The sequence below is a fragment of the Saccostrea cucullata genome, unplaced genomic scaffold, assembly GCF_032062105.1.
Source record: "Saccostrea cucullata isolate Sc308-1 unplaced genomic scaffold, CSIRO_AGI_Scuc_v1 ctg4361, whole genome shotgun sequence".
In the NCBI taxonomy this organism is placed as follows: domain Eukaryota; kingdom Metazoa; phylum Mollusca; class Bivalvia; order Ostreida; family Ostreidae; genus Saccostrea; species Saccostrea cuccullata.
Window position 1 is genome coordinate 1 of NW_026933284.1, and position 56,287 is coordinate 56,287.

Genomic DNA, 56,287 nt, shown 5'->3' on the forward strand with positions numbered 1-56,287 from the left:
ATGTGTGATCTGTTTTGTAGATTTTGTATACTTTTTTTTATGAATTTTAGTTGTACAAAGTTCTGAAACCATTGATATTTCTGTGCTGTATATAATAGTTAAGAACATTCCTGAGATTCAAAGCCCCTCCAAAGGATGGGGTAATACTCCCCACCCTGACGACACCTTGCCCTCAGATGATGTAGAAAGAATTCGGATACATTATGAATTTACAATGCTGCAAAGGGATACAGAGTCAATATCATCAACTGCATTTGAAGAGAAATGGAGGGAGCTTTCTCAAGTAAGTACACTGAAGATATTATTTATGATATTTAAACAATAAAATGCTTTCTTTGTCGTTAGTATGGTAATGAATAATTCAGTTAAGCAAGAAACACATTTTTATTTTGCTGGATTTTGTTGGCTCCTACCAGTAAAAGCGGAGGAGGGCGCAATAAGTTTCCTCTATTTTTTCTAGCTGTCTGTCTGTTTACCTCACTTTTTCTGCTTTTTTTTAACACCCATTCATTGGATGAGCTGATGTTTTGTGTGTAATTGTACATTGACGAGTTTCAGATTTAAATTTAATTTCGTTCTGTTTCATTTATTTTTAGGGCCATTTTAATTTTTAAGGGTTTTTTTCACTTTTTTTTTCTGAACGCTCGCAAATATTGAGCTGATTTCTGGTATGTGAAAGTATCTTGATAAGTTACAGATAAAATTTACATTACGTTCCTTTTCAATGATTTTGACGGAATTACGTTTTTTTTTCTTAAAAATTATAATGGGAACAGGATTACACTTGCCGAAAGGGGAATGGTATAATAATTATCATTGCAATACACGGATTGCTTGTTGCTTACATAATACATATATTCATTTTTGTACAAATAAGCATCTAATATAGGATTAAAAAGATTAACATTATTGTTTCAATGCATGTTCGTCATTGCACGTTTCATCAACCGGGTATAGATTTACAACTGACCGGGTATAGGTAATCCACCGCCTTCACCTGACAGACTTCAACCAATCGTAAGCCAGGATTTCACGGAAAAATCGACAGAGGTGGGGTAAGGTTCAATCCTTACGTTCAAATCCAACTGCGGGACGTTGAGAGCGGTCTGTTGCAATCGCTATTGTAATAATTATTTCTTTAGTGGTTGTTATTCCAATAGTTGTTGCAGGAAGTGCAGCTACTATTGAAACAACTTGAATATTGTCATTGGTTGCAACAATATTTTTAACACCTTTGAAATCACTATTGAAATCATTGTTTCAATAGTAAACATTATTTCAGTAGTGGTTGAATCTGGGTTAAATTTGAAATGCATTCAATACCTGTTACAAAATAATTATTTCAACAGTAAACGTTATTTAAATTATGGTTGTACACAATGTTTGGTTTTAAAATGCACCCTCAACCAGTATTGATATTTTTCTGGAGTAAGATAATACTGCAAGAATAATCTGAAATCCTGATGACGCCACAATGCTACTTTAGTCATTATGACATCACCAGTCTATAGATTAATCGCTGGAAATCAAAATTGGCGGCGAAATTACATGAAAATTTTCTAAGGGTGGATAGCAAAAACTATACCCTGGGGTATAGCTTTGCTATGCGTGGACTATAGAAGTTATTTTAACTTCAGAACTTTATATAGTAATCATTTGAACAGAAGTATAATAAACAGTTCCATATCAAAAATCATAATTGTACAAGACGACAATGGTGTAATTTATTCAATTATTCAATCGAAGCTTATAAAAAGTTTTTTTTTCGGCCCAAATATGAACAACGGAAGTTTATTAACGTGATTTTTTCAGTCATTAAAATAGTCATTCATAATTTTGCAACGAAAAATTCTGAAATCTTTGCAGCTTATATTGATTTAACCAAAAAATGACAGTGAATATTATGTCAAACGATTATTGGTAATCAACCTGCGCTGACATGTTGATTTGCCTATCTATCACAATTAAATAAATCATTTCTCATTATATTCCTTGATTTTGTTGTCGGTAGATGTATTTAATGAATTTCAAATTATGTTAGTACAATCAATTGTTATACCTTTAAAAATTTGTTCCTATACAAATCTATACGAAAAAAGTCTAACATTTTTAATGTTTTGCTGAGCGGGCATAAAAAAATCGATGTTGGACCGCTCGGAGAGATGTTGGACCGCTTACGTCACAGAATGGGCGGAGCTTAATCTCATTTTCATTCGTTGGTGTAAAACAGTGACAGACCTAATGTTACATTACGGAATATAGTACAAAATACATGTATATCAAAAACTACAAAATAAAATGAAAGGTATAACAAAACATTTATTGTCAGAGTTCTCGTTCAAAATGCGTTTTGTCGACCCTTGAACCAAACTGTCAGCCTTCGGCCTAACGGCCTCAGGCAGACAGTTTGGTTCTTGGGTCCAACAAAACGCATGTTACCCTCGAACCCAGTCAATAAATGTATTAGTCCCAATATTAATCGATGTAGGAGTTGTGAGGGTAGGGGGTGCCTCAATAATTTTTCCGATGTATAAAATACTGTTATAAGCATAGTGTGTGACTCCAGTTAAAAATCCTCTTATTGTCATTCTTTATGTCCTTTTCAAGAAGATGTGGTAGTTGATGGCGCCCATCTAATATGGGCCACTAGGGCTGACATGACATATATGGATTTGAGTATGTCATGATATATTCTCTTTACTTTTTAATTACAACAAATGTGTTAAAACAAAAGGAATATCCTTTGTTTTGTTTTACATGTTTTTTTTTTATTTAAGGCAATTCGAAGATTGAGCACATTTGTCCAAGCACGTCAAATCGATGATATTCATTTCTCAGAACTAGACCAAACTACACTGGAAAAGAGTCTTAAATCAATGGAAAAGAATATAGAAAGGGAATTGAAATCACAATTAGAGAAAAAAGTGAGTATGAGAAAAAGCTAACAGAAAAAAACAAGCAACAACCGTAGCAGTAAGAAAGAATATACATCAACTATAATAAGGCAGAGAATGAACAAACAGTTTCAGCGATAAATAAGCAATCAAATATTAATTAAGTAAAAAGCAATAATTTCAGAATCTTATTTTCCATGATATGTTCTATCATGTTCTAAACATATTTCAGCACTCCCAATCATTGAAATCCGAGAACCAAAATTCATGAGATACCTTAAAACTGCTGAAATTACCAGCACTATTAAGTCTGCAAACGAAATATTAAAAGCTGTTTGGCAGAAAGAAGGCAGGAATATTGAGATTTCTACCCCAAAATATCGTGGAAGCATTGAAATTGAAAAAAATGCAAAAGTCGTCATTAACGTCATTAATAATATGGACACAGATGACATTGGACATTATAAACTGATAGTGAAAAATGAATCGGGGATGGCAAGAAGCAATGCAGTATATCTAAAGATTAAAGAAAGGTATATAAGTATGTTATGTAGTCCTCCACCGTTCTTGATACGCAGCTGTAAAAAGTTAATAGTGAAAGTATCATGTCTAGAAGCCTATCTGTCTGCAGCTGTGTATCCATTTCTGCGGAAGAAATATGTTAAGCGAACCGTTTTCTATAAAGCTATTAGACAAAATAACTACCCTGCTAATTTTTTTCTCAGATACACATGTAAATTATTGCAGATATAAAAATCAGTTATGAAATGTTCTTTACATTTGCTTGAAATCATAAATCTTTGATTAATTATTTCCTAAGGAGAGCCAAAATGTGAAATTTTGGGAGAGGCATTGTGGCAACGCACTTTGAAAAAATTACGCACTTTGAAAAATTTTTTCAAAGTGCGTTAAATTTTGGGACCAGGTTAACGCACTTTGAAAAAATATTTTTTTTTTCAAAGTGCGTTAATATCGACAATATTAACGCACTTTGAAAAAAAAATTCTGCATGGCTTAGTCAATATTGAATGAATATTCCTACAAATCTTAGGTATGATAAATTATCATTTGAACCTGATTTGATACTTTTTGTCCCCAGCTTGAAAAGTGGGAGATATTAATTTGGGTCTATCTGTCAGTCCGTCCGTCTAGCTGTCCGTCCATCCGTCTTTCTGTAACGCTTTCGTTTCCACACGATATCTCGCCAACCCTTTGAACATTTGCAATGAAATTTAACATAACAGAATCCCTGTGGCCTTAGGAAGACCCCTTTTGAATTTGGGGTCAAAAGGTCAACATTCAATGTCGTAAAGAACTACGAACGATAGTATTGTTCTTCCGCCTATCTCTTAGTCAATTCTCAAATGTTAACATATTGGAATGATTCTAAAAAAATTTATAGATATTTGTATGAATTTTCATAAAACCTTACTTATTTGGAATACCAAAGAGAAATAACTCTATAATTTTGGCAAAACTTGTGTTTTTAAACACCTGGAGTTTAACAGAGAGATTATCAGATATGGTATCAAATTAACATCGAAAAGCAGACAGGTACTGTAGATTCCTTAATATAAGCGAGGAATTAATTTCTGCGTAATTTCGCGAGAAGAAAAAAATATTTCTCGCTTTTATTTTTCTGGTGCTTAAATCTATGTAAAATCTGTTAATAAACCGTTCATTCGCGAATTATAATTCTAGCGATTTGACGTTTGAGAGCCAGTTCGCGATAAAAAACACTCGCGAAAAATAAGGAATTTACAGCTAGTTATTAATATTCTGATTTTCCTGAAAATGAACATAAATAGACTTTGAGATTTAAAAGAACAAAATTTCGATTTACTGCAGACTTCCTTGTACAGTTCTTATACTGTATTAAGAATGCTCTTTTTTTTCAAATATCATTGACACTTAAGGTTACGAGTTATAGAAATAGATATATCTGGGTGGGAATGATAAAGAGTTGAGCTGATAGACCTTAATTCAGCCAGTCTTTTCTTAGTTTTCCGTTTCTTGGTTTTCTTCAATCCATCAGTTTTTAGAAAAAAACACATCAAAGTAAGGGCACCGCAAAGCGGAGCATTCCTTCCCAAAAAGATCTCGATACAAATTACGTTATTTAGAATGCTCTTTTTTTTCAAATATCATTGACACTTAAGGTTACGAGTTATAGAAATAGATATATCTGGGTGGGAATGATAAAGAGTTGAGCTGATAGACCTTAATTCAGCCAGTCTTTTCTTCGTTTTCCGTTTCTTGGTTTTCTTCAATCCATCAGTTTTAAGAAAAAAACACATCAAAGTAAGGGCACCGCAAAGCGGAGCATTCCTTCCCAAAAAGATCCCGATACAAATTACGTCAATTCCACACAGAAAAAACTAACATACACATAAAGTAATAACACACATAATCGCATCACTATATCCCATCATACGTTGCAAGGGGATAATACTGTTGTCTATTTCTAAAATATAAGTCTAATTCCTTTTGTTTCATGAAAATTTTTTCAAAGTGCGTTAAATGTTTACATGGTGTAAAATTATGATGTACAGTTTTAACGCACTTTGAAAAAATTTTTCAAAGTGCGTTGATTTGGTCCCAAATTCAACGCACTTTGAAAAAATTTTTCAAAGTGCGTTAACCTGGTCCCAAAAATTAACGCACTTTGAAAAAATTTTTCAAAGTGCGTAATTTTTCAAAGTGCGTTGTAACAAGGCATGTAGAAAGATTTCATTTGGAGGGTCCATTACTTTGCAAGGAAAGGTGAAATCATATCCAAAGCCAAAAACTCCACAGTGGTTTAAAATTAGAACTTCAAAATCCATAGAATTAGGTATAAATAAATCTGAGAAGTACAAGGGGAGCAAAGATCATCCGCAGAAACCTACTTTATTGATCAACAACATAGATTTTAGTGACTATGGAATATACATACTTTATGTTGAGAATTCTACAGGCACAGCCATCAGCAACGAAATAAAACTTGATATTGAAGGAGGTAATATAAGTATTTATTTAAAAAGAAACACTATATTTTATTTACTAAATGCAATCATTGCAAGAAAATTTACCTTAATATTTTGATGACAAATTTGATTTCAGGCTTACCTGTTGCTCACATAACGGAAGTAAAAGTTGCTCAAAAATTCTCATGTCTTGCTGAAATATGCAGTATTCCTGACCCACTGTACGTAAAATGGCAAAAATTGGTCAATAACAAAGCGGAAAATATAAACATTTCTATACCTAAGTACAAAGGGAGTTCCGAGGATCTGTCAAGGCCAACACTGGTGGTTCAAGATCTCGCGATCGAGCCAGCAGACACTGCCAAATATCACTTAATCGTTTGCAACCCAGTCGGAAAAGGAAGGAGCAAACAAATTCCATTGCATGTGAAAAGTAAGTATCGTCTTTCGAAGTAAATGTATAAATTCACAATTGGAAATTATTTGAATCTACACTATTTGAACTCGAATGAATCCTTATGATTTTATGAAAATGTTTTCTTTTAAAATTTTCCAGATATTATTTTTTTTCATTTTATTTTTACCCCCCCCCCCCCCCGTCTTTTTAAATAACTGTATGTACTGTATTTTCATTTTTTATTACTGTAAGCGTATTCACTTCGTAAAAAAACCCAAAACATTTAGAATCTTGTTTTGCTTGATTTCAGCAACCACAGTCAACTCGGTTTTGAAAGTTGATCTAGATTTAAAGGACGAAACGAAGGAAGAATCAAGCACCTGCCTTCCAGATATTCTTTGTAAAACATTGAATTCATTTTGGAGGGAATTAGAGACTTTTCAAATCAGGAAAAGATCAGGGATTCCTTGTCGATGTTAGAAAAGGTTGCCCATGTTGCCCATGTTGAACCATCCACTTATCCGAAAATTCAAGAGCTTGTAGTAAAGACTGATAAAATGATAGATAAATGGAAAACAAGACTGACTCATCTAAACACGAAGACGTGCTCAAAAAATATTTTGATATTGTTTATAATTTATTTACAACATATAATATAACAAAAGGCATATGCAGTCGGGGTTCCATTAACATCGAATTAGAGTTTCCTAACAGGGGAAGTTTTCTGAAATTTGAAAAAGATGTTAAAGAAGGCGACATGAAAGAGAAGCTGACAGACATTCTTCTTTTTCAACCCTTTATGCAAAATTTAGACTTGGGTTTGGAACCTGATGATTTTTTTGTAGTATATGGAAATGTTCAAGAAAAAAAAAGCACAAAAGGTATTTCCATCATCAATCATTAGCAATTTTATAATGAATGATGATTGATTAGAATGATAAATGTTTAAATAAGATAATATTATGGCTTTGAAAAATAAAGTTATGTTAAAACAGATTAAGGTTGAAATATATGTTGGACTTGAAATTATGAAATTATGATGTAATATTCTAGCATATGAAATGTTTAATATAGGAACTGATCTTTTTTATTTGCAATTAAACAATTGTTTTTTTTTAAATACAGATATCGATTTAATACCATTACCAGAGAGTGACGTTTTTGCTGTGGCAATTGATCTTGGAAATACATATTCAAGCTATGCATTATCGGAAATTACTTCAACAAAGACCACTGCTAGTTTGACCAAAAACAAACATGGCTATCTTGAAAAAATCCCAACTGTTCTTCTGCTAGATAAAGACCTGCAAATTCATTCATTTGGACATAAAGCAAGAGAGGAGTACATACACCTTCGAGGACAAAAGGAAGCCGAAGACGTCTTTTACTTCGAAAACTTCATGAGTTTGATATATGAAACAAACGCAGAGGTAAAAAAAGATATTATTTGAGCTATGAGCTAAAAAATGATACCTTTTGACTCCCATATGAGTAGAATGGCAAAGTACAGATTTCACTCTGGGAGACTAGAAATAATTAATCGATAAAAAAGTTTGAAAAGGTATACAGGTACAACGGCACTATGTAAAATTATCATCAAATTTTATTCAATGGTCTAGGAGGTGCGGATAAGAGATGGGCACCCTTCAATATTATAGAACAAATAGTAGTGTCCCTGTTTCGCGGTGGAAATCCAAAAATTCTATTCGGCTGTACACAATGGCAAAATGTAATGCAGAATCTGTAAAAATTCCATATTTTATGGAACAACAGTGTCCAAAAACAAACCTGAATTAACGAGATTCTTTGGATGTCAATTGCTCATAATAAAAGTAATTGATGTATCTAAAGCGGTTTTAATTTTATGGCCCTGGTCCATGAATTTTATTTTTGATATTAGTACCTCCTCGTATATATGCACAAAGCTGAGAAAGATATGTACAGCTTTGCTAGATTTTCAAAATTGTTTGTGGACTGGTTCCTAAGACCGCGTAAAATACTTTTGCAGTACATTTTGTAAATTTGCAAATTTTAACATATTTTCTATGTACATTATTAACCAAAGAACACATTTGTCATTTTAACGAAATTAAATTTTTACTAAATATGAACATAAATATCTACACAAGTCAACGAAAAGCGGACCATTTTCTCTTTATCTCTGTGACTGCGTCTCCTTAGCCGGTAACAAACCAAGAATTTTCTGACGGACACTTATATGTATCTCTTCTTTGTCCATTTTTACAGAGTATGGATAAGAGCATTCAAATACCTGACGCGAAAGGAAGAAATGTCAGTGCCAAAATCATCCTAAGCCGATGTGCCTCTTATATGATAGAACGAGCAATAAGACATATTCGGGAAGAATTCGCACACGTTCTGATGAGTAACTTTAAGTTTGTCTTTACCTTGCCAACATTTTGGTCTCTAGCAGATGGATTTTTCCAGGATGCTCTCAGTGAAGTAAATAATAAGTCATACATCTACTCAAGCATTTTCTGAGAACATTTATTTTAAATGACTCTTTCCCCTTTCATTGATAAAAACGAAAAGAGCCAAATTCTACCCGGACATTCAAAAAATAATAAAAAATAAATATTATTTAATTTTCTACAAATTTATTCGAGTTGATACCCATGTGCAAAATCTTATGCGTGAAAAGAAGAAAACACTTGCTGTGGCTTTCAACTCGAAATTTAGATGTAACGACGACGTATTGTCAGTTAACAATGGTAATTTCCATTCCTATGTCTATACGATATATCCTGGTGAGCCTTAGATACATGTAAAAAATACCACAGAGTCTGACAGATCTGTTTCATACTTGGATGTTTTACTTGAAATAGACGTTAACGGTAATCTAACAACTATGCTCTATGATATAAACGTGATGACTTTAACTTTTCAATCGTCAATTTACCTTACTTATGCAGCAATATACCTTCATCACCTACATAATACGGATTTTACATATCTCAGTTGACTCTATAATCATTTATCATTTCGTAAGTTCTATGGTCAATACAATGACCTTGTCAGCAAATACAATTTATCATTGAGTCAAATACTGACTGACGTTTTCATACTGATAGTTAGTCCATTATTAATGCACTGATTTGACGACGGATATTTCTGTTATTTTCCGATTATGACAAGCAGCACACAGCGGGTGTGACCGGTCGGCAGGGGATGCTCACTCCTCCATGGCACCTGATCCCACCTCTGATGTTTTGGAGGGTCTGTGTTTGCTTTGCTCCTATTTTGTATTGTTGTACGGACTTTGATATTGAATACTGTTCGTTATCTCCATCCTTCATCCATATGCATTATGAAAAGATGCATTCCAACTTCCATAAATCAGTAGTATATCGATTTGTGTTTGTCCATTTAGAGTAAAATATTGTTAATGTATTATCAGCCCTACCTTGAATTGCAGCTATCTTTGGAAAAAGATCAAGTTTTTACCATACTGGAATCTCATGCCGTTTCACTCTCCTGTCAGATGCAACATGCTAAGCATACTGATGCCACACTGAACACGGCTTTTCACAATTTGACCAAGGGAGATAAATATATGATAGTTGACATCGGCGGTAAGTGTTTATAAATAGTGATTTAAAAAAAAATATTCTTTGGACAAAATCATTTGCTAAGTCCAGGAAAAATCTCTTTCTATATGCATGCCTTTAAGTTTTCAGAATTACTCGATTACTAAAGCAAAATACCATCTATTCCACGAAGAACATATTAGATATGATCCTACTAGTAGATATTAGTAATATTAGTTATATATTGTTATTAGTATATTGAGGGTTTTTTGTGTTTTAATAGTACATGTAATTGTAATTCAGATAATTATTGAATTGACATTTAATTTCTTTAAGGAGAAACAACGGATATCACTGTACATTCAAGAGGAAATTTGGGGAAAAAATTGGACCAAGTTGTTTTTCCGTATACGGGCCCCGGGGGAGGTAACAATGTCAACAGGAAATTGATAGATCTTCTAAGAAGGAATTACAGTAGCTATTTTGAACAGTCAGGGAATACTGATACTACCCAGTATTTAATAAATCAGTTTCAATCCTCCCTACGAAAGCCAGATACTCAGACGATACAACTCCATGCTCCAGGAATGAGCAAGGAAATGGTTATAAACGCTGAAGAGCTTGAGAGTCTTTTCGATGAACCCATTAAACAGATACTTCAAAATCTGAAGGACGTTTTCAATAAGGAGAAGGTCGATTTAGTCATTCTAGTGGGTGGATTTGCAGAATGTTCAAAAGTCCAGTCCGCAATTAAAGACTTTTTTAAGGACAAAACTGTCCTTATACCCAAAGAACCCGGCCTCTTCATGCTTAAAGCTAAGGTGATGTGTTTTATTTAAAGCAGTTGGTAAACGAATCATTGGAGACTTATGAAGTAACGATTTAAAATTAAACTTTATTACAGTTGTAGCTTTACTTCATATGTGTTATGTAGCTTGTATACCAGTCCTGTAGGTTTCATATTAATGTACATGTAACATGAACCTATATTCCTGAAACGTATTTTTAAAACATTTGAACTTTGAAAAGTATAAAGAGTTTTCTAACCTGTTTAACCTGTACTTTTATAAATTAATAAACAAGTAAAAGCATATGCCATTCATAAAGCATTCACTATTCAAAAGTTATATTTAAAAATTCTGTATTATTTTTTTACATGCATGTATTTACTTCTCTTCAAATTGTAATATCATTTCAATTTCTCATTGCAATTATTTTTTATTGTATTTTTCTATTTAATAAATTTTGATAATCTTCTAATTTATGTTTTACTTGATGCATGATGTATTTGTAAGAAAAATAAGAATTTTGAAAATATGTCATCATGAAAGGGAAAAAAAATCATCGCCCAAAACAAACTATATTTAAAAAAAATTCATATGTATATAAAATATACAGGGTTTACAGAATGATTGACGGTTTGACAGGAAATGCATACTGTATAGGGGGAAAATAACTCGCGGTATTAATATTCGCTATATTCACGGTGTTAATGGATCCGTGAATTCAAGAAACAGTGAATAAGTTTTCAATAGGTATAGATAAAGGAGGAAACTTTTATCATATACCAATACAGCGAATTCAAGAAACCGTGATTGTGTCAAAGAAGAGAAGAACGTGAAATTTACAATCCGTGAAATTAATCCCCTCTACAGTACTCTTCCTAAGAATCTACACCCAACTTACTGCTTCCTGGGGGACAAGCTTTCTGCTTTTCATATTAAAAGTTCATATTGTTTTCCGGATTTATATTTTTATTACGAACGATTAATATATCATAGAACAATTGTTTTTGTCTCATTTTTTGTTTCTTATTTTGTTACATTTCCTTGAACAGAGAACAATAATTACTAGTAAATAGTCAGATATAAAAACAAATTACAAAATCAGAATTTTTATAGTCATTCCTCTTAATTTTCTATTATTGTTGATTTATCCCCATTCAATCTTGAGAAAAAATATATCTAGTAAATAAACAATTTGTATAAAACCAGTCGATTGCATTATTACATGTATATCTTTTCTACGAGGGTTGTTCGAAAAGTTCGTGGACGATGTCAATCTTCGTCATATTACTCACTAGAAATTTAAACTAAGCACAATATAAAATGTAAATATATTTTGTTGATTTCTGAAGTTTTATTCCATTCGATTTAATAGAAATCAATTTACATCATTTTAAAATCAGCATGTTTTGTAACCGCGGAGCACACTTAACGGCAAAACAGCGTCAAAAATTTCTAAAAAATACTATCCCTATACATTTCACACAGTATAATCCAATGTCCTTTCATTACATCCTTTTTCTTATACTTGAAATTTATTTTTTTAAAGAATTGCTCTCGTTGTATAATTTCCCTTTTTTAAGGTTTTAATTTCTTTTATTACTTAACTCTCTTTCACAGGATAAGCAGCTCTGAAGCGCCTTTGTCTTCCCTTGCCGTTCCAACTTTTAAAATTTTTGGTCAGATTTTTACAGTTAAACGGTTTTTTTTAACAGATTGTACTCATCCGATATAGAGTCTCTGCCACTCAAATACTGCCTTTACTATTTGTACACACATGCACGACTCGCTTGTGACATATTTTCTTGATTCACCAACAATTATAGAGTTTATTCATGATTTTTCCTGAGTAAAACACAAAATTGCATCTTTATCTGCTGCTCCGAGACGTTCTACAACGTCATCGTTTTTGTCGTTGTCAATAAGGACTACCTATCTTCTGAAGTTGATTTCTTTTCAACAAAGCAACATATGAAGTCATAATTTGGTTTACGAATTGATGTAACAATTCTTAATTTGAATTTCTGGGTTGTTTTTCGTTTTTGTTCCATTTTACAGAGAATATGACTGCAGGCATTATCTAGTGTATTGTCTGTATCTTACTAAATTTTGACCTGCTCCGCGACCCGATTTTTGCATTTTTAAAATCTGGATAAGTTTTGAAGAAATCTTAATATTTTGACGAAATTAATACGAATCATTTGAATTTCTTATTTGAATATTTCTACCAAATTTGGATATTATCTGACGTCAAATAAAAAGATATGGCAGTTGTCCGCAAACTTTTCGAGCAACGCTCGTAAAAACGTAATGGCGATGTAACTGTCAAATACAAAGTTTTGCACATCTTTACTTTCAAAATGCATACATTTAAAAATACGCACATTGAAATACAGTATTTAAATGAAATATTGATTGTTTACGTATATTATTTAAAAAATAATCACAGAGAAAATATCGACGTATGTGATCATGAAACATAGAATTTATCAGTTTTTTGGTATGAAGTTCACAACTTTCTCCTAATTTAACCTTATAAAATAAAGCGTGAGATAAATGATAAACTTTACAGCCATTCGTTGATCGAGTATGACTAAATCATTCATTTTTAGTTACAAGTGATCTACATATTAATGCCATAATGTTTATATATCGTGACGTCACAAACATGATGCGAATCATTGCTTAACATATGACATTTATAGAACATCTGCATTACTTCATTTGTGATGTATGCCAAATTTTATTCTGATCTTGATTTTTTTTTAAATATAGAGATAGCTTATAATTAGCTAACATTTTGATCATCTCGTAAGTGGAAGACGTGAATGTCATTGTTTTTAGATTTGAAGAATCTGAAAGTTCAATTCATTTAACTGAAGTTATTTTTTGTAAATAAAAAAAGAAATATAAAATTGTAAGTAAAACGGCAAGCATTCTGTGACCAGGCCCCTTTTGAAGTTTCAAAGGCATCAAGTGGATATTGTGATGTTGTTACCGCCGTTGTTCTTGTTATCAGAAAGATGCTATGTGGACCTTTGGTGTGGATTTCCGTAAACTTTTACAAGAGGACTCAACGAACAATTTATAAAAATTTGTTTCCTTACTTCCCCATCCTTCCTCATACATTAAGCCTGCCTTTAAAAAGTCTAAGAAGGAGATCACTGACGTTCACAAAAAAGTGAAAACAAATCTTTGAGGTAATTTTTATTTTATTTTAGCAACTGTATATTTCGAATGGGATTTTAACAATAATATTGTAGAAATGTAAAATGCATGCACATTTGTGCCAAAAGGAATGTAACTCTTTTTATGTTTATTAAGAAAAAGTTTATACTCTAATAAACATTTTCAAAAGGTTTTAAGGGTCCATGCTAACCTTACGCTTTGCAATTAATTTATAATTTATAATTTATAAATGTAATGAATAATTTGTAAAAATAGGGGATGGGGTGGAGAAAGCATTCTACTCGCAAAATAATAAAACGATTATGTACTACGATCTATATAAAAAAGAATACATATTAATTAACCCTTTGTTTTTATACTGATTTAGACTACGATTTCATAAGAATTTCAATACAAAATGTAAGCAAGGTATAAATATATGTTTATGGAAATTCCAGAGATTGGATCAGGTTCCTCGGTGCAGTTAGCATCCCATGCTGACCAGTGCTTTATTATTGAACTGTGTGTAATGTTGTTTAACGCAACTTAAATCTGAAATCCATTCTACGCGCCAAAAAAACTATAATAGTTTTTGTAAGAAATATTATAAATATTTGATGTAAAATAATTTAAAAATGTATATATTATTTTCTTTGTCAATTTAAGCATAAAATATGAAATTCTTTAAAGTTCCTCTTTAACACTTTAAATTTTACTTTCATTTTCATACTAGTGCAAAGTATTTTAATTTAATTTATGAGCCTTATATTCTATTTATAGTTTAAGTATTTCCTTATGCCACAACTAAGACACGATTTGAAACAACAAATTACTAATTACTGTTACTTTTTAAACACTTTAAGTATAAGGTTTGTATATCCAAAAAAAAAAGATATTCTTTGGACTATTTGATAACATAAAGTGTGGGTAGGATAATCATAATGCTCTAGAAAAAAGTGTTTCTTTTGATGAATAGTTAAAGATTGGCTGTACAATTCTTATTTTTTCCAAAATACTTTTTGGAGAGTGTATTATTATAAAAATCATTTTTTTTTTCAAAATCCGTATTATTGAAGATTGTAACATAAAAGAAATGTTAAACATTTAATTTATAAAATATAAAAGAACTGTTTTTAGAAACTCATTGCGAACGTTTTAATAAATATGGGATTGGAATTCTAAGTTATAGTACAATTTTGTATTTTCCTCTTTTAATTTGCTTGTCAACTATTTCTTCAGATAAGTTGTTTTTTTTCTTGGGGAATTTGGAGGATTGGGGGCTACATTGAGTTAAATAACAAGACACTCTACCTGAACTATTTCGAAAAACGAACAACTATAAAAAGAAAAATACTAATGTCTTGCATAAATTTGACAACGCCATTCTAGATTCGATTGAATTCGATTACTAGTACTTCCTAGGCCTAATCACTGAAATTTATATGACATAAATGATTATTAGCAAAACACTGATACGTTCTTCGTGCACAGATGAAGTTCGGACACAGAGAATGACATCTATATTATTCACACACGAGAGTTTTCTTGATTTAATAATTCGTCCTCAGGTGTACACTGTACATACTTTGAACTGATTTGTTTTGCTTAGTTACGTGTACATTGAATATAACAATTACATGTAATTATCGAGCAATTTATTCGAATATTTGATAATAAAGGTGTTATATAGTTGCCAGTCACCTTGTCTTAGTTATTTAAAAGATAAAATTTGATTTTAAAAAAAAATTATTGCCAGACACTTCGTCTTGTCAAATTAAAAGAACATTTTTAGGGATATGCCATTCTAGTATATAATAAAAAGAACAATTTTATTGCAACTTTTTAAAGGTTTAATGCCCATATACACATATCTTTAGTCTCATCTACACAAGATGGGCCCCGTAAATGTTCTTGGACTGATACTATCCGTGATGGCAGTGGATAGTCAAACTATTCTCGGTGGAGATGGTCGAGTGGATCACTGTCCAATGATTAATACAGAGGGACTGGAGTTTCTGATTAACTCAGCAGCCAGACAAGCTATAACATCTCATTTAAACATAATGGAAGCCCAGATCCTTAAACATAAGACAGAACTGAATAATTTAAAGACAGAGACAGATGTAACCAAGCAAATGAAGAATACGCAGGATGCTATTCAGGAAGAAACTGGAAAGCTAGGTATGTACGTTTTTTGTTGTTGTTAAAACGTCCCTCTCGATATTTTTTTCACTCATTTGGAGACGCCACCATTTGTCAGTAGAGGGCTGCAAATTCATCACGATTCGTTATCTTTAAGTTTCATTGAAATATATAAGCATGCAAAAAATCTTTCTTTATTACTTTGCAAAAGGATAGACATTTGAAAAAAATAAATCTTCAAAGATTTAAATTGGATAAAATCTTTTTGGTAATGAACAAGGTCCAGAATATTTTTTCTCTGTTATCCTTATTATTGATTCTCTTTCACAAAATGTGTTTAATTAAAAAGTATCATAAATATATTTAATGTACAGAATCAGGTATTTAAGAACTAAGATTAGAATAAGTAATTAAGGTATACCTTTACTCAGATGACTAAAAATTCCACTGATAAGAACGAAAAACCACCTATTGCACATTATACACCTATGATTCTTGTGTTAAATTTCAGTTTCAAATAACTAGGTCAATGACCTCGTTTTCATGCTAGTGGCCCCTGAGTATTTTTCGGGAAATACCTCAATTTTTCACACTATGACCAATTTTTTCTTCACTCACAAAATATTACAAGCAACAAAACTCTTTAAATAATGAAATATTATAGCAATGAAACAGAGTTGCTCCATATAAAGAAATGAGTAGAGTTTGGGCCATAAACGTAATAATTATTACAGTCCGAATTTCCTCTGACATATTCATATTTTTTCCCTATTTTTAATCAAATATAACAAAAATCCGACTGATAGGAACTCTAAATTATTTATAGCCTCAGGTTACTTTTGTTACCCTAAATCTCATGGTATTAATATTATATGGGGTCAATGATCAAATTATTGAGATATGCTGTCTGGAGTGGTTTTTGTACGTATTTTTGAATATCTTTATTTCATAGCATTCATTTATTTGAAATAATTTATGAGCTTAAACACATATAATATTTGCAAAATGATGTGTTAAAATACATCTAACCTTTTCTTTCTGAATAATATGGCAAAATATAAAAATTTTGACAAAAATGAAAAATTAAAAATTTAGACCGAATTTCCTCTGCATAGCCATACATTGAGTTTTGTTCCTGTATATTTTCTTCAAGTACTAACATATTAAATTTTTTAACTGATATTGTGATAAAACTTAGTTATTTCATCCATTTAGAACAATTTTTGATTTAACATATTATACTTTATAAAATTCCCTTTCTGATTTCTGAAACCTGAGTAAACTTCATCCTTAAAACCAAGGTAAATTAATACTTCGAAAAGAGTTATTATCCGTAGGAATGCAGTAGCCGAAGATGAATTTACTTAGATGATCTAAATACTTCAAAAAGAGTTATTATCCATAGGAATGCAGTAGCCGAAGATGAATTTACTTAGATGATCTAAATACTTTAAAAAGAGTAATTATCCGTAGGAACGCAGAAGCCGAAGATGAATTTACTTAGATGATCTATAACTTTTCTTTTAATTTTAAAGAAGTCAGGCTATTAAATGGAAGCTCATCAGGGGAAGGAGGAGATGATATATACAAGGACCAACTCTGGAGAACTGTTAATTTGGATTCTGATGGTGTCAATGTGAGCTATAAACATTCACTGGGATTAAAGAGGTGACCTGCTCTTTCTTTTTTGTGTAATACTTCTATTATAAATATACATTTTTGTATTTTTAATAAAAAAAGCTGATTGTGCACCAATCAATGGAACATGATAATTTTGCTTCCATGTAATTATATACAATCTACATGCTACGTCATCAGCGGACATCTGGAAAAAAATACCATAGTTAATAAAGGTTTACTATATTAGAGCTAATAATTTAGTTTTGAAATTAACTTTTTGAGTATTTTCATCTTTTTCTTAATATATGTAATGAATAAAATATGAATACTAATATGGTTCGAAATCATCCATGGAAGCACCGAAGATTTATCGTTTATCATAGGAGATTCGTTAGTGATTATCTTACTCAAAAACACAAGATTTATTTGTGAAAAAGTATATGAAGATTTACGTTTTGAACGATAAAATAGATGAAAATACTCGTAGCTAGGGATGAAAATTTATTTATGATAGAATTTGACCCTAACGGCGATTTAATATTAAAAATGTGGATAAAGATAAAAACATTATTGACAATAAATACCACATGCACTCGATTGGGCAGCAAAATAGCTTGAAATCTGATGTCAAAATCACAAATATTTAAAATCGGGTGATATGAAAATATTAAGTGAATCTGCCATTGTAAATATTTTGTAGTATTTTCATTCATGTTTTCTGCAATGATTATGATATAAAATCCCATTCTTCTTTGCTTGGCAAAGTTCATTTAAACGGGTATTTTTTAAAGTTATATTTTTCAATAAAATTGGTTTTAACATATTTACAAGAGGTTAAAGCTTTCGTTAAATTACAACAGATTAAACACATAATCTCTACGGAATTTTAGTGAAAAGGTTTAAAATCATAAAATTACGCTTAAGGTAGGATTCTTCTCATATTTCTAATATTTAAAAATTAATGAAATTTTCACAGAATCAAGAAGACAATATCAGTAAGTGATAGTATCAGTGAAATTAAATTTGACCGTTTTATATTAGAGGCAAGGTCAGGTCAAGGTCATTATCTTTTTCCTTGAAATTAGGAATAAAAAATAACTGTTGCCAATCATGTGATATACCTACTTCTATTTCAAAAGTTTAATGATTGATCTTTTTGCATGATAACATATTACTATATCGGGTCTATAGCATGATATTACCAAATTTACATAAATAATTTAACTTAACTGGATATTGGCTAATCCGGATTTCCTCTGTTTTTCTTAATTTTTTAGGATATATTAGTTATTTTCATATGCTTCCTATATTTAACTCTTTCTTATTTTCACATATAATAAAGTAGTCTTATAAATGTACAAAATGATACAAAACAAAAAAGTGTTGATCGAAAAAATACTTTTTATGGATTTTTGGCTCAAATCTGCACTTTGATAGGAAACGTTTAAAAGCTAATAAAGTTCTAGCTTGTTTGAAAAATCATATTTATTTGATATATTATGAAAGTTCAGTCCCTCATTACTAATCTAACTTACATTTGAAAATTTGACCAAGTCTTCGATTGTGTAAAAATTATAACTAAATTCATTGTTCTATTATAATTTTGAGAGGCAGAAAAGAAGATATTTTCATACGCCACCATTCCACCAAAAATATAGTCCCTGCTAGTATTCAAACGCAGTTTACCATTTCTATATAAAGTTGTACAATTGTAATGATGAAAGAAAAATATGGTCTTTTAAATTCCTTACACCTCAATATATAAGACATATAAGCAAATACTCTTTTAATGTTTCATCTAGTCAGAAACCAGAGAAGAATCCTACCTTAAGATAAAAATTCTTTTTTTTTTTCCAAAAGGGCCTTAGGACATTCATATATGTTGGTCATATTGTCATTATAAATATCGTTGGTTCTCTTAAAAAAGATTTTGTTTCACTATTTCAAGTTTGTAATTAGTTAACATATTATGAAATCATCTTTTCATAAATTTATCTTCATTGCAATTTTAAGATAATAATTCTAATGGTCGAAGTACAGTGAAGTGAGGTCTTTAATGCTACTTGACTTGATCTATATGTATTGGCTAGACATTACTTCCCTTTACAACCACAACATCAAGCCATGGAATAACACTTTAGTTACTTTAACATATATGAACATATTGTATAAATATTTCTTACATTTCCGGACACTTTTATAAGTTTTCAAATAAATATTTTATCACCTATCAAGCAACACGGTGTAATTGGTTGGTAATAATAATATTAAAGAAGGATAGGTTCTCCATAGAAACGCAGTAAAACATAATATCGTTGAAGTTGTATCGTATGGAAGGCAATTTTTCTTTTATAATTGACCAATTTTGGTTTATTTTCTTTGTAATTTGATTTGTTAAAACTGTATTGCATTGACGTGTAGAGATGAAAACTTATTAAGCATATTTATTTTCACATCTTGGTGATTTGTTTATTTTAAGATTTAATTATGATGCTTGAGATTGAAAAGTATTCAATGTTTTAATAGTTGTCATATTCATAAATTAAAGAATCAAATGGATTAATTCATTCCAAAAGATACTTCGTCGAAAACAAAAATAACATTTTTTTTAAACTTAATTATTTTGGGTTTTAAAAAAAAATAAATAAATGTGTTTTATGCCTTCTTCTATCCAGAATGGACACGACTACTCTTTTGGGAGTGATACTGACCACGATAAAAGTGGAAAGTCAGATCTTATATGGTGGACATGAACCGATGGGTACATGTAACTGTCCATTGACTAATACAGATGAACTAGAAGTCCTGTTTAACTCAGCAACCAGGAAAGTGATAACGTCTCATTTTAACATGATGGAGACTCAGCTGCTTAAATATAAGATGGAGCTGGATAATTTTAAGAAAGAAATCACAGAACAAACGAAGAATACGCAGTGCACTGTTCCCGGCGGGGCTGGAAAACTAGGTAGGGATTTCTTCCATGCGTATGAATGGAATATCTAGCGAACAAAAAGTATTTCAATTTCATTTGCAAGAAATATGATCATTATAGAAAGAAGTTCTTCTTGCGTATTAATTGGGTAAGATTGATAATTTTACCAAAAGTACAAAGTTTCTGATATTTTAAGCGTCATTTATTTCATTCTAGTGATTAATTAAACCTTATGTACAAGAGAGGGTTGTTTTTAATGAAATATATGAAAAAAAGACGAACATTATACAATCTCAAAAGTCCATTAAACAATACAAATTTGCAGCAGAACAAACACAGACCTCCAAAATATCAGAAGTGGGATCAGGTGCCATGTAGGAGTGAGCACTTCAATATTAGGCTCAGTCGGTAGAAGGTTCGCTCCATAGCAGGAAGGTCGTGAGTTCAACCCCCCCCCCCCCCGAAAACGACTTGCTTAAGCCGATAAAAAATAGAAACTGTTCCTTCGATTCGCCAAGTGCTAAGCAATTCGAATCAGCCAATTACTATACAATATTTTCTTGCTTTAAAGGTTTACGACTTGTAAATGGAAGTTCGTCAGGGGAAGGAAGGGTGGAGGTCTATGAAGATGGACACTGGGGAACAGTGTGTGTTGACAGCTGGGATTCTAATGATGCCAATGTGGTCTGTAGACAACTATTTGGATTAGAAAGGTGAATGTCTTCACAAGCAGTTCGATTTTTTTTAAAATTATTTATTTATTTATGTTCGTGTGTCTGCTTGAGATAAAAAACATCACTGTTATTGTTACATATTCAAGGTCAGGGTTATCAACAAAATAAATGCTATTTTAACTTCAATATTTACAAGGCAAGGTGTTGCAGTTTCAACTGCAGTATTTGGAAAAGGAGAAGGATCTGTCCATTTAGATTTACAATGTAGTGGTGCTGAAACTGATGTTCTTGACTGTCCTCATTCAACCTCAGCCAACTGTACTCATTCAGAAGATGCCGGAGTCCTTTGTTTTCTCCCAAATCGTACGTGAATGTATCTTACAAATAATATGATCTTTAATCGAGTATTCGAATGTAAAGAACTTATCTCAATTTTTGAATCTTACATTGTATGACAGGGCATATCAAGTTATCAAATGGAAATGCTACAAACGAAGGCTTCATTGAGGTGTTTATCAATGGGAAGTGGGGCGCTGTCTGTGATCAAGTGTGGGATAACGATGATGCCAAAGTCGCTTGCCGCTCCTTAGGGTATTCTGGGTAATGTTTTTTTTTTTTTAATTTAAAAGAGATTCATAGTTATATATAAATATATATTTAAAACTGAAAAAAAAAACCAGTAAAGCTCATAGGCCTTTTATTTCATCTTCAGATTTCTATCAATCTATTATCTATGGGTTTTTTCTCCATCCATCCATCTATCAATCTATCTAACTAACTATTTTTTAATTGCTTTAGAATTTTGATTTTACGTCCTAACATTTCATAAAGAAACTTGTCAATTAATGATCGTTTGCTTGACTAAAATTTTTGCATTCTTTTAAAATTTACATATGACTTTTCTGTATTATAACGCTTACAAACCATGTAAATTGCGGCGATCATGTTGCATGTTACTAAAATGTTTAATTTTTATTTATTGATTCAAAGGGGTGTTGCGGTGAATTCCTCGGTTTTTGGACCCGGCAATGAATACATTTGGTTGGACGGCATTAATTGCAATGGAAACGAGGGTTCTCTGTTACAGTGTACAGACTCAGTAACTGGTTCCAACGAGTGCAATTCTGGAAGAATCGTTGGAGTTGTATGTTATCCTACGAGAAATGGTGGGTAAAGTTGGTTAGTAACCTTTCAAGGATACACCAAACTTTAATATATTATTTTTATTCAATTTTAGATACAGTTAGAATTGTTAATGGTAGCTCTGCTGAAGAGGGTCGAGTTGAAGTTTTGATTAATGGCCAGTGGGGAAGTGTGTGTGATAATGGATGGAGTAAAAGTGATGCTGATGTCACTTGTAAAAGTCTTGGATATGCAGGGTGTTTTTAAATTTTTTCTCTTTTTTTTATATTATTTTTAATTTTTTTTTTACAATAGTTCACTATTGTCTTTTCTCTCTTTATTTGGTACTAATCCTTTTTTGTTTTTAAGAGGTTTATCCGTTTCATCCTCTGTGTTTGGAGAAGGCAGTGGTCGGGCATGGTTAGACAATGTAAATTGCAATGCAAATAAGAAGTCTCTCTTTGAGTGTACACAGTCAGTGATTGGATCAAGCACTTGTCGCTATGGTAATACAGCTGGAGTGATTTGTTTCCACACAAGAAAAGGTGCGTTAAATCAACGGTTGTTAATTAAGGATTTAAAGATATATTTTAATTGCTTGATGCTTTATTCTATATGTTATTCATAGATTCAGTTAGGGTAGTTAATGGTAGCACTGTTCAGGAGGGTCGTGTGGAGGTTTTGATGAATGGTCAATGGCGAAGTATTTGCGACAGAGGATGGGGAAGCAATGATGCAAAAGTGACTTGCAAAAGTCTTGGATATTCAAGGTCTCCTTGTTCACTTATTTTGTTATCCAAAGTAGTGTTGGTAAAATTTTTGATTAAAGAATTAAAAGAATCCATTATTCTTTTAAGATTTAAAAATTTACGATGTTATGTTGTTTATCAAGATTTTAGTTAGATTTTCGAACAAATCGTTCTTGATAAGTTTTGACATAGTAGTAAGTCATCATTTTGATAATATTTTAGAGGCATTCCTGTCGCATCTTCGGTGTTTGGAGAGAGTCCTGCGCAGATATGGATGTTTAACCGTGTGAGCTGTTGGGGGTTTGAACAGTCTCTGCTGCGCTGCACAAAATCAATAATTGGGTCTGATGTGTGTACTTCTAGTAGAAACGCTGGAGTTGTTTGTTACCAAAGAGGAAAGGGTGGGTTCAATCGCAGCTTTTCGGGCCTTTCCGACTAGCGGAAATACAATCTCGAATGTATTACGTAGACGCCATGACAACCCCTCTTTTCACGATCTTTGAAATGCATGGAGACCTTTTATCTGTGGAATATGTAGTTTAACTTTTTTCAGTGTAATGATTATACCTAGGCTTAAATATACTATATAGAAGGGACTTCTAACGCCTATTTCTGAATAAACAGGAAATGTATAGATTTTAAACATCTGATGATGTTAATACATTCGATGTTATTTTTCCGACCTCTGACGGAAAGACCCGAGATGATGCGACTGAGGGTGGGTTAACCTGGCAATTACAATATATAAACCTACTTAAATTAGCTGTGCTCATACTTTAACACTTTTTATGCCACTTTTTGTTCCCTAATTAATATTATTTTAGAAAAAAACATTTCGAAGTTTATCTCCAAAAGCGGTAATTGTTTATTATTTAATGAGGAGTATTGTGCTTAAATTTAAATTTAAATAAAAATTTTTCGGTGATTTATTTCTTAATAAAATTTTTAAATCTTCATGATGGAATAATCGATGTTAATTGAATTTTTACGATTTGCTTTTAGAAACAGTGAGAATTGTTAATGGCAGTTCTGAGTATGAAGGCCGAGTTGAAGTTCTGATAAATGAACAGTGGCAGAGTATTTGCGATAAAGGATGGGATAAAAATGATGCTGATGTGACTTGTAAAAGTATTGGATATTCTGGGTAATTTCTCGTAAAAAGTTCAACAATTACCCTTCAGTGAAAAACAGTTTTTAACACCTTAGCCGAGAAATTGTTAACTGATCTTGAAATGAAACATTTTAAAAATTTATTTTGCATTATATCAAACAGGCTGTGTACATGTATATTTTAATTATTTCCTTAGTTGATATCTTGAGATACGTGCAGTTTCGTATTTTCTGAAATGTCTATCAATTTTTGTATGGTTTGTTTTGTTTATATGAAAATATGTTAGAGTCGATTTCCTCCATCAAAACCACTTCTACAACCACCCTTGTTTTTCAGAGGTCTCGCAGTTTCTTCATCTGTGTTTGGAGAGGGACCTGAAACAATATGGATGTTGTCCAGTGGAAATTGCTATGGAGGCGAATCTTCGATATTGGAATGCACTTATCTGTCAGTAATTGCAGCTAACAGCTGTAGAAATGGTGGACACGCTGGGGTCATTTGTTACCACATTGGAAATGGTAGGTCAGCAATGTATTCATTTATGTTTAATTTATGTTAATCCATCGCAAACATTCTCTTGTCGCTATTATTTAGATTCAGTCAGAATAGTTAATGGTAGCTCTGCAGATGAGGGCCGGGTCGAGATTTTAATAAATGGTGAATGGCAGAATGTTTGTGACAGAGGATGGGACAAGATGGCTGCTGATGTCACTTGTAAACGTTTTGGTTATTCAGGGTAATGGCATCAAATAATAGCTAAAATTGTATATTGTTTCAAACGCTGTATTTAAAAGAGACTTACTTTAACCATTTGTTTTTTTAATTTTGGATTATTTTAGGATAAAAATTGACATTTCCTAAATTTAGATTTTCCTTTTCATTACAATGTAATAATACTCAACAAATTCGACTATTTTGAATTGGTATTTAACGAGGCCGAGTCTAAATTATTTGTGCCCCAGGGATTTTGATAATTTTTTGATAATTTATTTTTAATGTCATATTTATTGTTTTAAGATTTAAAAATCGAATGTTTACTATCCCGATTTTTTAGGGGGTCATCTCAAAAGTTGTCAAATTTTACTATTGGACCCTATGGGAATTTGTTAGAATAGCGCACAATTATTACATTTTTTCCCATATTTTTGTATTTCTGCCCTAGAGATTTCTTTTTCATTCAAGTATATGAAAGTTTTTGTAGAAAGTCTCCAAATTGTGAAATTTCAAAAAAAGTTCACCATCTAGGTTGGTCTAGGAATTAATTACTAATTTTATTTTTTCAAAACCCAATAACTCTGAAATTGCCAAATTACGCTTTAAATAAATATCAGTGCAGATGAAGTATCCGTGCATAAGATTTTTTCGGTAAAAAATAGCGATGTTTAGATTGCTAGAATTTTTTTTTTTATATTTGATGTTCTGTCATCAGTTTTTAGTATAATTTCCATGGACGTCTTGAACATACAAGCGAGTCAATTGCGACATTCTTCAGCGTCATGCATTGCTTATGAAGTCCAAAAATGGTGATGTCGTTAGAGCCATTTCGGCGTTTTCTCCTAATTATTATCGTAAAAGCACATTTTCAAATAGTAGGGGTTACAGTTAATTTTGTATCAAAATAAAAATATTTGGCAAATGTGTACTGTCGCACAAATGCCTGCATGAAATTAAAAAGCTGCGCAAAGTCATGGGCACTCGAATTAGACTCGGCCTCATTAACGATGACTAAATGAATATACGCTGTCAAAATTAATAGTACTTGATTAATGAACGGATAATGTCATGTAGTCATTAAAACTACGTAAAAAGAAAAAATATACAATAGAATGTAATAAAATAATTAACATTACAAATAACACCTGTAAATATTGATTGAATATTTTCTGTAGAGGACTCCCGGTCCTATCTTCTCTGTTTGGAGAAGGCGATGGTGAAATATGGTTAAATGGTATCAATTGTAACGGAAGGGAAAATTCCTTGCTGAAGTGTCGACAATCTACAGTTGGATCAAGCAGATGTAGTGGTGGTTCCGCCGGAGTTGTTTGCTACCATTCAAAAAATGGTACGTATATATATTATATATTGTTTTTTGTTTGTTAATTGTTTAAAGTCACTCTCGAGAATTTTTCACTCATATGGAGACGCCATCACTTGCCGGCGGAGAGCTGCAGTATTTTTTTTTACTATACGCGGCACTCCTCAGAGCCATTGAGTAGTGAGGGGTCTTTTACATTCCAGCATCTACTGCGACACGGGTCCTCGGTTTCTATTGTCTCTTCCGAAGGACTAGTCTTCACGTCCCACAGTGACGTAAGGATCGACTCCTTTCTCCTCGACTCTAGTGCAGACGTTTTAATCCCTCTGCCACACGGGCATACTTAATTGTAAAGGACTTAAGGAATCAATCAATGAAATACTTACAATAAGATTTTCCCCTGTAGTACATGTACCTGTTGGTAGGGCGTTTTCCACTAGATCTTGCATAAAAATGTTTTCGTAAATAATCGGTTATTTGTTTTTTAAAAGAATTAGTGCGGATGGTGAACGGTAGCTCTATACATGAAGGTCGAGTGGAGGTTCTCATCAATGGACAATGGCGAAGTGTGTGCAACAATCTGTGGGACGCAAATGATGCTTATGTGACTTGTAGAGGATTAGGGTATTCAAGGTATTTGAACTTCAGACGTTGAACTTTTATTGTTAGATAATTTATCTGTTGAAATTTAAAGTTCTTTTTTACATGAAATATGAAGGTAACGAACAAGCTCAAAAGTTGATGAAAACACTTTAAGTTTAAAGCAGAACAGAGGTTGGAGCAGGTGCCAAGGAAAAGTAAGCATACCTGTTTAGCGGGCATCAGGTCTTGCGCTCCCCTCTATGACCGGACAAACTCCGTAGAAAACTCAAGGAAGAAACTACTATGAGGAAAGGCATTCAACATCATTAACCGACAAGGTCATTGTATCGACCATAGAAATGTCGACACTGTTGATATTCTCATTTAATCAACATATTTTCCAATAGATTGCGTCGAGAAAATTGTTCGTTCATGGACGTTAAGCATATTTTCTATTTTATTTAATTGGATTACGTATCCTCTATATACATTAGATAATGTGTACACTAGACAAAAATTGCTAAGGCACTAAGAGAATTAATATTTTACTTTTAAAAACGTGTTTATGATGTATTTGATATATAAATACGTTACTTTCACAAGAAATAAGGCATATTAATGTCAAACCTTTTAAATAACTACAAAGTTTACTGACGTGTGACCAATTCATAGAAAACAATAAAATCGTGTCTATTCCATTTTTGAAGGGGAAAAAAAAAATCAATTTCTTCTTTGTATCTGTGTTCTTTACATTTGTACTTATTAAAAACTGAGAAAAAAGGTTACACCGTATGCGACGTTTGGCACAAGAAGGGCGTGCTAAAGCAGACAGTATGCAGGGGGTTCCTTTAGAGAAATCTTGTTTATTTCAAGCTTTACTGTAATGTCAACATAAAAAAATAAACTGAGGACTTCATTTTGTTGTGACAAGTGCTGCAACCACTATTGAAATAACGAACACAATTGAAATAACGACCATTATTGAAATAATTATATCAATAGTGTTAAGAGTACATTTCAATACCAAACATAGGTTGTATCCACTATTGAAATAATGTTCACTTTTGAAATAAAGATTTCAATAATGATAAAAATTAAAAATATAGATTTCAAAAGAGATTGAAATATTGATTTCAATAGTGCTTAAAACAGTGATTCGAAACGATGTTAAAATGATTATATTAAATAGTTACTGACAATAATTTCAATACCAAAACCACATTGCAAGCTTTATTGAAGTATCCCAACTTTTAAAACAAATTTAAGAATGAATTACACATTTTGTTTTCTAACACATTAAACTAATTTATTGGGTTTAAAATATTATAACTTAAGTTCTTTATTTTTTCTTTTTTTTTTGTTGTAGAAATTTCAATTAATACACAGACACGTTTTATTAAACTGACCTACCTGTATGTATGCAAATGTTATAAGCAAGCTCCCGTTGAATCTGGCCGAATCGGCGAAAAACAACATACAATCAATTGATAATACATTTATGCAATTTTGAAATAATTTTGTTATGTAAAGTTCATGTTTGTCATTGATTTTGAAAGGAAAGGATCATAAATACATATAGATGTAGAAATTAGAATACAGTGGAGCCTCATTTATCCGGACGCTTAGGTTCCCAGCCAATTTGTCCGGATATGTGAAGCATCCGGATACCTGAATCACCAGTTAAACAAGACAAAATAACATTTAAAAAATCCGTTCCCATGAAAAATCGTCCGGATACTGAAGCATCCGGATATCTGGCGTCCGGATATCTGAGGGTCCACTGTATCTAGACTATATTAAAGAAAAAAGACTGATCATTTGTGTATAATTTTTCTGATTTAAATTTAATGCACTCTCAACCACTATTGGAATAAGTATTTCAATAGTGGATGCAACCTATGTTTGTGATTGAAAAACTCTCTAAACCACTATTGAATTAATTATTTCAACAGTGGTCGTTATTTAAATAGTGGTCACAACAGCCAAGTTTTGGGCATGATTAAAGATCAAGTACGGAATCTATTGACATTTTCTCTTTTGATTTCTTTAATAAAATCCGTAACTGTGATGACCCTAAACGTTTATGATAATATTTTGGTAGAGGAATCCCGGCTTTATCAAGTTCATCCTCCGTTTTTGGAGACACAAGAGGACAAATGGTTGTGAACAGCATTAACTGTAAAGGAAATGAAGATTCTTTGATGGAATGTATACGATCCCTTAGTGAATCCAACGTCTGTAACAATGGTAGACACGCAGGAGTCGTTTATTATCACACAGCAAATAGTAAGAGAGAGAGAGAGAGAGAGAGAGAGAGAGAGAGAGAGAGAGAGAGAGAGAGAGAGAGAGAGAGAGAGAGAGAGGGGTGATCAAAAAGTTCGCGAACTAATTGAATAACTTTTTATTATGTTTATAAATATAAATACAGTGGACCCTCATTTATCCGGACGCTTTGGTTCCCAGTCCATTTGTCCGGATATGTGAAGCATCCGGATATCTGAATCACCAGTTTAACAAGACAAAATAACATTTAAAATTTCATTCCAATGAAAAATTGTCTGGATACTGAAGCATCCGGATATCTGGCGTCCGGATATCTGAAGGTCCACTGTATTATTATATTTATAAATATAATAATATTTTATTATGTAAAAAATACAAAAACGGATTTGGCAGCAGGCATAGCCTATATAAGCCCTCTCCACAAAGAGAGAGTTCGCCCCTTAGGCACCTCGCCCGTAGAATAATTCGCCCCATAGAATATGCTATTAAAAAATCCGCATATATATTCATTGGCGGATCCGAATTTCTCTCTTATACATAAATTATACTTTTATATACAAACTAAACATTGATTCTCGGCACAAGCATTTTAAAAAGTAGGAAGAATTTGCATTATATACATACAGATAACTAAACGTCATTCAACGACTATAGTTCTAGTTTTTAAAAGATAGACAAGTTTTCTGTGCATCAAGGCTCGCAAAATAATTTGATATTTCAGCAATCCAAATACCGTTTGATAGAGGTCTGTAGTGCTCAGCGGTTTTTAATGTGGAGGAGTGGGGGGGGGGGAATCTGCAATCTACAGAGCTGTGCTACACTTGTACCATCAGATCTATTTTTCCCATGATAGATTTCTTCCGTATAAATCCAGAACATATGTCAAGTCCCAACCATTATGGGTTACATGTATCAAGATAGCCCGAGTTTTTAAACTGACAAAACTAAAGCATTTATAAAGGCTACTCGGAGACGAAAGAACTTTATTCGGTAATAACCAATTTTTGCCCCCCAAATCAAACTTTGACGGAGAAATTTTTAATTATGTTCTTAAACAGGGGTGTATATGCTGACTTCAAAGCACTGAATATTTTCATAAGCAATGGCGTCATATGTTTGAAATGACGTCACGAAAATGACGTAAATTTAAAATTATCGTAATATCTACAGAAAAATGTATTTATTACGTACGTCGATATTTTGAGTAAAAGTCACCGAGCGCAGGTCTGATCAGATTCAATATTTTGGTATAATGTGTAGAATGATAATATCAATGAAATATGTAAATATTGTTCCTATAAATTTTAAAGCTAAATTTGTTGAAATTTTGTCCATTTTGTCCTCTTTCTAAAAAAATGATATAAAATTGAACTAATTTGTGACGTCATAAAAACAAAAATTGTCAATAAACTACTTTGAAACTATAATATGTTCTGTTATTAATTTATATTTCTCATACAATTTATAGAATTCAGCACATTTCAAGAATTTTTCAAAATTTGACTTTTGTGGGGGGCAAAGATTTGCAATTTACCGCATATAGTTCTTTAACAATTTTGCTTCGAGACTACAATCAATCATAAGTAGGCAGATCATTGTAGAAAATGTGATCAAAAACCTACATGAATATTCACTACACCTAGAAATTTTCTTAAATTGAATTTCGGTTAGAAACACATCCATATGGTCCACGTATTGCAGTCTTTTTTTAAAGGACAGCAACTTGTATTTTAAATTAGTCCTCTCTGATCTTAATGAAAATCTGTCACCGTTCTGCTTATACGCGAATCACGTGATGTAGGCGGTCACGTGACCCCCTCCGTCGCGTTCTGTCACAAAAGCTGAAAGATTATTCCGAGTTATATATTTTTTTCCCTGTAAGATAATTTTTATAAAAGATCAGTTCATTTGTCAGAAATGGAATGGTCAAATCTCGGCAACAGAATTGGGTGGATAAGAATATCCTTTCCAAAAATAAGCATGGCGACCATCAAAACCCAAATATCCTGTCTCGGGAGAGACGTTTATTCTAGGTGGATAGAAAATGGGTGCCTCCTTTTTATCATATCTAATATGTTTAAAATCTGAAGTAAACGATATCTCCGGTATTGGACAATTATATTATTGTCGAAATATTCACAATTTTTCAAAGTGTAAATTAGAGGTCTTTGATAGCAAATTGCTCAATTAAAAACACATCTCTTTTAAAACTTGCTTTCACTGGGCAACATAACATGTATCAATTTTTACCAACTGCCTTCCTTCATTAAAACGATCAATCCAATCATTGATTGAATTAATAGGAAGAAATTTGACTTAATAAACTGTGTACAAATTATTATACTCTACTTCAGAGGGATTTTTGAGATAAACCATAAATTTTACAGTCGTCTGTTGAACGAGTACGACTTAGACAACCGTTTTTTGTCACAAGTGAACTACATGGTGACGTCATTTTCATATTGTGACCTCACAAACAGGGAGGAAAACTTTATTCAGCATATGCTATTTAGAGAACTTGTGTATTGCTATATGTGTACCAAATTTTTTTCTAATCTGAATTGTGGTTTTGTAGATATAGAGATAGTTCGCGAACTTTTTGTCACCTTCGTATTTACTGAATCACTGACTTCAAAACTCTTTTTAGACATAATCCGAATAGAAAACGAAAATTCTACAACGAATAACAGCGTAGTCAATCCAGAGGTACTTATCAAAGGTATTTGGATTCGATTTTGTAAAGACAAGTGGGCTGATGCGGAAGCAAGGGTTATCTGCAGAAGTCTTGGCTACTCTGGGTAAACTCTCTCTCTCTTTTGTTTCTCCCTCTGTTATCTTTTGTCATGTCCTTTTTCATAGATGTTTTATTTATTCTTTACAAATTAAGTACCATAATCCCGTTCTGTATCGGAGCATACTAAAAGAAACTAGAGCTATCAATATTTGTATAGTTCCTGTCTCGCTATCACATTTTTAATATTTATCATTCACATTGTTTATATAACTACAGAAATATTACAGCAGTTTATATTGGAATATAGTATCAGAAAGAAAGGACTCACAACAGTCATTCCCGTATAATTCATACAAATGAAAAAACGTGATGTCGCCAATACATTTCAAAGCTATAGTTACTGATATTCAAAATATTCCTGGACCCTTTCTGTTAACATATTTTGCCACACAAAAAAACATAAGTTGTTATATTTTTTGATATTTTTTTTCCGAGTATTTACAAAAAAGGAAGCCCAGAATCGTGTAAAAGGCGATGTCGCCATCGTATACCTTGCCGGTTGAATGTGCATTACCTCGTCACATTTTGTTCTAAACAAACAAAAATTGTTTTAACTATTGAAGAAACATGTCAAAATCATATAAATGAAACTTTCATTGATAAATGATTAAAAAAAATTTAAACAAAACTTTTATCATTGCTGTCGCCAAATTTCACCTAACCTACCGTTACAATGTTCAAATATTTTTTAAGATAATAGAAAATATAATTAGTACAGCTAAAACTGTGCTTTTCTGTCCACTATGTATTAAAACTTCAGCACAGAATCTTTTTTTAGGCAAATTATTAAAACCGTGTTCAATTTTTTTAAAAATACGGATTTTTCATAATGTCGCATATAAGAACCTAACCTACGTGACAGTGATTGTGAAGAAACAGAGGCTATGTGAAGTATTATTTCAAGGCAGTTGATTGACACCAATGGGTATGTTTAGTAAACAAAAAACAATTGTCAGGAAAGATTAACAACAATTCAGAAATAAAGAAATTTTTAATGGTTCTATCCTCCGTAACCTCTAACCTACGTAACAGAAAATCAACAAAATCTGTCGTGTGCAACATTTCACATGTTTAAATCTATCAGATACTGCTGGAAGATTACTCTTTAAGTTGGCACAAAATGGAATTTAAGAATCATAATGCGTTTAAAGCATAAAATAAAGGTAGATTTGAAAATATTATGGTACAAATGGCCTTAACTTAGATGTTTTTGTATATAACAAATAAAAATGATAGTTGATTTTTCTTTGTTTTGTAAATGTCTGATATTCCGTAATACGTATGGGCACAAAAAGGTCACCCTTATGTGAACTATCAGCGGTGTACAGGGAAATTATACTCGTTTATACGTAAAACCAGCGATGTTACGGAGGTTGGGTTTTTCTGCAAAAAATGGATTTTTGTGTTTTTAAGTGAATTTTTCATATATTATGATATATCAAATAAGTTTTCTTGAAAAATTATGTTGATGTGTAACAGTCATTTCACAATGATTCAATAAATCACTTCATTATCACAAGGTTCAATCAGGTATTTCGTCACGGAGGTTAAAATTATGTTTCGTTTTTTTAAAAATTTAAATGTATTTCCCTAAAAAACGTTAAATAATTAAATAAAATATTTTTTATCCTTTTTTTTTTTACAAATAAGTATGCTTTCTTATTGTTTTTTATTTAAATTCACCATTACACTCATTCACGCCGATTCTTCGAAACGAAGGTTTTATATTTTGTAACGGAGGTTATAGAAGTTTAAATCTTCACTTTCACATTACGGTTAAAAAAGACAATAATATATTGATAAATATTTGATTAAGTTGATTGACCCTCAGTAATACTGAGCAACGTAAGTTTATAAAGCCAATAGGAAGTCTAAAATACGGTTTACTCCTTTTGTAAATATTCAGAATAACCTCCATAACGAAACACACTTTTCGGTAAATTACTTCAAAAAAAGGGGGGAAATTGTTTAGTTCTTCGCTTAATTGTGTATATACATTCTTTTTAAAGTGTGTTTGACACGTTTTACAAAGTATATTTATCTCTTAATCTTCAAAACGAGTTTGTGTAACCTCCGTTACAATTTGGAAGCAATTTGTATACCAACTTTTCTTTTAAAAAGTGGTCAATTTATAATCAGAAAATGTATTTAATTTTAAAGATATATCCTTTCATTTTTCAAAATCAACTGGTCAAGTTAAGTAATATTCTGTTTGGTTGGCAATACTCCTACTGGAAAACAGTGTCTATTTTATTGGTCCAAAAATTCTGTTATCTCGATTTACACATATTTAGTCAATATTTTTTTTGTTTGTAGTTCAGATTTTATTCTGTTATAATTTAATTGTATATTGATAAAGCTTCAAAGTTCAATAAAAAGTAAAACATGAACAAAGACTTTAAAAACTTTACAGCTGCTTTTTCTGAGTTATAACCTCCGTTACGGAGTTCTTGCATGCGGCGAGTTGGAATAGCCATAAAAACAAAACGAAGAAAGATTTACGTGTGAAATTTCATTTTATTAATAAAGGATGTTTACTTTATCAATCAAACACAAAATTATGTCATTGCTCTTCAATTCGTTTTTCAATACTATGGACTTGGCAAATGTATGAATTATACGGGAATGACTGACAAATGTTGTTATCTTAAATGAAATATAATTTGTCTTTTACGTGCTACAGTTGCAGTATTTTTTTCCATTATGTTTAAACAATGTCAGTCTTTCTTAAAATTTCAATTCGTGATATTTCATTAAAAGTATAATGTTTATACCCTGCGATATAAATGGCTGCAATCACTGCTATTGTTTGCATGATATTTAAGTAAAATTTGTTTTTCCACATTACATCCTGTATTACCCCTCCACCAATACCATTGTCCATGGTGTATCGGGCTGATACAGAGTATGATATGAAATAAGGTACGTAATATTGTATATGTTCACTATTCCTGTATGTTTCATATTAATGTACATGTATAATTAAAAAAATCTATTCTTTGAAATACGAATACTTTTTTAAACCGGAAATTTTATAATGTAAAAGGTAAAGATAACAATCAGTTATTGACCTCAAACAATCCATAAACAATACAAGTATGAGGGCAAAGCGGGGACCCCTGGAGATTCAATAGATGGGATCAGAAGCCTAGGACGAGTAAGCATCCCTTGTTGACCAGTCACATCCGCCGTGAGCCTTATACTGTAGATGTACTTTTTTTCACGGGGTCATAATTCCGCGGAATCTCAATTTCTGTTTAATCCGCGGGTAGAAAATTACGCGGATTTCTTAGACTTTCACTACATGTGTTACATTTATATTACATACGCTTGGACAAATTTCCGCGGAAAATTTGTGATAGCGTAAATTTATACCACGCGGAGTACTTCTACAGTATATTGATCAGGAAAACGAAACTTTCCAAAGCCAATTCATTATAAAAACAAAGGCCTTACAAATGGTATGAAACCAATCAGCCAAAACATGACCCAATGATCGATTATATCTGCTAACAGGGTCGTTATTATAACGACCATAAAATTTCAGCCAAAATAAATGCTGACTTTAAACAAAGCTATTGAAATTCTTGTAACAGCACATCTACTTATATCGCTTTAAAAAGTGACTGTACTCAGCGCAAGCTCCTTAGAAGTGATTAAGATGGGATACTTCAACACCATATTACAGAAGTAAGGAAAATTGGAAAAGTGGAAGCCATCTCGAACTCGTTTGTTATAAAATTTAGTTGTTAAACAATTAAGGTTCATAAACCCACTGCTCACTCATATTAAATATTGCTCGAACCTAAATGATTTTCTAAAAGAAATGTATTTATATGTAAAATATATGTATGTTATTTTGTTACGAACAAAATTGGACAAAAAACACTTGAACTTTGCAAACCTATAAAGGAATTATAGACATGTCATTATGAGTTATCTCTTTTATCATGGTATTGATGTACACATCAAATTTATAAAGCATACATATTTAAAAAAAATATAAGTATTATATTTAAGTTCTGTCAAGTTTACTATTAGGTGTATTTGCGTATCACATGTTCGAAAAATCCGTTTCGTACGCACATTGTGTTTCTTTAAAATTACCAATTAATTGTTGAAAAATATTTGAAGATGTCATTGTATGATTGTTTCACTATCTAACTCCGAAATCAAATACTAGTAATTGCTAAACAACACACGGCTGTTTCTTGAATACTGCTTTGTGAATTTTTTTTTTTTACAATAAAACTTAAAAATAGTTTATTGAAATTTAACAAACTTTGTCTTTTTGTTTGAATTTCTTATATCTGTTTACGATGCTATATTAGTAAAACGAACATATGTATTTTAGGAAAGAAGAAAAAAGATCACTACATCTTAATCAGTTAATAAAATGGTTGTTGGAGGTATATATGATGCCATAAAATTTGCTAAGTTTATTACCATTCTAGTAATTAAAAATAAGACTTTGTCTGATTATCTCGGACACAAAAACGACTCAACGGATAAAAATTTGTCAAAGCTATAATTACAAAGACTATAACGGACAATTTACCCATATATTTCATTTCTATTTAGAAACTCTAAGTTACGTGCCTCTAGTAAATTTACCCTTTAAAGGGGTACAAAAAAGGTACTCAAATACATGTGCATGAAATAACACTATTATTAGGATTTTATGCGATTTTAGTGGGCTAAATTTAGGTCAGTCTTCTGGTGTGCTCACAAAGCAGTAAATATGTATTGCGCAATGATTTGCAGGGTCATTGCATAAATATTAGAATATTACGTATGAGAAATACCATCATCGCATACCATAGCCAAAATGTACGATCCACTCCCATTCTGGAGAAAGCTCCATGCGCATTATATACAGACTCCGATCGTGACTTGAGACGACGGAAAATAGAGACAGAAAAATATTTTGTTATTCTTTTGTTCTATCTTTTTTTTCGAGCAGTATACGAGGGTTGTCGTGTACAAAGCGTTTTTCTCGAAAAATAGTAGGCGCTGCAAACTGAAATTTTTCGCAAGTATTTATTTATCATATTTTAGTGTATCTGAATTCTTTTGATAAAATGTAGACAAAAAATTAATACTTCATTAACATGCTTCAATGTACTTACGCACGAAAAAAAAAACGGTTTTAAAAATAATACATGAGTATTGTTTCGAAATAAAAGTATTAAATAGTAATTTGGAAAACACTATCCTATTTTTATTCACTATCTATTGTGTCGTCTTTTGGAAAATTTAAGGACATTTGCTTAATTATTTTATCAATTTATCAAACATCCGAAATGGGAGAGTGGTAAATCCAACACACGAAAAACGGCGGCGTTCGATGACGATACTACGCACTTGAAAGCAGTTCAGTTTTTTGTCCCCCACTTGAAAAGTGGGGGATAATAATTTGGGTTTGTCCGTCCGTCTTTCTGTCTGTCTGTAACGCTTTCGTTTCTACACGATATCTCGAGAACCCTTTGAGCTTTTGCAATGAAATTTAGCATAGCAACTCCCTATGGACTAAAAAAGACCCCTATTGATTTTGAGGTCAAAAGGTCAATTGTCAAGGTCATAAATAAGCAAATTCTGTCTGTTAAAACATTTTCGTTTCCACACGATATCTCTAGAACCATTTGAGCTATTGCAATGAAATTTTATATAACAACTCCCTGTGGCTTAATAAAGACCCCTATTGATTTTGAGGTCAAAAGGTCAAAGTTCAAGGTCGTAAATTTATACATTCTGTCTGTGTGTAATATCATTTCCGGGCGATATTTCAAGAAGATTTTGAGCTTATGCAATGTAATTTTACACCAAAACTCCCTAGGACGTCTCTCACCCCTCTCAAAGTGCCCCGCCCCGTTTGTTTTATTAGTATTTATAGTATTACATGTCGCTATTTTTAGCGCAGGGGCATGAGGAGAGTTATTGCGTATAAAACAGGTTCTCGGCGGACTTTATGTTCTTATTACATCTATTAGAACTGTTTAATAAAGGCTAAATAAATCAAACACCATGGATTGTGTAAAATTCTGAGAATACCGAACATGAATATATACATGTATGTGACTTCAGTTCTGCATATACTTCACTCCGTGTAAAGCGATTCCGTGGTCTAGTGGTTATATCTGTCCCTTCAAAGGTGAGAGGTCCCGGGATCGAATCTCGGTCGGTCCTTTCTTTTTTTTTTATTTTTTTAAATACTTTTTTTTTTTACTAAATGATAGTATTCAGCATGTGAAATGAAAAATTTATGAGGTTATAAAATCATCATTACAGTGTGATAAACATTCCATATAAAAAAATCTTCTATACACATAATAAAGAATAAGCAATCAAATCTTTATATGCATATTGACATACATGTATTTTATTTGCTTCAGTATACATGTATACATTTAATAATTCTACAAATTCAGTCAGGGAGAGCCGACTTTTTCCCTAAGCGGGGGACACGAATTCTCTGAATTAGCTTGTTCCTCTTTAGTGTACTAGAGAAATGGGAGTTTTCTAAGTGAAATCGTTTTAATCAAATCGAAGGGTAGAACAAACAGCTACAGGAATAGCGGAAGGCGCTGTCAATGTTGACAGCCAATATATATATAAGATTCTTTAGTTGAATGATAGTAAAAATATTGTCCATAACTTTAGTACTAATATATCTTCACAAGGTCCTATTTGTGCGCGAGATTGGTTTCTGGCTGTTATTTGAAGAATTAAGGGAAACTCAACTATGTGCATCAATGAAATTCCTTAATTTAAATTGGAATTATCCAACTTGTTTTTAGCAGAGAGGAAACTTGACGCTGCTTTAGACATTTTGACATCATTATCACCCGTGTGTCGTAAGGCGACAAAACACATTAAATGAAATCTGATAATTTGCAATTGTTGATTTATGCATATACCTATTTGAAGTTTGCTATGTTTTTTAATGAAAATTGTAATAGGATTGTAACAATTTTAGAAAACAGTGACAATTCATAACACTTTATACTTTTTAGTACAAAAAATATAAATTTATATATTAAAATACAGGTAGATATATTGTGAAAAATTGAAATAAACTTTTATAATTTCCATATCATTTTACAAAATCTTAAAACATTTTTCTTATATACTGCCAGTCGCCATTTTAGGTAGCGGGTTTGCTTTGGACTCACGGACCTGAAGAAGTTCATCCTTACCGGCGTCGCGGATTCGACTCCCACTGCCTGACATGGATATCGGCCCTTAATTCAGATTGAGATCCCGGGTCGCAGTAATTGCTAGCCAGAAAAATATCCTTCGCTGCTAAAAATTTTATTCTCGAAAGGGGTGTTAAACAAACAAAATCATTCATGCCACCGTCTTTCAGTACTCACAGTACTTTGATTCAACTGAGATATCACTTTATCTCATTGCAAGAATTGTTCTTGTGGCTTGTTAATATTTTTCAAAAAAAAAGTTTTCCTAATGTTTTTCTAATAATTACATCCCTGAAAACTTTTCATTAAGAGAAAGACATATGGAGTATATAGAGAGTTCACGGTTGGTGTGACGAGTCTAAAGGGAATGTTTCTCCTCCAAAGCACCTGATCTCAACTCCAGTGTTTCCTGGGGTCCACTTGATGTGGATGATTCGTACTGTTTCTGGATACCTTAATACATAAATATATTTTAATTACCTACAATTAAGTTATCATAGATCAATTTGTTTACGTCTTATTTTGTGCTTAAAGCAGCTAATTTCTGTTCTCTGAACAACAGACAAAGAATTTTTTTTGATAATTAGATAGAAAAACATATTTCAAAGTAAAAACGTGTTTTTGTTTAATTAATATTGCAAGATATTTTCCCTTTATTATCGATGTTGTATTATTCACATTCAATCTTAAAACAAACAAGCAAATTCAAAGAATTGTGATCCCCTGCTTTCGGTGTCTTTGTGGGTGAGATGTCAGTTTTATGGCATATTGTGTCAAATATGAATGTCATATATTATGTAATTCAGAAGTTATCAGCAAAGCTGAATTTTTTAAAATTAGGTCAATCGTTAAGGTCAAGGAGTCAGAAATCAAAACATGTTAGGAAAAATCTTGTCACAGGTAATGCATATGTCGAATATGAAAGCCCTATCGCTTTTTAATCAAAATTTATAAGGAAAAAAATTATGATTTTTTAGAGTAGTAAAAAATTCAAGGTCAAGGTCAAAAGACAAAAAAAAAAACAGTTTTTTTTTTCTGAAAAACTCTTGTCACAGGTAAAACACAGGTTTTATATAAAAGCCCTGTCTCTTTTTATTCAAAAGTCATGACTAAGGTTAAAATTTCTGAAAAGTAGGTCGAACTTCAAGGTCACGAGGTCAAAAACCATAGTAAAATTAGAAAGGCCTTGTACCTGGAAATACACACATTTGATATGAATGCCGTATCACTTCTCATTTTAACTTTATGGCCAATTCAAGTTGTTAATGTTTTTTTTTTAAAAGTAGGTCAACCTTGAAGGTCAAGGTCACGAGTTAAAAATCAGAGTACATTGATAACAGTTTTGTCATAGATAAAACACATCTTTTATATGAAAACCCTATCTTTTCTCTTTCAAAAAATATGGCCAATTAAATGTTATATTTGATTTTTTTAAAAAGTAGGTCAAATTTCAAGATCAAGGGGTAAAAATTGATAGTGTTTTAGAAAGTTCTTCTCAAAGGCAATATAGAGGTTTTACATGAAAGCACTCTCTTCTCATTCAAAAGTCATCACCAAGGTTAAAGTTTCTTAAAAGTAGATCAAACTTCAAGGTCAACTTCACGTGTTAAAAAATCATAGAGTATTAAAAAAAGGTCTTGTCATGGATAATACAATAACACATTTTAATATGAATACCCTGTTTCTTCTCAATATCAATGTACGAATAGTGATACACATACATGCATAATCTTGAATGTTCAATGCATATTTCTTGTTTAGTGACCGATAGGACGATCATTTTTATCCAGAATCCGCCTTTGGGATTGCTAGTGAACAAAAAACATTGCAACTTTGAAATTTGTTAATGATCATCATTGACCAAAGATTGAAGACTTATTAGTATAAATTGAGTAGTTCATGTTCTCCTCACAAATGTTTATACTCATATAATATTATTTTTTATGACCTTTCATATACCCATAGCAAGAAATGACTTTCTAGTATTGCAAGAGTCCGTACTATTGGATACTTTTTTTTAAATTTTGTGTCCTTTGCATTAAGATCAGGAAGAGCAAGAAATATATTAAAATTGGAGCCAATGCATATGCTTGATGAATGTTGACTAGAAGAATTCCAAAAAAAAAAAAACTTTTTCGGAAAGAAATAAAAGAAAATTTTATACTAATAAGGTTGTTCGAAAACTTCTGTCATATCTTTTTTTATTTGACGTCGTATGTTATCCAAATTTGGTAAAATTATTTTAACATTATCAAAGACCCATATATAACAAAAAACAAATATTCTAGACGTTCTTCTAAAATGGCTTTCAGAAATGAGCATTCAAGAATGTGCTAATTAACGAAAGATATCATTATCATTATTATCAAGATTGATTAATTATTATTTAAGATCATATATCGCGTGATAATTATACTGTTTGATAAGAATGTGAGACAGAAAAAGACAATAAATAATAAACAAGTTGTTGATCGTAACACGTGAAATTTAAGCACGTGGATTTGAAGCTTTTATGATTATAACTATTTCCTATGATTTTTTTAAGTGTAGGTCTTTTGAAATCATTTTCAGCTACTTTAATAATAAAACTGGATCTCATAAACTTGCTTACCTTGTCATTGGTCATTTCCAATATCATTTTCTCAAAAAGTTCTAATTGCACACACAAACTCTTCTCCGAAGTTGATTTGAAGAAAATGCTTGAATTACTGATTGACAATGTCTTAGTAGATTCAGAGATCAAATCTTACGATAATCAGTCATTATTTGTTCCAATTGCGCTCCATTACATGTATAAGCAATTTTTTTTATTTATATTCAACCAAACTCAATTAAAAAAATTCTAAATGATAAAAGAAACCTCTTGCTGTGGCCTTCAATTTAACATTTAGATTTATCGAAGATGTCCTACCTATAATTAATATTCTTTTTCCTTCCCATATTGATATATGGATACTTTGCAAGAAAAAAGACCTAAGTGGGTACCTCACAGCAGAACTCCTTGATTAACGATATTACTTCATCATTTTCAATTTAAACTCACCTTATTTATATGGTATTATACAATTATGATCTTTAGCGCAGTTGTTAAAGGTACGTACCAAAGTCACGGAAGGAGAAGCAGATCCCCACGTCATGGGTTCGAATCCACTGCAGAGCGTGGAGACCAGTCCTTCGAATGAGTCCATTTAAGCAAAGTTCCCTGTCACAGGATGACGTTGGCACGAAAAAGATCTCTCACTGCACAATCTTCCTAAATGTTGAGCAATGGTATAAATTTGCAACCATCCACCGGGAAGTCGTAGTGTCTCCATGTGATTGAAAATTTCTCGAAAGGGGCAAAAATAACAAACAAATAATAAGAATTGTTATCTGCATAAAAAGTTTATGTCTCCAATTTATGAAAGTTTGCGATCTCCTGAAAAATAAATTGATGTAAAAAGGGTATCAGCATCCTCGTTAAATCAACATTTTGCTTTATGTGGTCGATACAATGACCATTCAGCCCAAAATCAATTTAATCAAACTGATTTTTTTTTCATACAACTTACTAGGCCATTACTTTCTCTTTGAATTGTTGGTGGATACCTTATGCTCATTAGGACACATATTTAAAAAAACGACAAATTAAAGATGCAACCAGTAGCTCTATACAGTATTTTTTAGTATATGTCCTGTATTTCTACATATAAAAAATAAGCAAAAAATATGTTTTTAAATGAGTGTAAACATTTACTGTCAAACATTACATACAACAAACAGTTACGGAAATGAGAGCTGTTACAGCTTTCTACTAAGTAAAAATAACGAGTTGTTTTGATGGGTAAACGTGAAACATTACAATTTTCGAAATAATAATTTTGTAAATTTGCAAATTCAAATATGTACAGAAGGCATACAGTGCGGATCCCTGGAAATTCCAGAGGTGGAATCAGGTGCCTGGGAGTGGGAAACATTCCCTGTCGACCAGTCACGTCCGCCGTGACCATTATTTATTGATAAGAAAGACAGAAATTTCCGTAGTAAATGCAGTATGAAAACAAAAGCCCAACAATTAGTATTAAACAAATCAGCCAAAACACAACCTTATGATCGGCTATAATTGCTAACAGGGTCACTAACGACCATAAAATTTAAGTTAAAAAATTCTGACTTTAAACGATGCTGATGAAATACCTATAATATCTACTAATAAGGCTTTAATAATTGACTGCACTCAGAGCAACTCTTGAGTAACGAATAAGGTGGGAAACATTGATACCATACTACATAAGAAGATATTATTAGTTACATACCCGGCGAGGCGGAGCCGAGTCAGGTATGAAATTTACTAACCAGGTATCATCCCATACCCTGTCACTAAAAGACTATGTAACGAATTTACCCCACCGATGAAACATTTACGTTTTATCTGTAGTTTATAAATGGTTTTCTCTGCTAAATGCTTCGTCGCGCTTATACTGTGCTTATTATGACGTCACGTTTGTGTTTGTGACGTAATACATCGACCGGGTATAGATTTAGTGACCGGGTATGGATTTACAACTGACCAGGTATAAGTAATCCACCTCCTTCACGTGAAAGACTTCAACCAATCGTAAGCCAGGATTTCACGGAAAAATCAACAGAGGTGGGGTAAATAGATAGATCACGGTTCGTGTAACAAGTCCTCCTAAGCATTGATCCCAATCCCAGTGTTCCCAGGGGTCTTCCTGGTTTTAATGTGCACGATTCATAATGTTTTCAGGAAACATAAATATACATTTTATTACCTTTTGTGTGAATCAGATGTGGATACTAAAAAATTCCAAAGAACTTTTGGACAATTTGAAATCGCAAGATTTTATCAAAACCAACAGCTTAAAAACTTACGACTTTTCAACGTTATACACAACCATTACTCACGATCAATGAAAGTTCATTCTTTTTTATATCATTGACAGCTGCTTTTTCAATAAAAATGGAACTCGTAAATTTACTTACCAAATCAATGGTCATTTGCAAAATTATTTTGTTAAAACACATTTTGATTTCAAACACAAGTACTCTGATGTTGACATAAAAAGATGCTTGAGTTTCTGTATTTTTTTTTGAGACCAGGTCTTCCAACAATCTATTGGAATTCCCATGGGTACCAATTGCGCTCCGTTATTAGCAGACCTTTAGATATATCGATGACATATTGTCAATTAACAATGATAATTTCCTTTCCGATGTCGATACGATATATCCTGAAGAGCTTGAAATAAAAGATACCACAGAATCTAACACATCTGTTTCATATTTGGATATTTTACTTGAAAAAAGACTTTTAATGGTAATCTAACAACCAATTGATTCCATACGCAAGAGCATGTTCTACGTATGAACAATTTCTAAAACGAGGTAAGTTATTGACAAATAAGTTGATGAAACAAGAATATCAGCGGTCTTGTATAAAGTCATCAGTTCTATGGTCGATACAATGACCTTGTCAGCAAATATAATTAACTGATGTTTCTCACTTTAATTGTTAGTCCATTATTTATACACTGAATTGACGACGGATTTTTTCGTTATTTCCCGATCATGACAAGGAGCACACGGCAGTAGTGACCGGTCGGCAGGGGATGTTCACACCTCAACGGCACTTAAACCCATCTCTCATGTTTTGGAGGTCCGTGTTTGCCCTGCTTCTATTTTATATTGTTTTATGGACTTTGATATTGAATACTGTTCGTTATCTTCATATCCTTCACTTCAATAAAGTTATCATAGATCAGCTTGTCTGTGTCTTATTGTATGCGTTAATTAGTTAAATTTCTGCTCTGTGAACAACAGAGGAAAATAGTTCACAGGAATTTGATAATCAAAGAGAAAAACATATTCGAAGTAAACAAGCGTTTTTAAAATATATTCATGTTATCTCCCCTTTACCATCTTCGCTGTATTATCCACCTTCAATCTGAACACTAAAGAATTATGTTTTATGAGAAAAGAACCATATTAAATAATTCAATCAAATCAATAACTCGCATGTAATGAAAATTGCAACCACTGCCAATTTTCGAGTCAACGCAAAAAAGTTGTGTTCCTCTTTATTTTAAAATACATAAATCATTAAAATGAGCACAATGAATAAATGATCTATTATGAAATGTGGAATATACAAATTTATTCCATAAATTTAGAAGAAACTATCGTGATATGTGTTCATGATATATAATATTAATTTTTTTCTCAGGAATTTCAATTAAAACTTTACATAATAAAACAAATTACAAATATTCTTTGATTTGGAAACAAATGATATATATATTGACGTATTAATTTTTAAATCGCTGGATTTTTTCATTTAAAAAAATGCATTAAACAAGAAAAGGACTGATAAAGCTGAGAAAGTTGATCAAAAGAAATTTAAAGTAAAAAACTTGTTAAAATGAATTTAATTCGGTTTGAATAAGCATTTTATTTGTTCAAGCAAACATTTCTTTTCATATGTAAGTTAAAAAAGAAAATCAAGTGTGGTTTACCAATTCATTGAAACGAAAAAAAAAACCTAATTAAGAATAAATATCGTATGTACAGATATCAAAATAAATAAATGAATGAATGAATGAATAAATAAATTCTAAAAAAATTAACTGGACATCTGTAAGATTTATACATATAATTGGAAATTATGAGACATTGAGCTCTGTTAGTGAGAATTCTTTTGATTGCTGTTTATGACTGTTATTGAGTCTATGTACGAATGATGATATACATACAATATTGAATTTTCAATGCATATTTCTTGTTTAGTGACCGATCGGACGAGCATTTGTAGCCAGAAACCGCTTTTGGGATTGCTAGCTAGTGAACAAAAACACATTGCAGCTTTGAAATTTGTTAGTAATCATCATTGACCAAAGGTTGAAGACTTATTTCTCGTTTAATAGTATAAACTAATTAGTTCATGTTCTCCATAAAATTTTTTATACTCACTATAATATTATTTTCTATGACTTTTCATATGCCCATGGCAAGAAATGACTTTCTGGTATTGCAAGAGTCCGTACTATTGGATTTTTTAAAAAAATGTATCCTTCAAATTAAAATAAGGAAAAGCAAGAAATATATTAAGATTGGGGCCAGTGCTTGATGATATGAATGTTGGCTAGAAGAATTCCGAAAAAGTCATTATTTCGGAAAGAAATAAAGAAATGTTTATACGAGGATTGTTCGAAAAGTTTGTGGACTTCTGTCATCTTTTTTATTTGACGTCGTGTTTTATCCAAATATGGTAAAAAATGTTTTAACATTATCAAAGACCTAAATATGATATAAAACAAATATTCAAGACGTTCTTCTAAAAATGGCTTTCAGAAATGAGCAATCAAAAAGGTGCTAATAAACGAAAGATAGCAATGTTATTATTATCAAGTTTGAGTGGTTATTATTGAAGATCATATATCGCGTGATTATTTAACCGTTTGATAAGACTGTGAGACAGAAAAAGACAATAAAAAACAAACAGGTTGTTGATCCTAACACGTGAAATTTAAACACGTGGAAACGAAGCTTTTATGATTTTAACTATTTCCTATGATTTGTTTTAAGTCTAGGTCTTTTGAAATCATTGACATCTACTTTAAAAATAAAACTGGATCTCATAAACCTGCTCACCTTGTCTTTGGTCATTTGCAATATCATTTTGTTAAATAGTTCTAATTGCACACATAAATTCTTCTCGAAGTTGATTTGAAGAAAATGCTTGAATTATTGATTGACAATGTCTTAGTAGTCAGAGATCAAATCTAATCAGTCAATACCCAATTGTTCCAATTGCGCCCCAATATAAGCAACTTTTTGGGTATTTATATTCAGCCAAATTCAATCAAAAAACTTCTAAATGATAAGAGATACCTCTTTTTATGGCCTTCAAATCAACATTTAGATAAATCGAAGACGTCGTATCTATAATTAATTTTCTTTTTCCTTCCAACGTTGATTCAATATGTCTATTTTATTATGGATATTTTGCAAGAAAAAGACCTTAATTGGTACCTCACAGCAAAACTTTTTCATGAACAATATAACTTTATCATTTTCAATTTAAACTCCTCTTATTTATATGGCAATATACAATTATGATCTTAAGCGCAGTGGTTAGAGCGTACGTACCAAAGTCACGTAAGGAGAAGCTGATCCCCATGTCGTGGGTCCGAATCCACTGCAGAACGTGGAGACTGGTTTATCGAATGAGTCTGTATAAACCAATTTCCCCTGTTACAGGAGGATGTTGGCACGAAAAAGATCTCTCACTGCACAATGTTTCTAAATGTCGAGTAAAGGTATAAATTTGCAGTCATCCACAAAGTGATTGAAAATTTCTCGAAAGGGGCAAAAATACCAAACGAATAATGAAAGTAGTTACATGTATCTGCATAAAAAGTTAATTATGTCTCCAATTTATGAAAAAATGCAATCTCCAGCTGACAAATGAATTGATGAAAGAATGGTATCAGCATCCTCGATAAATCAAAATCTTGAATATTATATGATCGATACAATGACCATTCAGCAAAAAAAAAAATCATGTAACAAAATTGTTACTGATTTTTTTCCCATAAAAATTACAAGACCGTAATTTTCCCTTTGAATTGTTGGTGGATTTGTTATGCTCTGCGGGGAGACACATTAAAAGACAACAAATTAAAGATGCAACCTTTAGCTCTATATTTTTCAGTATATGCCCTATATTTCTACATGTAAAAAATAAGCAAACCAAATGTATTTGTATGAGTGTAAACATTTACTGTCAAACATTACATACAACAGATAGTTAAGGAAATGAGAGCTGTTACAGCATTCTATTAAGTAAAAATTAACGTGTTATTTTGATGGGTAAAAACGAAATATTTATAAGTATAATTTTCGATCAGTGTTCTTCATTATAATTCTTGTAATTTAAAATTTCTGAAAGTTATCCATTAACTTTGCTAACCATAGAATTTTTTCTTTCATTTGTAAACTGCCCATGAAAAAGTCTAAAATTTAGGTTGTCCTCGGATTGAACATTTCAACTGAATTCGTAAAATATTCAGCTGCTTTTATGTGAATGGGAATATTTAACATTGGAAAGGCACTATGACATTCACTTGACACAAAGGAACGGAAAGGATCTACAGTAAAGTCTGATCATGTGACCCAGCATTCATCAACATCCGGGACATTGACATGGTTTGTTTCGCTTTCAATAAGAGTTCTTTCAGATGCACTCGTAGGGATTTTGAAACGATGATATGGAAAAGAGGTTTTATACCAAAATAAGTGTAGAAAACATACTGAAATATACTCTCCAGGATCATTCCCTCATAGTCATAATGTTCATTTCCGGACATATATCGAAACAGTAAAATGAGTTTTGAGATACACCCTGGACCTACAAATACATGAAAACAAATGGAGTGTACCAAAACCACTTTTAAAGAATCTCGATATGTACTGGATCCATTAAAGGAGTTGGCAAGATAGAACTTCATAATTTGTTTGATGATAATCAGTAAGTCAAAAATTATGAACATAATAAAAGGTAAAACAAGTAAGACTATCACATCAAGAATATTCAGTATTTTCATGGCCTCTTCCGTTTCCGGTAGGATAGTGCAGAACCGAGCTCCTTGAATGATCAGCACACCGTTTGTCCATGTTTTGTAAATATATATCGTCAATGTGAAAACAGATAGAGAAACAATTAAAGCTCTGGATTTCCCTGGACCGTTACACGTATTTGTTAAACACGAGGATCGTGGGCGTATCAATAGAATGATACTTGCTGATACGCTATGCCAGAAAGACAGAAACGGAAAGAAATGACTCATAAAAATTATCATTTGACACATTCCAGGGGCCTTGTAAATATCCACTGCCTGATCCTTCATCCAGATCAACAGAACCGTTACCAAGAAGCCATTATCACTTATGGTTGTGGCGGCAAATACATGTGTGTAGAACTTCTTTCGCAGTTTAGTTCTGAGAAGAACGATGCACACGATAGTGTTCAGGGATATCCCGAGACAAATTATGACGGGTATGTAGTAAAAATAGAGTATTTGAGCCAAGTGTATCAGCGAGGTCACAGTTTCGTCATCAGGTTCGTAGTCAAGGTAACTCTCGTTTCCGGTCATCCCTTCTTCACTCTTAAGCTCTTCTAATTGTCCAAGTAATACGAGGTTCATCGTAAGGGGCGACTTTTGTTCTGATGTCGAAGTTATCTAACGTGACGCAGTTTTGAATCCTGAAAAAAAAATTAAGTGTTAATTTCGACATTTATGATTCTGTGTCTTCAAAGTGACTTGATAAAAATAAAATGATTATAGTCTTGTAAAAATAGAATAATCTGCACGTGATAGCGATATATGCTTAAAAATTATCTAGTGCTTATCAAAATAGTATAAATGTTTTAAAGAACTAGCACATTTTATCAGGCGAACACTAGGTTTGGATGACTGAAATTTTGTATTTATTTCATCTTAATTATCATTAAGTAATGACATTATTCGTTAACAGATTATAGATATAAAAAGAGCGTATTAATTTCAAATTGATATGTTGAAACGTATAAACTAATTGTGTAACGCATTATCTTTTGATGGTTTTTAAAATCATATAGAGTTTTCGCTTTCAGACAAAAAGAGAATTAGCGAAAAAAAATCAAACAGGCTGATCAAATTATAATTTTCCAAAACATGCAGTTGAAACTAAAAGTAAAGATCATAAATTTTCCAAACTAAATGCTATTTTAACCAGTGCCTCAATCTTGTCTGCCAGGAGAAAAAACATGCTTAATGGTTTGATATGTTTCCAGCACGAGTACAATTAATACCTGAATATCTTTTAATGAGCATTAAATGTCAAAATAACTATTGTTTTTGATAATTACATTTTGTTGAAATGTCAATTAAGGGCTGTGCCATATTACCTACCAACGTGATAAATAATATTAAAACCATCAAAGACTTTCTCAATGACATTTTATGGCTATCGGCGAATGCCATCTAAACTAATTGGAGATTTTTAAGACGCACGCGATTAGAAATAACAAATGTGCACATTTTCAGGCATAGAAATATTATGATAAAAGACGGTTGTCAATACGACCCTTGTTATATGGAAGATGAATTCCCTTGTCAGAATCTACCTGGAAGAAACGCATTACGGCTGCGCGAGTCTGAGAACCCGGATAGTAATAGAGATTGATCTCTTCACGCTTCACACACCGGAAGTTATTTCTGGAGTAAGGCGCACATTAAACTAAGGCCAACAGGGATTTACACAATGGTAATGAGTTATAGCGAGAATCTTGACTTATTCCAGCAATAACATTTAAATCTAGCTGCAAGGTTATGGGTCTGTTCTGTTGGTTTTTATAATTTTCTGAGTGCGAAACGTGTCTTTCATACAAGTCGTATCTGCACCAATCATGTTCTCAGACAAAGTCGTAAGTCGTAACATATACCGGTATGCATAAATACGCAGAGTAAAGTTTGCTGACGCATCAATATCCTTCATATATTTTTCTTCGTTGTTGCGAATATTCCTTATGCCCCCTTTTCCAAAATAAAAAAAAATATTAAAAATGTAAAATATACATGCATGTATCTAAAGATTTTGAAATATTTTCTACATTGAGGTTATCAAAATAATCTACAACAACACGGGTAAACAAAATCTACTTCATGGTATGTCAAAATGAAAAGTAAAAGTATAGCAAAACATTTATTGACTGTGTTCTCGGGCAAAATTTCTTTTGTCGACCCCTTGAGCAAAACAGTTCAGTTCTTCCGTCCGACAAAACGCATGTTGCCCTTAAAAAAAGAAATTCAATAAATGCTTAATTAAAACTGTCCCCTGCTAAGCACTTGGCACTTCGAGTTTGAGGTCTTCAGATGAGACCTTTTAAACCGAACTCCGTGTCAGGGCAGGCTTTTTGACCAATAAAGATTCTTCACGGCTCAACGGCTCTAAGTGACGAGTACAGGTCAAAATTTAAGGTCATTGACTGGTATATTTGGTGATGTTTCTATGAGAGTGATAAATTCTTGACCGGGACGTTAAACAACACATATCAATCAAATATCTTTGTATTTGTAATTGATTTAATCAGCAGTTTAAACATAAACTGATTTTTTTCAATGGTTGTCTGCAACAAAAATCTAGCAAAATGCCTCTTTAAATGTAATGTTGTTTTATATTTATCCATAAATATTTGTTGAATTAAAGAGTTTAAAAACCTTTTTTATAACTTCTCAAATTAAAATTTCTAAATAACTTTCATTGTATTATCTTACCTTTTGCTGCCGTCATAAAAGTGTAGGTAAAAAATCCATATTATAAATACATGTAGACCAAAAAGGGCTAAAATTGTATTTTACCTACGTAGGCGGATTTAGAACCTATATAAACACTTTAATAACAATGTAACAATATATAGAAAAAGGACCTCCAATCACAACTACGTACGAATAACTGAAATTGTTTATAACATTCATAATATCTTCATATATTTTAATTTAACATCAATGAATGGATATTTACGTCATTGAATCAATCAACGGAATTTACACAATCAACATATTAACTCATATAACATTTATAATAACTTGTTTATTTCAGGAACTAAAGGATCATGACCGATCGTTTAGAGCTTCACCTTGTGTTAGAGATATTGTGAATCAAGAAAACGACAACTTAACATAAATAGTGGATGATTGCGTTATATTGATGCAATAATATATTTCCTGCAATTGGGTTTCTCTGTGGTTCGAAGGGGAAATAGGATAAAGACATGCTTATCTCTGTACTCTTTACAACGAACAGTGATCATTTTCATAAATACAGTATAAAAAACGAATTATTAAAGCACAGAGCCCTGGAAATTACAGATGTTGGATCAGGTGACAATTGAGTGTAAGCATCCCTTCTTCTCGACCGGTCACGGCCACCGTGAGTCATATATATTAATCAGATAGATTGAGTGCTCGGAAATAAATTATAGTAGAAAATCTTACAATCTTACAAATGGTTTGAAACATAAAAAAGGACAAAAAATGTGACCCAGTAAAAGATTGTTGTTACAAACATTGTCATAATAGTGAACATTGAATTTATCAAATCCTGCATGGTTTTAAACGAGGTTATTGAAATCCTTGTCACGTCAACATTTTGTCAGTAGCTTTCCTCGGTTTAAAATTAATTGATTGTAGTCAAAGTATTTAAGAAGTGGGCCAACCTAAACTCCATATGCAGTCTAAATTGAATATTACTACATAAATAAGAAATGTTGGCGATGGAGAAACTGAAAAGCTGAAGTCATCCCCTTTTTCAAACGATTTAATCGCATGTATTATAAAGGAGAAGGTAGGGTAATGGCCGGATCTGTCCACTTATTTGATGTAAAAATCAGAATACCGGTAAAATTGCGATAGTTTGTAGTTAAGAACTAAAAATGATGCTTGATCTCAAACCTGCACTAATTTGGATTTAAAGCACAATGGAAGCCACTGTAGGGTGCAGAAGTAGGACATTTTAACTAAATTCCTCTTTTCTGGTGGAATTTTTAACATATTTAAGATACTTTCTTCGAAAGACATAGAGCACAAGCTTGCTTATCTAAGATTTTTACACATAAACTGCATCTGATACAAGTATATAAAATATATAAATTTGGTAGACAGGCAAGCTTGAGCTCTATGTTTTCCGAATAAAATTGCTTTAAAATCGATGAAAATAAATTTGCTTTAAAATGAAAAAAATTCGAAGATTGACCTATTTTCCGACCTCTCTGTGACCTCTGTGTATTCCAAAACTTAGAACCAATACTCATTTCGTGGCAGGGGTGAAACAGATTTTTATGGATAAACCGTTGCATCATTCTGAAAGACACCCAAAATCAGTGACCAAAAGAGACCTACCCTATCTTGTCCTTTAAATATCATATAATTACAAAGGGATTGGGCACAAGTCCTGAAAAGTTATAACGCCCTATATGTAAATTACACATTTAATTTCACAGTTAAACATGTATTTTTACAGTATAAGGTATTTGCAAAAGCTAACAAGTCGATGCATTCTGCATATATGAATAAATACATATTTTTGTGTACAAATGCATATATTGATACACCATTTAAAAGAGAATCTTCTAGTATACTTAATAAATGTTTAAACAAAAGAAATGTGTTCTGCTGAACTCAAGGAAAGCAAGATACAACGTATATAATATCAACATACAAACACAAAGGTTGACCTAAATGTAATATCTGAACTGCTATTATAAAATCTTAAATGTTCGAAAGAATTTAACAAAACTTTAAAAACTTCTACCCCTATGAGTTTTGACTTTTTTGCTCTTACATTTAATTCAGATAAACATAATACTTTATAAAATACTAAAACACAACACTGTTTCGTTAATCGCCCTTTAATATTTAGAATATTTAGATGTAAAACTTTGTGTTTTGTCTCCTTCGCGCAGCACGAGGGTTTTTTTTTTATCAACCTACAAGTAATGAGGACGTTTCTCTTCGACATTTATTTTTAATCTGATGATAAATGAAATCAACAAAGAAAGGAATAATTTCAAAATTTACATTTGAATAAATCTCAAATAATTGTGATACAACTCGAAACAAGACGTCCAATAGAAATTGTAATTACATGTAGTAGTAAAGATAACTAAAATGAAGCATGTAAATAATTATAAAAATATGAGAATGGACTTAATTTTGAGTGTCGGAAAGTAACGTCAAATCGATGTCGGCAACATTTTTGCCTTGCTGTGATAAACAAATGCTCACTTTGTGTTAAAGTTTTTCTACTCTCTCAATTTTATGGGATCAAATTAGAAAAAATGCAGTGACTTTCACTGAATATAGATTAAATTAACTTATTATAGGTAAAAATGTATAGGCTGCCATCTTTCTTTCGATGTAAAAGACGAATAGATGTCTATGCCAACATTAAAAATTCGTATATCTAAGTAAACAGTAAGATAAAAATTGGTTGAAAAACTGGTTAAATACACAATTTTGGTGATTAAGTTCTAAAATAATTGCTTCTGTACAAATATGTTTGAATTGTAAATAACATGGCAAACATTTTACATTAGAAGTAGAAAACTACTAAATGAAGATACAAGATGAAAAGTTACTGCCCGAACTTTTTTTAAAGACTGAAAATGACAACCGATCCCACCTCTGATGTTTTGGAGGTCAGTGTTTGCTCTGCTCCTATTTTGTACTGTTTAATGGACTTTGGAGCTTGAATAACTGTTTGTTTTCTCCATATATTTCATTGAATAATTTATTAAATAAAGAAAATATTTAATATTTATATTCTTTAATAAACAATACGTTATATAAATACTCTCTATCAATTATATTTTTTTCTTAAAATTCCATTCGATTTTTAAAAATACTTTTTTAAATATTTCAGTCAAGGTATTTCCGCCCTCCTGTGATGTCATAGTTTTTCGCAAATAAATTCAAATTCATACCCAATGTATATCTTCTGGACAAGTCCCTTTCAAGAGGTGAAATATATTAAAATTGATAGAGGGTATTTGTGTGTCAAATTGTGTTTAACAAGATAATTGATTTAAAAGGTTTTACATCATTTGTGACATTTCCTTGGGATCAACCCTCGTAATTGATTTAACATGTACTTATACATCAAAAATAATATTGAATAAAGAAAAACTATACAACAGAACCCTTTATAATAATATATTTCAAAGGAATATAACTTACACATATTTAACCTTGAACAAGAGTAAAGATATAAAAAAAATCAATTAACGTATACAGTTCTTAATGATAATCAAGGTGCATTTATCCCTGAGGTATGTAGAAAGTATCAACCATCTTCTATATTTTACAGGTATTCAATCGACTGCCATTACCGGACCAATTAATGTGTATGAATTAATATCCGGTAACTTTTATGAACTACTACATGTACTTAAGCTTTCGTTCAGCGAATAAATGATTTCTGTGTTACTACGTATATGTTTTTCCCTTTGACTGACCATAATATATAAGAGATACCTGTATTAAAGAGCATTAAATTAAAATTAATTCCTAAACTATAAGTCTAAGCTTAAAGATTTATGACCGTTAACATCACAACACTGTTTAAATCAGAGTCCACCCCCTACTCCACACCCTCCTAAAAAACAATGTCTTGCGAAAGTTTATCATCGTTTTTCCTATCAGTATTTTTAAAATGGTTTCTCAGCAACTTTCCTTTTTGAATGATTCAGGTCATAATAAAAAAAAATATCCCCTTTCTTTTACACTTGTAGAACGTTAACACAAATGTGGGCTATTATTATATATTTTTAATATACTATAACAATTTTAAATTAAATCTTCGTGGTCAAAGTTACAGTTTCTTAAACCAGCAATAACCAATGCATTGTATCATTATTTTTTTCTGCAGGCACTTAAAGCATGTAGCATGTCCACTCACTTCAAAGATATTGCAGTTTGTAACTTCCTAATATTTTACGGTCAAACATATGAAATATTCCATAAGTAATGATTGTCTTACCAAAAGGAAATGGGCGGCAAATGCCATGTTGAGATCCGAACGCTGTCATACTTTATCTTCCCCAGTATTTCATAATGTACATAATGATTTCTACACAGTTGTTTATATTGACAAGATTTGTTTTCTACTGCACCCTAAAACATGCTTATAGAAAGAGTTTCGTTTCATGCATCAGGGTTTAATAACCATTTTCCAGGTAAGTTAAATGTGACAACTTATTTACTATAGTAATCAGATATCATGGATGCAAAAAGTACAATTTTTCTCCTTTTGAAAGGTCGCTTGATTAAAGCAATGATCTCAATGTGGCTTATGAAATAATGTTGTTTGAATGCCTAGCAACGAGTACATTTAACTTAAAATGTTTTTAAAAATATTTATTTACATATTTCTAATTTCATATTTCAGGAATACATATTAATCAATCAATCCACTTTCAAGCATTAAAGCAGTGTCCAGAATTAATGTCTTAAAGTATTGTCTGCTCTTCTTTATGTCATAAATTTCAGTCAAAGTACTTGTGATAGAAGACAAGCTTTTCAAAAAAAGATCCTTAAAGAGATATTCAGATTAAAAGAGATAGAGGGACGAGTAAAATTCCTTGGCCAAATCATAGCTTTTTTTAATTTTGACCTCCAACCATTTATCAGCATATATAATATATTCTGAAACAATGGGAATTCCAGACGAAAACTTACATTCATGCTTGATAAA

General features: G+C 31.8%; 3 protein-coding genes across 6 annotated transcripts; 2 read left to right on the top strand and 1 right to left on the bottom strand.

Moving 5' to 3' along the window:
• Nucleotides 1-50: 50 nt before the first annotated feature.
• On the top strand, nucleotides 51-10,644 carry LOC134237919 (uncharacterized; the record flags this gene model as incomplete). The annotated part of the gene is made up of 11 exons (XM_062720063.1): nucleotides 51-283; nucleotides 2,778-2,928; nucleotides 3,127-3,435; nucleotides 5,722-5,892; nucleotides 5,997-6,293; nucleotides 6,568-6,657; nucleotides 6,923-7,138; nucleotides 7,383-7,687; nucleotides 8,439-8,720; nucleotides 9,694-9,850; nucleotides 10,142-10,644. Coding segments are annotated over 11 exons (2,714 nt in total), but the record flags the coding sequence as incomplete, so codon positions are not given.
• Nucleotides 10,645-13,717: 3,073 nt separating this feature from the next.
• On the top strand, nucleotides 13,718-32,001 carry LOC134237918 (deleted in malignant brain tumors 1 protein-like). Of its 4 annotated transcripts, XM_062720060.1 has the most exons (19): nucleotides 13,718-13,790; nucleotides 15,636-15,939; nucleotides 17,436-17,568; nucleotides 20,196-20,485; nucleotides 21,024-21,165; nucleotides 21,323-21,489; nucleotides 21,585-21,726; nucleotides 22,117-22,292; nucleotides 22,364-22,505; nucleotides 22,618-22,793; nucleotides 22,877-23,018; nucleotides 23,220-23,398; nucleotides 24,000-24,141; nucleotides 24,445-24,626; nucleotides 24,703-24,844; nucleotides 25,998-26,170; nucleotides 26,635-26,776; nucleotides 28,827-29,011; nucleotides 31,656-32,001. In XM_062720060.1, the coding sequence occupies exons 2-19, from the start codon at nucleotides 15,651-15,653 to the stop codon at nucleotides 31,808-31,810; spliced, it is 3,099 nt and encodes a 1,032-aa protein (XP_062576044.1). In that variant the 5' UTR covers nucleotides 13,718-13,790; nucleotides 15,636-15,650; the 3' UTR covers nucleotides 31,811-32,001. The 4 variants fall into 4 exon arrangements, with proteins under 4 accessions (XP_062576044.1, XP_062576043.1, XP_062576046.1 ...); XM_062720059.1 differs by lacking the exon at nucleotides 13,718-13,790 and having other exon boundaries at nucleotides 15,604-15,939; XM_062720062.1 differs by lacking the exons at nucleotides 13,718-13,790; nucleotides 15,636-15,939; nucleotides 17,436-17,568 and adding an exon at nucleotides 19,842-19,888.
• Nucleotides 32,002-47,872: 15,871 nt separating this feature from the next.
• LOC134237920 (uncharacterized) lies at nucleotides 47,873-49,200 on the bottom strand. The gene has a single exon (XM_062720064.1). The coding sequence runs from the start codon at nucleotides 49,198-49,200 to the stop codon at nucleotides 48,145-48,147; it is 1,056 nt and encodes a 351-aa protein (XP_062576048.1). The 3' UTR covers nucleotides 47,873-48,144.
• Nucleotides 49,201-56,287: the final 7,087 nt, after the last annotated feature.

What these genes read in the sequence shown, in the direction of transcription:
- LOC134237918 (XM_062720060.1), top strand. Translation starts at nt 15,651, where the DNA reads ATGGGCCCCGTAAATGTTCTTGGACTGATACTATCCGTGATGGCAGTG. An exon ending in CGCTCCTTAGGGTATTCTGG is followed by an intron (nt 21,727 to 22,116) that starts GTAATGTTTTTT and finishes ATTGATTCAAAG; the next exon opens with GGGTGTTGCGGTGAATTCCT. An exon ending in TTGTTACCAAAGAGGAAAGG is followed by an intron (nt 23,399 to 23,999) that starts GTGGGTTCAATC and finishes ATTTGCTTTTAG; the next exon opens with AAACAGTGAGAATTGTTAAT.
- LOC134237920 (XM_062720064.1), bottom strand. Translation starts at nt 49,200, where the DNA reads ATGAACCTCGTATTACTTGGACAATTAGAAGAGCTTAAGAGTGAAGAA.